We start from the raw sequence: 72089 nt of genomic DNA, 5'->3' as shown, positions 1-72089 counted from the left end.
ATTAAACTGACTAAACCACATGAGCCAAAACAGTAATTTACTCTAAGATAAATTATAACTAATGTTTTAAAGAGTAAACCTCAATTTACAACCTTTTGTTATAGGACAGAAATCATTATAGACGCCCCTAGAGAGCTTATTGCCATCTATAGTCTTGCCGTTTGAAAAACGCTACAGTTTACAACCCTCTGTGAGTAGACCTTTAGTTTGACTGGTATCTTTGTAATACCTACAGGGCATTATTGTCTTTTAACCCTACCCAAATGTCACACCCTTTTTAAAGGCGGAAGCACGAGGTGTGATCGTGAATGATTCTCATTGCATACCATAGGTACACATACTACATGATATAAAACAAACTCCACTTTGCCAATTAAAGTTTAAACATCCAAAGTACAAGTTAAGTTTAGAGTTTACATCTCAACAAAAGATAATTGTTTAAAAGTTTACAACATCATTTCAAATCAAAGATTAAGGTTTTGTTTCCTATATCGCCGCAAGGAGGTTGGATATAACAAACAAATCTATCAAAAGGTGGCAATGGAGCATCTCGAAACATAAAACTACTTCATGAACAAAAGAGGCCGCGAGCATCCACTAGTTTCCTGAAATACATGTAAGTTTTGAAAATCGTCAACAAAAGTTGGTGTGAATTCATGCAGTTTTGTATAGAATGTATGAGTTGTAATTGAATGAAACATGGTAGGTAATTGTAAAATGTATTTGTAAAATGTATTATGTAAATGTAAGGAAATCGAGATCGCTAATGTTTCGCGAGGACATTAACATGGGTGACGACATAGGAAGCATCCAACCCTAGGCAATATTCCGTCGTTTCTCGGCTGGGACCCAAAAGCACTCATAGGAAAATGTAAGGACCAAGAGTGAGGCTGCCCAAACCCATTAGATCTAACATTTTGCTACTCGGTCTAGGTGTATACGTGATTAATGGTGCTTAAGTTTCACCCTATTCGTAACATGATCTATATATCATTCCTTAGTTTTGTCTCAACATACCATAACACATGTATTTTCCCCAAAGTTTTGAAAACACGAAAATGTTTAAAAGTGGGGACATTAACTCACTGTTTTGCGTCTTTAGCGTTTAAACTCCACCGGTGTCTGCTTTGTATGCGACGTGACCTATAAATGTTCTACATATGTTAATCACCTAAACTTGTAACTCACTAAGTACAAGTTACCATCTTGAGTTATGTATTTGTATTGTTTTAATCATATATGTTCGTCACATGTATGGGTCGTGCCCACGATGGTCGGGTCTTGCCCGTTCGTGGTATTATTGTTAATCTAAATTGTATTTTTCACTCGTGAATATATATATTTTATTCTCAAAAAATATATATTTATATATGTAGTATTAGGAAATGATGAATGTTAAAAATAATATATATTTTTAACTTATCCAAATATATGATACTTATAATATTTTTCAAAATAAATATAAGTAAGTTTGTTAAATAATATTTCGAATATTATTTTGTATAAGTACACTTAGGAAAATATATTTGTGTTTAGGTGTAAATACTTCTGTATTTTACATTATTCGCCAAAAATCAATTCTTTTGATTTTTAATATTTTCCGGAATTATATTTCTTAAAAATAATATATTTTTAAGGTTAGTTTGCAATATATATATTTCTCATACTTGGGAAGTAGTGCCCCCAAGACACAGTATGAGAAATATATATAGTGCAAACTAACCTTAAAAATATATTATTTTTAAGAAATATAATTCTGGAAAGTATTAAAAATCAAAAGAATTGATTTTGTGTTTTTCACTAGTTCGATTTTGTATTGTTTCCACTAATTGTAGTAATCATATATATTTGTCCAATATTCTCCAAATGTTGTCCAAGTCCATGTATTTGTGAGGAATATATTTATATAAACATATATTTTGGTATTTGTCCATATACTCATTTATGAGTAATTTTTGTATATATATTTATAAATATTTCCTTGTGTATTTTATATGTGTATTTTGGTGTTTATACTCATTTGGAGTATTTAGTGTATTTTCAAGTTACTATCATACACTAATATATTTGTCCCTAAAAAAATACATACTTATAGTTGTTTGAGTTAATTGCCAAAATCATCCCTGAGGTTTGGGCAGGTTTGCCATTTTCGTCCAAAATGACACTTTTGTACCAAATTGCCCCCAACGTTTGTAACTTTTTGCCATTTTCATCCAGATCACTAACTTAGTTTATTTTTACTGTTAAGTTGAGGATATTTGGATGAAACTTGCAAATATAAAACCACAGGGACGATTTTGGCAATTTACTCAAACTCTTTTAAATTTCTTTTATTTAATTAATTTTGTTACATATATAATAAAAAAGAATATACATGCAATTTTAATATGAAAAAAATAATAGTTTTGTCACATAATTTTTATAAATTTTCATCCAACCACTAACTAAGTTAATTTTTCTATTAAGGCGAAGGATGTTTATAAACAAAGACAGAAATTAATTTCTAATTTTTTATATAGATCAGTTTTATAAAAATAAAATCTACTTAAACCTCTAAATTTTATAAAACTAAAATGCTGGTAACCTTATTGAAAAAGATCAAATAAATTTTTTTTATCATATGTACCAAGTTTGTAATTCATCTTCTGCTCTTTTAAATTCGCTCCTAAGAAAAAAACAGAAACCAGTGCCCCCCCCCCCTATATCAAACAACATATCGTTACCAAACCTTAAAATTACCCACCAAATTATAATTATAATGCTATGAACTAAAAGTTTCTTTACTCAAGCCACTCAGAATAAGTATTAGTTAGTTATCCTCATAATCTTAATTAAATAAATATTTTATTTCTACCAACATATTTCCTAGGTGCTCAACACATTTAAAAAATATGTAACGTTTTACAATTTTTTTCTATCTCTACAACTGATAAATACTTTAAGTTGTAATACTTTTTTATGAAAAAGCTGTAAATTAATTTCTATCTTAATTTATAAAATTTAAAACATCCTTTACCTTAACAGAAAAAAATAAATTGAGTTAGTGATTTGGATGAAAATTTATAAAAATTATGTGACAAAACTATTATTTTTTTTTCTAAAACCTCCGTGTATATTCTTTTTTATTATATATGTAACAAAAAAATTAAATAAAAGAAATTACAAAGGGTTTGAGTCAATTGTCAAAATCGTCCCCGTGGTTTTATATTTGCCAGTTTCATCCAAATATCCTCAACTTAACAGAAAAAATAAACTAAGTTAGTGGTTTGGATGCAAATGGCAAAAAGTTACAAACGTTGGGGGCAATTTGGTACAAAAGTGTCATTTTGGACGAAAATGGCAAATACCTGCCCAAACCTCAGGGACGATTTTGGCAATTAACTCTAGTTGTTTTAATTCTTGAAGAAAACTTAATTTTCTTAACAATTTTTGTAGAAAAAGTTTCACAAAACTTTATATTTTTCTAAGTGTCAAAATTTTATAAAAATTTTGATATAGTTTTCCCTAAAAATGGAGGTTTCCCATATTTTTAAAACGTGTGTTTATTTTCTTTAAATCACCAATATTCAAGATTCACAAATTTAACAAGTAAAGTCTACTAAAATCATCATGTTTATTCATGTGATGAACTTGAATATTTATAAAAATGTGTAGTCTTTTAAATCCATATTTTAAACAGTTAGATCTTCTCAAATCAAAGCTTCTTGTTAAACTTTTATAAACTTTAATGAAACTTTATTTCACAAAATAAATCATCCATATGTTTAGTGGTTTCAAGATCATGAAAAACCTATTTTGAAACCATGTTCAAGCTTACTTTAAAGATCTTCAAGTTCATCATCAAGTTTCTTCATGGATCTTTCAAGATCGATGCTTAAACTTGTTAGATCTATGCTTCTAACAAGCTTACACATAGTGGATCTAACTAAAAACACAAGATCAACATCAACAACTTCATAGCATACAAACAACACTAAAATTACTTGTTTTTCTTTAGATTATATTAAATCGTGGGGACATGAACTCACTGTTTTGCGTCTTTAGCGTTTAAACTCCACCGGTGTCTACTTTGTATGCGACGTGACCTATAAATGTTCTACATATGTTAATCACCTAAACTTGTAACTCACTAAGTACAAGTTACCATCTTGAGTTATGTATTTGTATTGTTTTAATCATATATGTTCGTCACATGTATGGGTCGTGCCCACGATGGTCGGGTCTTGCCCGTTCGTGGTATTATTATTAATCTAAATTGTATTTTTCACTCGTGAATATATATATTTTATTCTCAAAAAATATATATTTATATATGTAGTATTAGGAAATGATGAATGTTAAAAATAATATATATTTTTAACTTATCCAAATATATGATACTTATAATATTTTTCAAAATAAATATAAGTAAGTTTGTTAAATAATATTTCGAATATTATTTTGTATAAGTACACTTAGGAAAATATATTTGTGTTTAGGTGTAAATACTTCTGTATTTTACATTATTCGCCAAAAATCAATTCTTTTGATTTTTAATACTTTCCGAAATTATATTTCTTAAAAATAATATATTTTTAAGGTTAGTTTGCAATATATATATTTCTCATACTTGGGAAGTAGTGCCCCCAAGACACAGTATGAGAAATATATATAGTGCAAACTAACCTTAAAAATATATTATTTTTAAGAAATATAATTCTGGAAAGTATTAAAAATCAAAAGAATTGATTTTGTTTTTTTCACTAGTTCGATTTTGTATTGTTTCCACTAATTGTAGTAATCATATATATTTGTCCAATATTCTCCAAATGTTGTCCAAGTCCATGTATTTGTGAGGAATATATTTATATAAACATATATTTTGGTATTTGTCCATATACTCATTTATGAGTAATTTTTGTATATATATTTATAAATATTTCCTTGTGTATTTTTTATGTGTATTTTGGTGTTTATACTCATTTGGAGTATTTAGTGTATTTTCAAGTTACTATCATACACTAATATATTTGTCCCTAAAAAAATACATACTTATAGTTGTTTGAGTTAATTGCCAAAATCATCCCTGAGGTTTGGGCAGGTTTGCCATTTTCGTCCAAAATGACACTTTTGTACCAAATTGCCCCCAACGTTTGTAACTTTTTGCCATTTTCATCCAAATCACTAACTTAGTTTATTTTTACTGTTAAGTTGAGGATATTTGGATGAAACTTGCAATATAAAACCACAGGGACGATTTTGGCAATTTACTCAAACTCTTTTAATTTCTTTTATTTAATTAATTTTGTTACATATATAATAAAAAAGAATATACATGCAATTTTAATATGAAAAAAATAATAGTTTTGTCACATAATTTTTATAAATTTTCATCCAACCACTAACTAAGTTAATTTTTCTATTAAGGCGAAGGATGTTTATAAACAAAGACAGAAATTAATTTCTAATTTTTTATATAGATCAGTTTTATAAAAATAAAATCTACTTAAACCTCTAAATTTTATAAAACTAAAATGCTGGTAACCTTATTGAAAAAGATCAAATAAATTTTTTTATCATATGTACCAAGTTTGTAATTCATCTTCTGCTCTTTTAAATTCGCTCCTAAGAAAAAAACAGAAACCAGTGCCCCCCCCCCCCCCACTATATCAAACAACATATCGTTACCAAACCTTAAAATTACCCACCAAATTATAATTATAATGCTATGAACTAAAAGTTTCTTTACTCAAGCCAATCAGAATAAGTATTAGTTAGTTATCCTCATAATCTTAATTAAATAAATATTTTATTTCTACCAACATATTTCCTAGGTGCTCAACACATTTAAAAAATATGTAACGTTTTACAATTTTTTTCTATCTCTACAACTGATAAATACTTTAAGTTGTAATACTTTTTTATGAAAAAGCTGTAAATTAATTTCTATCTTAATTTATAAAATTTAAAACATCCTTTACCTTAACAGAAAAAAATAAATTGAGTTAGTGATTTGGATGAAAATTTATAAAAATTATGTGACAAAACTATTATTTTTTTTTTCTAAAACCTCCGTGTATATTCTTTTTTATTATATATGTAACAAAAAAAAATTAAATAAAAGAAATTACAAAGGGTTTGAGTCAATTGCCAAAATCGTCCCCGTGGTTTTATATTTGCCAGTTTCATCCAAATATCCTCAACTTAACAGAAAAAATAAACTAAGTTAGTGGTTTGGATGCAAATGGCAAAAAGTTACAAACGTTGGGGGCAATTTGGTACAAAAGTGTCATTTTGGACGAAAATGGCAAATACCTGCCCAAACCTCAGGGACGATTTTGGCAATTAACTCTAGTTGTTTTAATTCTTGAAGAAAACTTAATTTTCTTAACAATTTTTGTAGAAAAAGTTTCACAAAACTTTATATTTTTCTAAGTGTCAAAATTTTATAAAAATTTTGATATAGTTTTCCCTAAAAATGGAGGTTTCCCATATTTTTAAAACGTGTGTTTATTTTCTTTAAATCACCAATATTCAAGATTCACAAATTTAACAAGTAAAGTCTACTAAAATCATCATGTTTATTCATGTGATGAACTTGAATATTTATAAAAATGTGTAGTCTTTTAAATCCATATTTTAAACAGTTAGATCTTCTCAAATCAAAGCTTCTTGTTAAACTTTTATAAACTTTAATGAAACTTTATTTCACAAAATAAATCATCCATATGTTTAGTGGTTTCAAGATCATGAAAAACCTATTTTGAAACCAGGTTCAAGCTTACTTTAAAGATCTTCAAGTTCATCATTAAGTTTCTTCATGGATCTTTCAAGATCGATGCTTAAACTTGTTAGATCTATGCTTCTAACAAGCTTACACATGGAGGATCTAACTAAAAACACAAGATCAACATCAACAACTTCATAGCATACAAACAACACTAAAATTACTTGTTTTTCTTTAGATTATATTAGATCGTCATGTCTTCATCTTTTAAAGTTTAGATTCTTAGATGGAGTAACTTGTACATATCACTAACATGAAGTAAAAGTGAGTTTATGAAGCTTACCACTAGCTCTTGTGGCTAGGGATGCGGCAAGAACAAAATGAAGAAGAAGATTGATGAAGAAGTGATGTTTAAAAGCTCACTAGAGAGGTCCTTCCACTTCCTTTGCTTGAAACCTTCCTTGAACACCTTCTAGCACCTTTGAGTATCCATGGATTGTCTTGAATGTAAAAGAAAAATGTGGATGTATGTGGGTGTGTTTGAGGTCGAGAGCAAATGGAGGGAGAAGGAGGAAGATGAAGTTTTGAATGTTTGGTGAAATGATAAGGATTATCTCCTAAGGATCCTTACTTATAACTTCCAACATATAATTAACCAAAGGGCCTTATGTCTTGGCATCTTTGACTAAACAAGAGCATTGGTCAAATGAGAAAGAGGTGGGCCACATGGGGCTAGCCTAACATAAGGGGGGGTGGACTTTTTCATGTTATCCGTACGTTTAGTACGTTAAAGTAATTTGTACGGGAACTTTACTCGCTAAAAATATACTACAAATTATACCCTGCTCGCACAATGTCAGTATACAAAGTAATGATTCATTCTATTCATAAATTAGTAATCAAACGTCATAATGGAATGAAATGATCCATTTCATTGCATTGTCCATTCCATTACTTTGTTCATTCCATTCTCTTGTTCATTCAACTACCTCATCCTAAACAAACCCTTAGGTAGCGTTTGGTATGAAGGAATGAGAGGAGGAATGGTATAGATTATTACGAGGGAATGAAGAAAATAGTGTTTGGTTCAAACACTATTTTCTTCAGCATGTTCTTTTTTCCATTCCATTCCCTCTTCAGCCTTCATTAACAACACCACAACCCACAACCGTTCCCACCATCCACCACCATCGCCACCTGCCACTATCGTTGTCACACCCCGACCACGTAAATCAACAAATCGTGGCGGAAATGTCGGTGAGTGTTGTAACAAAATCATTGTTTCACAACCATGGATTAAATAATTTCATTTTATTGAATTATTGAACTCATTGTTTTATTACAAATCAGATAAATACAAATATTATCTTTCTAGTTTTAAAGTCGCTAAGGCACGAGTCCATCCTATGTATAGCATGCATCAACAATCATCACATAACAACACCTGAAACATGTGTAAAAATAGGTACGTCAGCATAAAAATGTCTGTGAGATACATAGGTTTTATTATAATTAGGATTCATGACATGTAAGTTTAGAGAAAAATATTTAATCAAAAATAGTCATGAACCTTAAAATATTTTCTTTATAAATCATATAACAAGTAATAAGAAAATCAGATGATATAAATAAATAATTAAGTAAAATGAGTTTGTATAAATCATATTGTTTCTAAAACAATATTTTGATAAAAATGTATATGGTGTGTATTTAAAAATATACTTTGATTTTAAGAGAGTAGAATAAGTAATATATTAAAATATATTTCAGTTTCAAAATCGCTAAACAAATAGTATATTAAATATACTTTAGTCGTCAAAATAATAATTTTCAGTAGTATATGAAAAGTATACTTTGGTTTTATTAATAACATATTAAATTATGCTTTGGTCTTACAAATAACATATTAAACTATGTTTCGGTTTTATAAACAACATATTAAACTATGTTTCGGTTTTATAAATAACATATTAAACTATGTTTTGGTTTTATAAATAACATATCAAACTATGTTTTAATAATTAACAAAATATATGTTGGTTTTGTACAATATCACACATGAGAGTATATCAAACTATACTTTTGGGAGTATAACAAAATATACAATAAAAATGTGATTTAAGAATTCAACCAAACCTAGTGCATCAAAATACACCTAGGAAACTATAGAAATACATGAAGGCAATCCCCATTTGGATATAATATCGGTTTCTGACATTCCATGACAACAGGAATGGGGTGTCAAATCCTATAGCGCTATATCATACTACCAACCGGTCTAGTGAACATAAAATAAGTACTATCCAACAATTAATTTTTATAATCTTTGAAAAATTAGAGTTTAAACCATAAATAATCATTCAGTTTGTTAAAAAATAAGTACTAATATGTATAATCAAATTATACTTTTGAAATCAGAAACATAACAATTAGGTACACATATTTCACCCCAAAACATTTGAAAAACAGTAAAAGAGGGGACTATGTACTCACTTGAGAGTGCTTAGAAGTCTTGAAAAACTACCAAGCAAGCTAGAGGGATCACGGAAATCAAACGACACCTAATATAGATAACTAAGTAAATAAACCGGACCTAAATCGGAATATCGGATAGGTTGAGGTTTCGTAAACCAAATGAGTGTGGGAACTCATATGATATGGTTTAACAAAGCCTACATACTAAAACGAAACCTAACCTATGTGCTTATGACCCATTAGGACCCGCTTAGGTAGTTTATGCTACTTTAACGCATCGTTCGCGTAAAACGCGTTTGGACCGCCTAACTAGTCCTATGACAAGTATTATATGCCTTAACATGTCTAATAATGTTACCTAATCAGTTTAGATGTGAAAATTTAGGTTACATATGCTTAAAATGAATTTATGCGTACAAAGGGCATTTTGGTCATTTTCCTAAGGCATATAAACTACCAATTATACAACTATTTAAACGAAGTGACCATAATGTATGACCTCGAAAGGTTATTCCCTATATAACTATGGTCACAAAACATGTTTGGTCGGATCCTAATGATCGACCAAACGGGTCTAGTTCGAAAGTCCCTCGAAAGGTTATTCCCTATACAACTATGGTCACAAAACATGTTTGGTCGGATCGTAATGATCGACCAAACGGGTCTAGTTCGAAAGTCTAAGCGGTTGTTTAGACCGCTTGACTTACGACTCTATATAAGCACTAATCTAAAAGTGACGAGCTAAACATGTTTAAAACATGTTTAACAAAGTTTGAAAATAAGTTAGATATCAAAACAAACGGTATTGATACCCAAGAATATTTTGGTTACAAAATACGCTTAAATACGCATTTTGGCCGAAACTACGACTCGTCACTACACCTAATCAACGTGGTAATCAGTAGGTATAGTCACTTGGGGCTATAACCATCGTGATTACGCTCACGTTGCGAAGTTCAAACGAACTTCGTGTTGACCACAAACTTGTCAATGCAGAAAGTCAAACACCGTTTGACTTTCGTGTTTGAAAACGCATAAAAGAACGAAAAAATACTTACAAGAGGTCAAAGAATGGAAGTTTGATCCAATTATTCTCATATATGGAGTGTTAGAACCCCAACTTAGAGAACAAATCAGATCAAGGTGTGAAGAATGGAATGAGTGGAGGTGGGTATTTATAGAAAACTAAGAATCGTTAGGATCGTTCATCGAAAAACGAGCTTGAATCTTGGCCTTACACTTGGGCCCAAGGTATTAGAATACAATGGGATGCTAAAAACCATCAATTTTCAGCCCAGGGTATTGAGAATTTTGCATTAAAACCCTTGAAATATGACCAGAATGCTGAAAATGAAGTTTTTGTCTGATGAGCTCTCGCCAGCCTTGTAAGAATTGATCAAGGCTTAGGCCCCAGGCCTAGCAAACTTTGGCAGATTGTCAATTTTAGCCCCTGCAGGTCCAAAACTTGGTTTTTGATGCATTTTTACACATTTAAGCCCCGTTAACCCCATTTCAAAGCTATAAAATGAAGTTAAAGTATATGGAACTTGAAACATGCTCAAAAATATCTCGGATGTCAGTTTGTTTGGTCGTACGGTTGCGTTGTTCGGTTAATTACGACGAAACACGAACGGACGCGAAAAACGATCCAAATTACGCGATGAATGGAATTTTATCATGCCAAACACTAAAATAAAATATTTTAATGCTTACATAAATTTTTGGATGTCCGGATATATTCAGAACGTAAGATATGCGCGAAAATGCAAACTTATGCACTTTTTGACGCTTTTAGTCCCTATTTGATGAAGAAAGTTTATTTTTGCGCACCAAACACCTCAAAGCCTATTTCTAAGATATGTAAAGGATATTTAGAGCATATTTAACTTATGATCAAGTTCCGGAATGTTCGTTACAGTACGAATCGGCATACTATCGCAGTTTGTCAAAATTAGTCCCTGTAAGCGAATAAACTTGATTTCACCACACCAAACCTTCCAAAACTTATTTCTAAGTTACGTAAAGGTTATTTAAGGCATGTTAAGCCTATGTCACTTTTCCGGAGTGTTTTTTGCATTAAACTGGTTATATTTACGCATCAGTTCACGTATAACCTTCCAGAAAGCGATTTTTAGCTCGAAATCAATCAAGAATTGATATGTGCAAATGATACACATATTTATACAAATCCCAAGTATGAAATACAATATTTCATTGGTTTGGTATTCATATGATGGTTGAAGTGACACAGGTGTCACAGTCTCCCCTACTTTAGGAAATTCCGCCCCGAAATTTAATTTTAGAGGAAACTTGTGAAGACAACTGTGATGGTTTCACTTTCGAATGAATCCCTCAAACCCTAAGTAAAACTCTAGGCCATTATTGGATTCTTAGCGAAATTGTCAACCGTCAAAGTGATGTCTTTGTAGTGACAAAACATGGAGTTTCGAACTACGGACAGAAGAACGTTTCTTATGAAGACTTATCATAGGAAACTTGTGTGTGCTTAAAATCAGAATTGGAGAGGGAAATAACATTGGTCAAGGTCCAGGACTTCTAGTAACTTAAATAATGCTACGTTCGCAATGTAATAAGGAACACTTATATATAGGAAGTACCAGCGGCGTATCCACTGTGCCCTTTCTACATTGTTCCCATATCGTTATTCTTGTCACTATAGGTCTTAACACATGACAAAACTTGCTGTGGTTTCTGTGCACGGTATTCCATAATTATGTATGCATCCATATTTACGTAATTTCTTGCACAGTTCGCACAGTTCATTTCATAATGCGTAGGGGAAAAATCAATCGAATAAACATAATGTGACTTGATTAGACCACCTGAGGATCTTTTTAACTAGATCAACGAACGGTCTTTTTAACTAGATCAACACATGATCTTCTTAACTAGACCGTCGTACGATCTCCTTAAATAGACCGCTTAAGGGATCTTTTCAATTATATCATCACATGATATTCCGAACCAGATTTTTGAATCAATCTGTTTAACTAGACCACTCAAGGGTTCCAATTATAGAATAGTACTTCATAACCCAAGGGACTTAACTTCAACGTAGAAGTCCATTAAGGATTTAAGATAGTACCTTTGGATATCCTACTATGAATCCCTCATATGGAAATATGGAAGATTCTATGAGGATTTGGATAACGAAAATAAAATTTTGGATCACAAAGACACAAGACATAAAAGGAATCACATAAGCACATATAATCACATAATTGTTTAACTTGATCTTTATTTGTTAATTTTTCTTGTTTAATTAAGCACACGAGTATTCAAAGCACACCAGGAATCCAATCCGTGAATTCCTTTTGGCACTTTAAACATCTTCAAGAATCTAACTATGAAGATAGGAAGATCTTAATAGGAATTCATCTTTGTTACTTGAAAAGAAACGAGCATTTAAGATTTTTGGGGAGATCACAAGTGATCCTAAAAATGACAGAATCACACGAGTAGTTCGTCTTGGTGTTGGCATTAAAAGGTTGCATCAAACATTCACACAATCGTATCGGTTTCGCAAAATAAAAATTGAAACAACAAATTTTATTTAAATAACAACTGAGTCGATTCAAACATCAAAAGATAACAACCAAGTAACGATATCCTGAACTAAGTCAGGAAGACCATCAATGTACTTTTCAATCGCCTTCTCCACAGGCGTAACCATAGTAGGACATAACAGACTCAGCTCCTCATAACGGTCAGTGTAGGCTCGATGTTCACCACTGTCTTGCTTCAAATCATCGAATTCTCTTTCCAACGCTCTAAGCTCATGACGAGGACAGAACTCCTTCATCATTAGAGTTCGAAGCTCCTCCCAAGTTTGAGCTAGGGCCACATCAGCACCCCTATCACGCATCACACCGTTCCACCAAGTAAGAGCGCGCTTCTCAAACACATCGGATGCAAACTCAACCTTACGCTCATTCGGACATTGCACATGCCTGAATGTGCTCTCGAAACTTTCAAACCATTGCAGCAGCGCAGTTGCTCCTTAAGACCCAGAAAACTTCAAAGGTTTAGCAGAGTTGAAGGTCTTGAAATTACATTGAGCATTGTTGTTGTTTATCTGATGGATCTCGGTTACTAGGCCCGGAAGCACAGCAGCCATTTGCTGAGCGACAAGGGCTGCGACTTCTTCATTTGTTTGAGGCTATGCTTCTCGTCGAGGAGGCATTGTCTAAAAAGAACAAGGAAACATGAGGGAAAACAAGTGAAATGACATTGGGTAAGGATGTTACAATTTCCAACCAAAAGGCTTGGGTGATGGTCATTTGTTCGAACCACGAAGCAAACAAATGAAACACAAAAGCTGGATCAAAGTAAATAGGTCTTCATAATGTATCGCGAAGACATGCTCTCCTATAAGTGGACACTCACCCCAAGAGTTCCCAGGTAAGAGTGACTGGTCCGATACTGCGGATTTGTATGAACACTCTAGCCTTAGACAGAAGACTCATGGTACAGGCACCCACCCTTCCAGTTTGCACGTGTTCACATTATGACCCAAACTTTGACAAGATTTTGAAAACTTAGAAGGTTCAAAACCTAGTAATCAATCATCCTAGAACAGATGATTAGTTTTTCAAAGCGGATTCGAAAATTTGTGTTCTCGTTGTGGTTGTCACCTAAGGATAAGTGACGATATTGTTTTAAAACTAAACACAAGATAACTTGTGTTAGGGTCCTAGGAAGGTTATAGTCTAGGTCAAAGCATTACTAATAACCTAATTCCCTATAACCATTGGCTCTGATACCAACTTTTCTGTCACACTCCGACCACGTAAAACAACAAATCGTGGCGGAAACGTCGGGGAGTGTTGTAACAGAATCATTGTTTCACAACCATGGATTAAATAATTTCGTTTTATTAAATTATTGAACTCATTGTTTTATTACAAATCAGATAAATACAAATATTATCTTTCTAGTTTTAAAGTCGCTAAGGCACGAGTCCATCCTATGTATAGCATGCATCAACAATCATCACATAACAACACCTAAAACATGTGTAAAAATAGGTACGTCAACATAAAAATGCCTGTGAGATACATAGATTTTATTATAATTAGGATTCATGACTTGTAAGATTAGAGAAAAATATTTAATCAAAAATAGTCATGAACCTTAAAATATTTTCTTTTATAAATCATATAACAAGTAATAAGAAAATCAGATGATATAAATAAATAATTAAGTAAAATGAGTTTGTATAAATCATATTGTTTGTAAAACAATATTTTAATAAAAAGGTTTATAGTGTGTATTTAAAAATATACTTTGGTATTAAGAAAGTCGAATAAGTAATATATTAAAATATATTTCAGTTTCAAAATCGTTAAACAAATAGTATATTAAATATACTTTAGTCGTCAAAATAATAATTTTCAGCAGTATAACAAAAGTATACTTTGGTTTTATTAATAACATATTAAATTATGCTTTGGTCTTATAAATAACATATTAAACTATGTTTCGGTTTTATAAATAACATATTAAACTATGTTTTGGTTTTATAAATAACATATTAAACTATGTTTTAGTTTTATAAATAACATGTCAAACTATGTTTTAATAATTAACAAAATATATGTTGGTTTTGTACAATATCACACATGAGAGTATATCAAACTATACTTTTGAGAGTATAACAAAATATACAATAAAAATGTGATTTAAGAATTCAACCAAACCTAGTGCATCAAAATACACCTAGAGACTATAGAAATACCACGAAGGAAATTCCTATTTGGATATAATATCGGTTTCTGACATTCCATGACAACAAGAATGGGGTGTCAAATCCTATAGCGCTATATCATACTACCAACCGGTCTGGTGAACATAGAATAAGTACTATCCAACAATTAATTTTTATAATCTTTGAAAAATTAGAGTTTAAAGCATACATAATCATCCAGTTTGTTAAAAGATAAGTACTAATATGTCTAATCAAATTATACTTTTGAAATCAGGAATATAACAATTAGGTACACATATTTCACCCCAAAACATTTGAAAAACAGTAAAAGAGGGGACTATGTATTCACTTGAGAGTGCTTAGAAGTCTTGAACAACTACCAAGCAAGCGAGAGGGATCACAGAAGTCAAACGGCACCTAATATAGATAACTAAGTAAATAAACCAGACCTAAATCGAAAGATCGGATAGGTTGAGGTTTCGTAAACCAAATGAGTGTGGGAACTCATATGATATGGCTTAACAAAGCCTACATACTAAAACGAAACCTAACCTATGTGCTTGTGACCCATTACGACCCGCTTAGGTAGCTTATGCTACCTATCATACAACTATTTAAACGAAGTGACCATAATGTATGACCTCGAAAGGTTATTCCCTATACAACTATGGTCACAAAACATGTTTGGTCGGATCCTAATGATCGACCAAACGGGTCTAGTTCGAAAGTCTAAGCGGTTGTTCAGATCGCTTGACTTACGACTCTAGATAAGCACTAATCTAAAAGTGACGAGCTAAACATGTTTAACAACGTTTGAAAATAAGTTAGATATCAAAACAAACGGTTTTGATACCCAAGAATAGTTTGGTTACAAAATACGCTTAAATACGCATTTTGGCCGAAACTACGACTCGTCACTACACCTAATCAACGTGGTAATCAGTAGGTATAGTCACTTGGGGCTATAACCATCGTGATTACGCTCACTTTGCGAAGTTCAAACGAACTTCATGTTGACCATAAACTGGTCAATGCAGAAATTCAAACACCGTTTGACTTTCGTGCTTGAAAACGCATAAAAGAATGAAAAAAAAAATACTTACAAGAGGTCCAAGAATGGAAGTTTGATCCAATTATTCTCAGGTATGGAGTGAACCCCAACTTAGAGAACAAATCAGATCAAGGTGTGAAGAATGGAATGAGTGGAGGTGGGTATTTATAGAAAACCAAGAACCGTTAGGATCGTTCATCGAAAAATGAGCTTGAATCTTGGCCTTACATTTGGGCCCAAGGTATTAGAATACAATGGGATGCTAAAAACCATCAATTTTCAGCCCAAGGTATTGAGAATTTTGCATTAAAACCCTTGAAATATGACCAGAATGCTGAAAATGAAGTTTCTGTCTGATGAGCTCTCGTCGGCCGCGTAAGAATTGATCAAGGCTTACGCCCCAGGCCTAGCAAACTTTGGCAGATTGTTAATTTTAGCCCCTGCAGGTCCAAAACTTGGTTTTTGATGCATTTTTGACACGTTTAAGCCCCGTTAACCCCATTTCAAAGCTCTAAAATGAAGTTAAATTATATGGAACTTGAAACTGCTAAAAAATATCTCATATGTCGGTTCGTTTGGTCGTACGGTTGCGTTGTTCGGTTAATTACGACGAAACACGAACGAACGCGAAAAACGATCCAAATTACGCGACAAATGGAATTTTATCATGCCAAACACTAAAATAAAATATTTTAATGCTTACATAAATTTTTGGACGTCGGGATATATTCAGAACGTAAGATATGCGCGAAAATGCAAACTTATGCACTTTTGACGCTTTTAGTCCCTATTGATCAAGAAAGTTTATTTTTGCGCACCAAACACCTCAAAGCCTTTTTCTAAGCTATGTAAAGGATATTTAGGGCATATTTAACTTATGATCAAGTTCCGGAATGCTCGTTACAGTACGAATCGGCATACTTTCGCAGTTTGTCGAAATTAGTCTCTGTAAGCGAATAAACTTGATTTCACCACACCAAACCTTCCAAAATTTATTTCTAAGTTACGTAAAGCTTATTTAAGGTATGTTAAGCCTATGTCACTGTTCCGGAGTGTTTGTTTCATTAAACTGGTTATATTTACGCATCAGTTCGCGTATAACCTTCCAGAAAGCAATTTTGAGTTCGAAATCAATCAAGAATTGATATGTGCAAATGATACACATATTTATACAAATCCCAAGTATGAAATACAATATTTCATTGGATTGGTATTCGTATGATGGTTGAAGTGACACAGGTGTCACAACCGCCACCCGCTGCCGTCACCTACCTCCGCCGCCACCCGCCACCGCCTCTACAACCACCTACCGTTGTTACCAACACCGCTACCGCTACCACTGCCGCCAACTCCAACCACCACCACCACGCCCATCGTCGCCACCCACTGATGACACCACCACTGCTACCGCAACCATTACAGCCACCAACTCTGCCGCCCCCGCCACCCGCCTCCGTCCCCGCCACCGCCGTCATCGCCACCCGTCGTCGCTGCTGCCAACTTCGATCACTGTCGCCACCCCCTCCGCCACCGCTACCCACGTCTGCCATCGTTATCAACCGCCACCACCTCTACCACTATAACGCCCTGCGTCTCTAGACTTTTAGCTTTTGTCAACTTTAGTCCTTACACTATGTGAAACTTGGCTCTTTTGATACTTTGTGAATCTTGATGCTATGAAACTTGAATCTTATTGATACTTGATACTTAATTCTATGAAACTTGATTCTTAATACTAGATTCTTGATAGTTGATTCTTAATACTAGATTCTTGATACTTGATTCTTAATACTAGATGTACTAGATTCTTGAGACTTGATAGTTGATACTAAATTCTAGATTCTTGATACTTAATTCTAGATACTTGATTCTTGATTCTAGATACTTGATTCTTGATGCTTGACTCTTGATACTTGGTTCTTGACTCTTAAGACTCGTGAAACTTGAGACTTGGTTGAACGAGAGACTAGAGGCTTGACATTCATGTAAACTTGGAAACTTGGAAAATTTTGTCTTAATTGAATAATCTTGATATGTAACTATACTACTCAATAATACGCAACACAACGCTTAATCTAGCTTGCAAAACGAACCAAAGACAGAAAAGTTGAAAAATGGATTGGACTGTCTGAATGGACATCCGATCGGATGACCATCCGATTGGAGGGCCATTCGATCCAGCTTCTTGCACCGCCTTTCTCTCACTCAGACACTATAAATAGGACCTATCACATCACTCCTCACTGATGTGACAGTCTCCTTCGATCCAGACGCACGCACACTCGTTGTCAGGCACTTTTCTTCGATTCTAAGCCGATTCTTGTAAGTTTTCTCTTAGATTCTTGTACAACCTTGATCATTACATAATTCCTCACATGAATCTCCCTCGATCACACTTTTCACCATGAAATCACTAAGATTCGGACCATTGAAGGTGACGTCATCATGGTGGTTTGTACGACTGACTGACTGTATGATGTCATTTCCGTCAGGTGTTAGCCCAGATCTAAGGGATTTTCATGTGTTTTTGTAGGTCCCTTTTCGCGGAGGATTACGAACCTAAACCTTGTTATACAAACCTACTAGCGAGTGCGGAATCCAAGCTAGCAAGCAAACCGAGTTAGTAGCAAGTAGAGAAACAAACACACAAGTTCACCGATTAACACAACTTGTATTAATGCAATGAGGGTTCGGTTACAAGCTCAATGTTTACAGAAATGTTCTATAAACTCTCTAAGTGTGTGAGTGTTTCGGACAGAATGCTCTCAGCCTGTGTGTGTGTATTCTCTCTAACTCTCTGTCTGTCTTCTGTCTGTGTGTCTACTGAACTCAACACATTGCATGGGTATATATACCCAAACACAGCAGGTCTGCTCGAAGGATCCGATAGATGGTCCGAAGGATCATCTATCGATCACAACATGTTCGAAAGATGAGCATTGACCTCGAAGGATGATCCTTCGAGGTCTAATATTCGAAGCATATCTTTCGAGCACCTCGAAGGATCAACAATATCCTTCGAGGCTATCCTTCGATACAGACAGACATCTTTCAACTGTTGACTAAGTCAAACCAGGAGGACGGTTGACTTTGTCAACTTACAGGACTGACAAGGACATCGTTTACATACAGACCGAATACAGACAAAGTACAGACACAAGTGCACCAACAAACTCCCCCTTGGCTGTAGCTTTGTCTTTATCTTCTATAGTTGTAGACTCGTCTCGAATTTCGACGGTCTTTGGTCTTCGAGTTCTCAAAAACTGATGTCCCTTCAAGTCTTCATTGTCGGAGGATCTTCAAAGTCTTCACGTCTTGAAAGCAGAGAGTGTATCAACAAACTACCCGTATCATATAGGAAGTGTGTTGACAAACTCCCCCTTAACATAAGCTCCCCCTTGAGTTATGCTCGTGAAAAGACTTTATCTTTATGAAGTGAGATCCTTGTGGTGTGATGATGGCCAGCGGCAACTCGATCATCTTCATCTTTTGAGCGCCTTCTCGTCGTGTCTTCATTCCAAAGCTTGTCATCGACTATGTTCTCCCAGCCTTTAGAATCTGCACATGCAAGAAATCTAAACGCGTAATGAGAACAACTGCTTGGAATATAGTTAACATACACACATGACACACGAATGACCATGTCATAATCAAACACCGTCCGACAGTTTGAAAGTTTAACTTTGTCAATTTTTAGACCTTAACTTTCAAACATGCAATATTTTGACCGTTTATGAAGATTTAGTCAGTTCGGTTTTCAGTCAGGTTTCAGGTAACGAAGACTTGAGCTCCAACATCGTACGATCGAAAATAAAGTAAAACACTCCTAAAATCTTTTTGGTATTTTTGAAATTAAAAGACAACAATTTAAAATCCTTTGAGTGTTATCAAACGACATCACCGCTAATGTCGTGCTGATATGCACCAAACGACGAAACTGTTTAAAAGAAACACAATAAAAGTTAAGCAGTAAATAAATATATACAAACATTCTTTTTGCGAGTTTCGAGGGTAAGAGAATCATATCAGTGTACGGTCATGCCAAAACACTCTTGTTGTTCAGTTAGTTAACATTAAGATAAGCATCCTATAACAATTATCGGTATTGTTGTCCACTTAAGCTCAACTTATCAGATGTAATCATGTTTAGAGGATACGTTAATGTATGATTTATACTTACCGACCGGTGTTCATCCACATCACGACACATTCCCGTATCAAGGTATGCACGAGAGTTCATCTTACCGGTGAGTATACCGATTATCATCTGTTTGACCGTATAAATTGTGAGATACTCACTTATTTTGATTTGAAAACAAGTCCTATGTGATATAATCACTTATTGATGAGCAACTTGATTTTCGTATGCATGAGGGCACAGGTGCAAGTCCGTGAACAGGTCAGTACTTCCGTACAGCAGAGAGACGAACTTGACACCCGGATAAATGTGATATTTTATCACTTATTTGTATGGACATGTGATTGTTTATCACTTATTGAGGTCGAATGCAGTATGTAATATGTACACGTATGTATAGTATCATGGAAGATCTAGACTTGCATCCCCGTTATTTTTCGGTAAAAGATACAACCATGATACCCAGATGATAAGCAGCATAAAGACCGAATATCTCAGAACCTCGGCAATCTATCAAACGAAATTTCGGTACTAAGACCATATGCCAATGAGTGGTTCCCACCTGATCTTCAGTCGATTAAGATTTATATCACCCTGCACACTTTAAAATGATTGTGAGCCTACCGATACATCTTATATAGAGCTGCTTATCGTTTTTCATTTAAGGTTTAAAGAGGTTTGGATAGACCACTGATGTACTATCATTTTCTCTTTTGCTCTCCAGGAAACTCATTTTTGTTTTTCTATTGTTTTTGTGTTTTTGAAATTTTTCGATGTTTTTGGATTTTCTGATTTTTGGATTTACTCCCCCTAAAATCAATAAACTAAGATAAATTTAAAAAACAAAGGTATTTACAAAAATGATTTTCCGATGTTGGTTTACTCTTGTGCTTGACCTTAATGCCGTTTACCAAAATTAAGTTTTATCAGAAAAGATTTAACAAATTTTGGAAAAGTGAGTTGGCATGTCGGTAAGCGGTGCGGACCATGACAACATTGATGAATTTCATATTGAAACAATCACGTGTGAGGTGATATTCGAGATCAATGTGTCAGGTCAAAGAGTGTTGTACGAGATAATAACAATTCACAAAGCAGCTAAAATATCGACAAGTATAGGAGAGATTAAGAATTTAAAGGCGTATCCTGCAACTGTTCCGTGCATTGCAAGGAATCTAAGCACTCTCCCAACTGGATATCCACCCGGTGTGGACTTCAAAGTTGAATTTGCAACTACTGAAAAGTCTCTTGACAGCAATAAAATCATAAACCTCCGGGTCCGGCTGGCCTTCCACATTGTACCAGCGAAGGTCTTTGACTTTCTCTTTCAGAAATGGTGTGCGGATGTTCAATCCACGCCAAGGCATCGACACACATTTCACTTCATTCGTTCCTGTGGACCCGATCAAAAACCATAATGACCAAATTTTGACACGTTCTTCATTTGGTCGAATTTTGCAACTTCATTCATCCAAATTTTCTTTTTCTTTCCTCTCTCTCCATCAAAGGCAACAATTTCTTCTGTCGCCTATCTTGTGCAAGGACATTCCACTATCAACAATCCTAAGACTATCAATAGTTCCTCCTGAAACTTCCTGCACACTCACTCAGAGATTAGTTGGAGAGTGGGACCCAAGCCATTGTGGTCTTGGGTCTTCCATTTTCATCAATGACAATAACTTCTTGTCTTTGATGGTTTGTAAATTGTGATGGTCCCCCTGATTCAGTAACCGATTTAGGTTTCCATGTCTGTTTTGTTTTATCAGTGTCATTCTTTAAAATTTTAACTTCATTACAGTTTGAAGTTTTTGAATTTGTTGATTTTACAGAAACAGATTGTTTTTGAACCACATCGGTTTTAATTGCCTTTTCAATCCTTTTGACCTGTTGGCGTTTCTGCTTCTTCTCCCTTTCTTTTACAAGTCGGGGATCTTGTTTTGTGGAAACAGATGGCTTACGGTCAGTCTTGCCACGGGGATCATCAACCTTTTCTTTCTGCTTATGAAGATAAGGGCAATTTCGAATTATATGCCCAATGGTTCCACACTCAAAACATGATCTTCGTTCAACATACCTCGAAGAATCATGTGTTCTCTTAGCCGATGATGTTGAACTTTGTGAACCCGAGGTACTAGGCTGTGAACTGTTTTGTTCATTTCTTTTCAAAACAGTAGCTTTCTTGACAAAATCTAAGTTAGATTTATTTTCAAACGTTTCAATTTTGTCCGTTCCCGTCGATTTCACAAAGTTAACACTTTTCTTCTTCTTTTGATTCGGCTTCTTCTGGACTTGAGCCGGTGCCTTTCCTTTGGGCTTGGTGTGATTTTGCTGTTTTGGCATTGCTGGTAATTTCTTATTGCCAAATTGTTTTCGAACTTCAGCCCTTGGGATTGGAGGACACTGTGTAACTGTAACATGTGGTCCTTTCTTCCCCAAAAACTTACTTGTCGAATTTTCAAAGACTTTATCGATTAAGGATTGATTAACGTTCTTAATAGGAAAATCTTTGTCTGAGTAAATTTTATCATCACCAATCAAAGTGTACAGCAAGGTCACACTCTCCGACTCCTTCTCAGACGAGGACTCAGTTGCAACAGTCTTAGCGGGTGTGGCAGGGGGATCACATAGAATGTGATTCTCAAGAGGTATGTCCTCATTTTTGACTACCGCATCAGACTTTGCTGGAGTAGCATCATCAGATTCATCATCTGAAGAATCAGCATCCTCAATCTCAACTGGAGGATCCTGTTTCTGTTCAGCAGTTACAGATGTATCTGCTGACACATTTGAATCTGAGGATACTTCTTTCTGGTATCCGAGTCCTGCTGCAAACTCCTTCACATCAAGAGGAACAGATGGTTCGAAGAACACTCTATCCTCCTCATCAGGCATGGCATCATAATTGTGTCTGACTGGTGGTGGACATTTTTTGTAACCTATGCATGTGACATCCCGTTTTTCTTTCTGAACGTCAATGATGTGATCCAACACATAGCTAGAGCTTAAATAGCTGTCTAGCTTAAGCTGGATCGCATCACTTTCTGTTTTGACACAAGCCATTTCCTTTTGCATCATCTCAAGGCGAGATATGTACAAATTAATGTCCGTTTGTTTTCTGGAAACCATTTTAGTCAATTCAGTTTTATCTTTCTTTAATGTCTCAATCATTGACTTAAATTCTTTTTCATGGTTTTCATAAAACATATTGGCTTCTGTGCATTTTGAAAGATCCACAGTCAACTTCTGATTGTGGATGAATGTCACATCATATTTTTCTTGCAAAGCCTCGTGTTTGCTTTGCAATGCACACCACTCAGCATTCAAAGAACCATGTTTGTCTTGCAAGTCAAACAAACTAGCTTGTAAAGCATCATGTTTGGCTTGCAACTCAGACATGCTTGCCTCTAACTCAGCACATTTAGCCTGCAAGCTATCACAGTTATCACAGTTTACAGCAATGGGTTCATCGACACATACCTGACTTGAAGAACTGTCGACATTAGCCATAAAGGCTGAATGGAGAGAAGACGAAGTACAAGCAGCTTGATCCATCAGAACAGATCTTCTTTGAGTTTCTGCTGCAGCTTCCTCCAAAAGTTCATCAAAGTCAACATCATTCGAGACACCAGATGTCTCACCCACATTCTCATCGCCTGACCCAGATGAATCTTCATCAACACTCCTGCTGTACCCAGAAGAGTCTTCATCTTCAGAAGATTCACCACCACTGGCGGAAGATTCTCCACCACTGGTGTTAACTACATTCTTCACAACTTGAGCAAAGCAAGCTGTACCATTAGGAGCATCACCACCAAACTGGATTGACCAGTCGCAACCTTCATCCATCTGAACTACAAGTGCCCGGTTGGCTTGATTGTTGACAGGCACTAATGTACGTTCATTATTCCTGTTCTGGTTCTGCTGGTTGCCCTGGTTTCTGAAGGGGTTCTGGTTTCCATGCTGTGCTGGCTTTGCACATTCCCTCTTGAAGTGACCCCGTTCACCACAGTTGAAGCACCTTACTGCTTGTTTATCGAACCCATACTTGGTGTCTCTCTTACTTTCCAAGCTGGTTCTGCCAGTACTTTCCATCCAATCCTTTGCTCTTCTCACAGCACTAGCAAAGGCCCACTTGATATCCATCAAGTCCATCTCTTCTTTATCGATATGCCGATAGTCTTCCTGTGTCAGATTAATGTTGCCAATCTGACCTTCTATCAACCCACAGTACGCGCTCACTATAGTGTTAAGTAGTTCCATGTGTTCTTTGGCTACTTCTACACTGACTTTAGAAAAGCTTGAAGTGTTGAGCTGAACTGTATTTGGCTTTGATTGTTGATCAGCAGATGATGTTCCTCCATAACATGCACGTTGTTGTTGAGCAGGAGGAGGTGGAGGTGGTTGGATTGGATTTCCAAATATATCTGTGGTGGGAGGCGGCTTAACATGAACTTGTATTGGATTGCCAAAACAATCTGTGCTTGTGACAAACGCCGTTTGAATTGGAGCATGTGAACCAGTTCTTGCAGACGAAGAGCTGGAAGTTCCATAATACATTTCTGGATTCTGTGGCAATGGAACTCTCTTCGCCTTTAAGGTTTCCTCCTGATCCTTGTTTTCCAAAAGCTGCACGAAGTCGTTAAAACTTGTAGTTCTCAACGCTCCGTTATACTTAAGGATTTCCAAGAAACTACTCCATTGAGGAGGTAAGGCATCAGCAAATTTCTTTACCACCTCTGCTTGAGTTGTTGTAACTCCAAAATTGTTCAACTCAGTAAGCAGGTGATAGAAACGACTTGTCATGTCTCCCAGAGACTCCTTATCCATGCAAGCGAAGCTGTCAAATTCTTTCTTGAGTAGATCATGACGCAGCTGACGTGTTGCTTCATTCCCTACTCCTCTTGTTTTCAACCCGTCCCACAACTTCTTAGTTGTCTTGAAGCTGACAAACTGGTGATAAATATCCTTGCTCAAAGCCTGGGTGAGAATGGCGTATGCTTTCTTTTCCAGATCATACGTTTTCTTTTTATCTTCGGGAAGATCAGCAAATGACGCAGTCTCTGAAGCAGCAACCTCTATGGCTTGATCGAAATCTGTGGTGAAACGTATCCACAGTTCCGTATTTTGACCAAGAACATATGTTTTAAACCTCTCAGCCCATCCTGGATATTCATTCAAACTCATCAGTTTTGGGGGTCGATTCAAACTTCCTGTTTCGCTTTCGCTTAATAAGATACTTTGTACACTCGGAGTTTGACCCGTTACTAATGCCCATTGATTTGATGGTAAAGCATTTGCTTGTGAAGATGTAGATACTGGAGATTCGGCCCATGATGGTGATAGACTTGTACACGTGTATTTTCCACTATCAGGAGCCGGTGTACCCCACCATGAGGGAGTGACACCAGAACTTGTATATTTACCGCTGTCGGGGGCCGGATTCCACCAATTCGGATTCATGATAGATAAGCAAAATAAATGCTAAGTGAGTAATCCGAAAGATATCACGGCCGAAGGATCCTGTTCCGAAAGATCTGAAATCACAGAAACTTGTTAACAATAAACTGTCCACAATCGAAAGATCAACACTTGTTCGAAGGATCAACAGTACTCGAAAGATTACTGTTGAATCTCGAACAATGAAGTCGAAAGATTCAAGAACTCGAAGGATTCTCCTTTGAAAGATCCTTATCTTTCGAGTTAAATATCCTTATCTTTCGTATAGCTCACTTTCGAAAGATCACACTTGTTCGAATGATCAACAGTGTTCGAAGGATCACTGTTGACTTTCGAGCATTGGCTTCGAAAGATTCAAAATCTCGAAAGATTCACACTTGAAAGATCCTTATCTTTCGAGATAAATCCCTATCTTTCGGACACTTATCTTTCGAAAAGATTCCTTTATCGAAGGATATGTTTCAGACTTCGAAGGATGGGTCGAAGGATGATGATCTTTCGAGCCTTCCTTGATCGAAAGATGGTCTTTCGATGTCGAAGGATATCTTTCGAAGTCGAAGGATATCTTTCGAATGTGCACTGACACACTGACACAGATGTGACGGGTTGGTGAAAAGGTGATGGGTTGGTAAGTCAACTTTTGGCAAAAGGAGGTAAGGTCTGACACAGATTTCTACCAACTTTGAAATGACCTGAAAATTTACCAAATATGGACAATCTTATCCACACAGTCCGGTGACCGGAATAGTTACCGGAGTATGCCGGAAATCACCAAAACACTCAAAAACAAGTTTTTAAGTTACCCAACCCCACTTTAAACACTCCCGGTTAGTTTAGACACGTTTTTACTCAAAGAAAATGCAAGAAACTAAGTAAAAACAGGTGCAAAACCAAGTGTTTCAACACACCAAAACTTGTAAAAACCCGGTTTTAAACAAGGTAAAGAGCCAAGCTCTGATACCACTTGTAGGTCCCTTTTCGCGGAGGATTACGAACCTAAACCTTGTTATACAAACCTACTAGCGAGTGCGGAATCCAAGCTAGCAAGCAAACCGAGTTAGTAGCAAGTAGAGAAACAAACACACAAGTTCACCGATTAACACAACTTGTATTAATGCAATGAGGGTTCGGTTACAAGCTCAATGTTTACAGAAATGTTCTATAAACTCTCTAAGTGTGTGAGTGTTTCCGACAGAATGCTCTCAGCCTGTGTGTGTGTATTCTCTCTAACTCTCTGTCTGTCTTCTGTCTGTGTGTCTACTGAACTCAACACATTGCATGGGTATATATACCCAAACACAGCAGGTCTGCTCGAAGGATCCGATAGATGGTCCGAAGGATCATCTATCGATCACAACATGTTCGAAAGATGAGCATTGACCTCGAAGGATGATCCTTCGAGGTCAAATATTCGAAGCATATCTTTCGAGCACCTCGAAGGATCAACAATATCCTTCGAGGCTATCCTTCGATACAGACAGACATCTTTCAACTGTTGACTAAGTCAAACCAGGAGGACGGTTGACTTTGTCAACTTACAGGACTGACAAGGACATCGTTTACATACAGACCGAATACAGACAAAGTACAGACACAAGTGCACCAACAGTTTTGCACCGAATCTTCACAAAAATCTAAGTTTTTCAATTAATTTCATGATTATTCTTCAAGCTTTCTTAACTTTTTACCTAAGATGGTGAAATACGGACCCAAACGGACGGTAGACTTGATGATTAGTCTGGAGTCGGCTTGGAAATGGATTATCACCGGAGAAGATGACCGGATTACGGGTCAGACATGAAACTCAGCCAAGAATAGCCGTCCGATCGAACGGGGTGATTATCATCCGATTAGGCGAGCTGAACTTTGGTGGGTTTCCGTTGTCTCGATACGCTACCATGTCGTCTTAGTTAAACTCAAACTTAGAAATCTTATAACTTTTCAAAGAGACGAGAACACCAAAGACGAACGACCATCCGATCGGACGGCCGTCCGATCGAATGACCGTCCGACCAGGTGAATTGTCTCAGTAAACTTCAAACACTTAAACTATTTTGAATCAGGACCTTAAACCTTGAAACTTGCACTCGAAGAAGTCATTCGACCGAACGGTCATCCGATCGGATGACCATTTGATCGAACGACTTGTATATATGCTACAATGAAAACTTCAAAAGATAAACATTTTGGAATTCATCTCACTGATCGAATGACCATCCGATCGGATGGCCATCCGGTTATTCTGCCGATGCTTATCTGCTAATCTATAATCAGGCTAATCTCAGAGCTCCCTTTGATCCAATTAGTAGGTGTCGATACTTAGCACCCACTGTGAGTATACTCGATCGCTTTTCGTTTTAAACTTTTGGGTTGCAACATGTATTCTATGAAACTTGAAACTATTTGAATCTAACTCTATCCCCTGTAAATGTGAAACTTGATACTTTTGGATTCTTGATTTTTGACTCTATATGCTATGTGAACGTTTAATCCTTGTGTGTAGTTCTGCCTTAACAATAGTAGCGCTATAGGAGAATGCACCTCCCCATTATTCTCGGGGGTATTGTTAGGAGGATTCTATTTGCTTTCCTTGATTCTTGGGAAAATGGTAAATGCATTGGGACACTTGGGCTATCACTTGGACTGCGTACACTAGCATGGCTGAAACTATTTTATATGTTTACATGACGGATACGAGTTCGTTTTAAGCTATTATGCTATATACAAAAACTTGTATACTCGCCAGTACATTATTGTATTGACTTTATTTTAATACATGTTGCAGGCTGATAAGATGCTGTGTTCAAGAAAGTTGCTAGGACGCTACTTAGAAACACATCATAGCTAAACTAGAATCTTTTGAACAATATTTGGGATGATTGTATTTTGATATTCTATGATTGTGAAACTTGATGCTTAGACAATGCTTTGAATTGAATCTAATTTATATCGCAACAAGTAGTGTTATGGAAGCTTTTGAGCAATCTGGACGCTTAGTGCCGCACCCCGATGTTTACGCCATCGGTTGGGGTGTGACAACCACCTCCGACCACCGCCGCCACCACTATCGCCACCTCCACCACCCACCTCTGCCGTCACCCACCACCACCGCCGTTGGCACCACCCACCGTCGCTGCTACAACTGCCACCTATCATCACCAACCATCACCGCCTACCACTGACGACCGCCACCCACCATCGCCGCTACAACTGCCACCTGTCACCACCATCACCGCCTACCACTGACCACCACCACCGCCCACCACTGACCACTGACCACCTCCATTTGATTCTATTCCTACGTCTTTTCTTGCCTACTAAACAACAAGAAGTAGTGATTCATTCCATTCTTACACGGTAACCAAACAAGGCATGAAATGGTAATGATCAATTCCATTACCTTGTCCATTCCATTACCCCATACTAAACAGACCCTTAAAGTTCTTCCCCTTTAAAACAAAGTTTATAATATCTTTACATGATAAATAGTTTTTGAATCATCATGTAAAATAACTATGTTTGTACAAAATGGGAAGATTTTACACTTTTAATGAGCTTAATGAGGGGTGACTTTTAGTGTTCTTAGGTAGTGTTTGATATGCAGGATTGGAAGTTGGATTGGAATTGACTATTACGAAGGAATGAAAAACAATGTGTTTTGGTTAGTCAAGGTAATTGAATAACCAATTACATAAGACATTTCATTCCTTCAAATTCATTCCATCTACACCCCTTGCTTTTTTCTTTTCATTCCATCCATCTCTCATCCTTCATCACCACAACTGACCTCTACCACCAGCAGCCACGACCGCCACCACCACCCGTCGTTGTTGCCATACAACGTCGCGCTCACCACCACCGACCACCACCACCGCCGCCCCCATCACTACCTGCCACCCACTGGCGCCACCACCAACCACTGCCACCCGCCACTTCCGACCACCGCCACCACCCACGTCAACTGCCATTGCCACCGACCACCGCCACCACCAACCTCTGCCACCAACCATCGGTCTCATCGCCGACCATTGACACCCGCCACCCATCATCGCCACCCCCATCCACTGCCACCACCACCCACCGCCACCACCATCAACTACTACCACCATCGCCAATTTCATTTCTCTATCTTTTCATGCCTACCAAACAACAGAATGTAATGATTCATTCCATTCCCACTTGGTAACCAAACAAGCCTACGAAATGGTAATGATCCATTTCATTCCTTTATCCATCCATTCCCACATGCATTCTGTTATCCTTAACTTTTATCTTCAGTCATCTTCATTTGTATAAAATTTATTTAAATTCTTGAGATACATGTTACTAAAATAAGCGTGTGACTAAAATCATTATGTTCAAATATGTAATTAAAAGTGTGAATATGCAACGACATTTTAATTTTATCTAGATATCCTTTGATTGATCACTCGTATTAAAAAGATGGGGTTACTCATAATTTCCGAACCACAGAAGGTTTTATAGAACTTATTAGTAGTCTCCACGGCTCCACTTTTGATAATCCAACTTCGGTATCATCATTAAGGTGAGTCGTGGCTAAGCTTGAAAGACCAAGAAATAATGTATATATAAACCATATAAATCGTAGAGGTATGTGGTATTGTGGTAACGTATTTATATACACCAGAATATCAGTACCTACATAATCTAGCTAGCCATGCCTTCAACCTCATATCACCTGATAATGCATTGTCGCAACAATGTAGTTCTGGTCGCTATAGTGATACTGAGCCAGTGGGGAACCTACGTCCACAGGCTGCAACTAGGGATATTATATTAAGCTCTGACAATGTTAACAATTACTTAGATATGGATACATAGAGAGACTATCAAGGGTTATAGGCTTGGTGAAGAAGAAAACAAATTGGGCTTTCTAAACATCCAATTAAACAAGCCCAATGTAAACAATTAGCCCAAGGACTTCACACCCAACAATCTCCCACTTGAAGGCCTTGCGATAAATACCAAATCTGCCAACAAGAACAAAGCAATCCATGTCTTCAGTAACCCGTAAACTTCAAACACACACAAGAACATAAGTCTTCCAGGTACAACTCCCAAGAAAAACGAAACTTCAAACCATGTATCCCAAATCAACGTAATTGCAACCGGCCCAATCATCATCAATAAACCGAAGGGCTCGTTGAAGCCTCAGATGGCTTCTATCTGGTCTCAAAAGACCCCGACTTCCATCTCCAATCCCAACTAATTTCCATAGTCTCGAACCATCCGATACAAGGATTCGCAGAGGAACACTCCCCACTAGCAGAAACTTCTTAGGAGAGATTTCATTTGTAAACCTGGTCTTCTGAACCCAACGCCGATTTCCAGACGGTGTCGGAACACTCCTCGTGCTCCTACTACTAAAAAAATGTTGTACACGTTCTGACCTCCAAATACGCTCAAGCTGATTACCTGAAGTCCTAAAGTCCTTTTCTACATACTTGACTCAATTAACTGTCGAATCGACGAGCCCGGCTTTGCATTCGTCTTAATAGGGGTGGTCACCTCCTTAGACGGAACAAGCACCGTATATAACGGTCCCTTCTTGAAACCCCTAGCAACCGCGAGATTACCATTAATGACCTTCCACTTTCCACCACCAAACTTAACGTCCAAGCCTTATTCATCCAACTGCCTAATGTAGATCAACTGTGTTTCAAGCTTTGGAACGACCCTAATGTCACACAAAGTCCAAATAGTGCCCAAAGTAGTAACCAGATCAAAATCCCCCATGCCCATCACACCAAGAATTTACCCTTTCCTATCCTAACCTTGCGAAAATCGCCTTTTTAACATTCTGCATGCCATCATTGTTAGGGGTTGTATGGAATGATGCACCGAAATCCATGACCCAGGATTCCATACTTACGCAAAGTATCATAGCCTCATCATCAGAGTAGCTTACGACAATAGTGTGTAATCCATTAGAATTTTCGATCCTCCACTAGAATTCTTATTCGGACATTGACTCCTGTAATGCCCCTTTTCGTTGCAGTCTCAACAAGGCACACTAGGGCAAGCCCTAGACGAGCTCCTGCCCTGACCCTTGATGCTCCTACTATTCCTACTATTATCCCTTCCCCTACCAACATGTAACATCTCAAAAGACGACCTTTTAGTATTCCAGCTACGAACATCCTGACCTAATTCCAAAATCTCGGATCTTTTCAAATATTAACCCTTCGAGCCCCACTGAGTTAGTGACAGCAGTCACCGTCCTAGACCAACTTTTAAGCAGTGAAGATAGCAAAATAATAGCTTTGGTCTCATCATTGAATTTCATTCCTACAGACAACAATCTGGATAGAAGAGAATTCAGATTGTTTATGTGCTCGGTCAGCAAGCTTCCCTCTTTTATTTGCATCGTGAACAACTCTCTCATCAAGAACACTTTATTAGATGCAGACAACTTTTCATACATGTTTGACAGGGCTAACATCATACCACGCGTAGTGGTTTCAGGCATGATGTTAAAAGCAATGCCCCTCCCCAATGACAATGTTACAACCCCTCTAGCTTTCTTGTCCTTGGCATTCTATAGAGCTTCTTCAGCTTTATTCATTTTCACAGGTTTTCCTTCAAGTATCATATCCAAGTCTTTTTGTCCCAACAATGCATCCATTTGCATTTTCCACCAACCAAAATATGAACCGTCAAACTTTTCAATCACCAATTTTCCGTCTTCAGCCATGATGACAAATGAAAAATAGACCAAAGTAACCCCAATTGGAGAATAACTGGTCAAAACTGACAAACAACCCGAACTTGAATGACCCGAAATATAACCCGAAACCTGAACACCCAAACCCAAACAACAACCCGGACAAACCCTAATAAGAAAAAATATTGAGTAAACTTGTCATCCGGATAATGACAGAAAAACAAGTGTAAACGACGGTTCCTTGAGATGTTCAACTGTAGTCAAAACTAGTTCGCAACAAACAGCGGCTTCACAGGGTTAAACCCAAAAAACGGCAATAGCGGATGCTATGGAGGTTTCGTGGCAAAAGTGATCAGCGACTCAAGGTTGATGAATCCTTATCGTGATAACCAACGTAAAATGAAAGTGACGGCTCCAAGGGTTTACAAAATTCAAAACCCCCAATTCCCTTTTTTTAATATTAAACTTCATTCAAACGCACCTTCGACCCAAACGGGCAAAACGCCAAACAAACAACACCCCTAACCCAAACGGGTAAAGGGCACACAATTACAACATATACAATGGATATTTACACCATTCTAACCAACTAATATAATTATAGGAAGATCTATTTTTAGCCCAAGCGTATCCTCTTAATTTTATCTCCCTTATAATATCTTGCGGACTTCTCTTGTTCTGATTGAAAACCAACTCGTTTCTCCCTTTCCAGATGCACCAACACAAAATAATCACCAAGCCTTGAATGATTTTTTCTCCTTCTTTCCCGCCTGAAGGAAATTGTGGATATCCAATATGTCTTTGAAGTTGAAAATTAATATTGGAGGGATATTACACTAGGCGTTGAGAGCCGACCACACCTGATTAGCCACCGAACACGGAGTAAATAAATGATCCACCATTTCCTCATAATCTTCGCAAAAAGGACACATAATCAATGTAATATCCAAGTTCCTTCTTCATAAGTTAACTCTCATGGCAAGCCTATCCAAATTGCCTCTCCATGCCATAATATTACATTTGATAGGCACCCATTTACACCAAACAAAATTAGGAAGATGACATGTTCCTCTTTCATTAATTAAAGACTTTTTAACAGAATTCACTGAGAAGCCCTCCTGATTGCCATCATTCCAAAACCATGTATCCTTATCAGTGGACATCCTCACTGTGTATAGAACATCTTGACATTCCTGCCATTCCTTGAGCCCATCGTCAGACTCCGGTTGTCTAGACCAATACCAAGAAAAACCTCCATTTCCTTGGCCCGCTTCTATTCTTTCCACAACCCTGCAAGATTTAAACAATTCCACACCGAACAGACGTGGCCATCTTTCCATGAAAGGAAGATCGCCCACCCAGGTGTCTAACCAGAAACGAATATCCTCCCAATTCCTAATTTTACCAAGAATCATACAATTTAGACCTTTCCCATTAAATTTTAATTTGGAAATCAATTTCAAAATATTTTTCCAACACCCCACAATGTTTCTATTGAGCGGGGGAAGCTTATTTGATTGTTTTTATAATGGCAAGCTTCCACCACTTTCCTCCACAGATTTTGAATTTCTACCCTATACCTCCATCCCCACTTAATTAAAAGGGCCTCATTAACCTCTTTAAGTCTGTTAATACCCAACCCCCTTTTGCTTGAGCCAAGTAACCCGATCCTAAGCCACCCAATTCATTTTATTACTATCACTAGACCCGATCCAAAGGAATTTTCTTATTTTGGCTTCAAGAATCTTAATTATGCCTACGGGGACCTTATAAAGAGAGAAGTAATAAATTGGGAGACTCTCTAGAACAGAATTAATTAGAGTAAGCCTCCCTCCTATCAAGATAGTTTTAGCTTTCCAAATAGACAGCCTACTATCAAAGACCTCCAAAATCGAAGTCCAATTATTAATTCTATTCATGTTGGCCCCTACCGTAATCCCCAAGTAGGTAAGAGGAATATTATCTGCATTACACCTAATCACTTCAGCGATATCCGAAATATCAGAATACTCCACACCAACCCGTATAAATTTGATTTGTGAAGGTTGATTTTTAATCCAGAACATAAATAAAAAATTCTCAGACATATAGGCACATTCATCACATTACCCCTATCACAATCCCCCATTAAGAGGGCATCGTCAGCATAAAAAAGATGAGAGATTACCAGGCCGTTGTTAGGTGTTTGAATTCCTTTGAAAAACCCCTCAAGCCCTAATTTGTAAAAGATGCTGGACAGGGCTTCCATAACCAAAAGGAAAAGAAACGACAATAACGGGTCTCCTTGTCTAACCCCTTTTAGCCAAATTCAAAAGTAGGGGACCCGTTCACTAAAACCGAAGATCTAGCCAAAACTAAAACGCCTTCACCCCATTTACACAATAAATTAGGAAAACCCATTTGACCTATGATATCCAAAAGAAAATTCCAACAGACATTATCATAATCCTTTTCAAAATCGATTTTTAGAAGGAAAGCCTTTTTTTTATCTTTTTTAATCCAGGCGATAAGCTCGTTTAACATTAGAGGGCTATCAAGAATGTATCTACCAAATAAGGAATGTCGTCTGATGTTCCGAGATGATGGCAAATAACCTTTTTGAGGTGATTTGCAAGAATCTTAGAAATAGTTTTGCAGCTTTTGCTTATTATACTAATCAGATTGCCCAGTCTATAATCTTTCAACCCCACCGGATCCTTATTTTTCGAGATAAGAGTAATGAAGGATGGCTTTTATTTGAAAATGATTCTAATAAATTCCATTTAATTATTATTTTTTTCTTCTTCTAGCAAGCCACGACAAAAAAAATAAATACATGCACCTCCCTTCAATTAATTCAATCTAGAATTAATACATCCATAAAGAATGTGCCACCAATTTCTTTTCTCCTAGGGTTACGAACAAGCCTTCAAACGACTTTGAATACACCAAACTACGAAACATTACGTGAATCCAACCAGCAGAAGCTCTGATACTACTTGTTATGTTGACATAGTGTGTTGATGCAACAAATAATAGACCAAGGATGGTAGTTGGGCCGGTTAGGCAAAAGGGTTGAAGGGTTCAACTTTGCCTAACACAGGTTGTGGGTCCCCCACATTTGCAAGACGTGGAGAGAGGTTCACTAGTTTGTTTTTGTTGTTTTCTCAAGATCCTCCACTGAGATGTGCTTAGTTTCGGATATAGGAATAAAGAGAATGTGTGTGTTGAATGTGAAAGAAAGTGACTTGCATGAAGCAAGTACTCGAGAGCAATGACCAGATATTCTCCAAGAATCAGAGCTGATTGGAGTGTCCTGCACACTTAATGAAGTGTCTAATTTATAGGAAAAGACATTGCTCAAAGAGGAAGTTGTTTGACTAGTGAACGTGCTTGCAGTGGGGGTTTTACCCTCTTTGGGGGTTGAAGCCTTTGACCTGCGGATAAAAGGTTGTGCTCTATGGACTCGTGTTGCTTTTGCGGCTGGGGAGTTTGGTGAAGCAATTAGAGATGTGACTCTCTACTGTTCACGTGCTACTTTATCTCAACTCCTGGATTTTCAACCTTCGAACCTTTTAACCTTTTAGGCTTAATGTGTCTAAGTCATTTTATTTAGTCTTGGGCTAGTCATCAGCCCCCAAGTCAGAGGTTTTTGGGAGTGAGCTCAAAGACTTCTGACTTTTATACATTTGATTTTATTGCTTAAAGGCTTGAAGGCTTCAAGGCTTGGAGTCAGTTGAGAATTTTGAATTTTAAAAACTGACAACTGATTTGATTGATGTGTGGCTGTTTATAGGTCGGCAGTTTTTGTAGAGATTAGGTTAATAACTATTATGCAATTATAACCTCTATTTGGCTTTTATTTTGATTTATTATTCGAGACCAAACAATCAATCCCTCATTATCTCTCAAGTTTCTTTCACATTATCTTTCCGCTCTTTAGGTTAGTTCCGGTTTCCTTATTTTCTTCTTGTTTTCTGCAAAATGGGTGCTCGTAAGGATTTGGCAAAATCCTTTTCTCGATTAACCCAGGAAGAGGTAGAACTGTTTTGCATGGATTATGGTATTGGGCACAAGTTTAAACCAACTGCTCCGGCTTGTGACGTTCCGATTGATAAATGTCTGGCCGGTTCGATTGCTCTTTATTGTTGTCATTTTGAGTTTTCGAACCTCCGTCACCCATTTTCCCTCTTTGTTTTAAATTTGTTGGAGTATTACCGAGTCTCCTTTGGTCAAATTCATCCGAAGGGTATGGCTAGGGTTTTACATTTCGAAGTTTTGTGCCGTGCCCTTGGTTATGGTCCTTCACTGTTGCTTTTTCGTCGGTTTTTCCGTTTGGCCAAAAATGGTGATTGGTTCACCTTTGAAACATCCAAGGTTGATGCTTGTCTTATTTCTTCCATGGTTACCACTCTTGGTAGTTGGAAAGATCGTTTTTTCTGGGTCTCTGATTCTATTGTCCCCTTCAAGATGGTGTGGAGGCACCCGGATGCTGTTCTCAATGAACCGGAACCCTCTGAATCCGATTTGAATGACGCTTTTCTTAAAGCCATCCGGGAGTGCCCTTCAAGGGTTGCTCCCTTTCCTGAACATTTGCTTGTTCTGTTAGGGGTTAGTAAATCGTGGGAAAAGGCCAACCGGGATCCGGTTCTAATGAGGAATGGCACGGGTATGCATTTTTCTTTTTATTCCTTTTATGTTTTCTTAATTTATGTCTTATGTGCTTTTTGTTTTGTGGTTATTTGCAGTCATGTCTGCACTTGATTTCATAAAAAGTGACGATACTTCTGATGTTGCGTTTGAGGATGTCCCAGTTGTCCCTGATGAAAATGTTGTAGTTAAAGGTGTTGAGAAAAGGTTTGAGGGTACTGGGTATGTCAGTGTCTCCAACGTGAAGGTTTTTTCTAAGCCTATTGCCCCCAAGGCTTCAACCCGTCGATCTACTTGCCGTTTACTCAAGGGTGCTCCTCAATCCACTTCTACTGAACCAGTGGAGTTAAGTGATGATATTGAGGCTTCTGAAGATCAAGGTGTTGAAGTATGTGCTGAGAAGGAAAAGAAGTTGGTTGTTCATGGGAAGAAGAAGACTCCGGCCAAAAATGTTATAGCTACTCCTGTTCAAGGTTCTTCGAGCAGGGATGTTGAAGGGTTGGATCCAGATGAGGTTTATGTGCCTGGTTGGTCGGTGAAAGTTGATGATAGTTTTAAGGATGCTTCTGTTTGTGAAGATGTGTTAAGCCATATTGCTCCTCCTTCGGTTCATAACACCATTGCTGAGATGGATGATGACATGATGCTGTCCCGCATGATTTTGAGTACTTGCAACCTTGCTGCCATGCTTCCTCAGGGAGTTGCTCGTTTTCGCAAGAGGATGCATGAGTATGAAGAATTTTCTAAGAAGAAAGAGAAAATGAAATCTTCAATGGCTGCCATGAAGAAAGAGATAGCTAGGTTTGCCGAGAAGGAAGAGGCCTGGGTCAAAAAGGTCGGTGAGTTGACCAGGAGGCATGAAATTGAGTTGGGCGATCTTAAGAAAAGCTTTGAGGTCGATCGGTTGAAGCTAAAGGCTGATAAGGAGGCCTTATCTGTTCAGCAGAAAGCCTTTGATGAAGAGAAGGAAGGCTTGAAAGCTTTGGTTGCTCGAGCTTCCAGTGATAACCAATGGTTAATTGAGCAAGGTTTCCAGCAAGTTGTTACTTACCTTCTTCACTCCAATGAGTTCAATTCCGCTCTTGGTGAATTTTACACTAAATTGCTCAACTTGGGGAAACATCAAGGTCTTATCGCCGGTTACAAGCTTCATGAATCCGGGCATCCTTTGGAAAAGTCTCCCTTATTTCGTCCTGAAGCTTCTGAGATCTTCAAAAGTTCTGTTGAACAGATGGAGAGACTGACCTACCCGTATGTCAACCAAGTTTCTACTTGTTTTGGTAAGCCTCTTACTGTTTTGCAGGAGCTAAAACCGGAGGGCGTTAATGAAAAAGTCTGTGCTGAAGTCCTGGGTTCCATTTCAAGAAAGCGATCTTACTCGGGAGATAGTGATGACACCCTTTCAGGAGGACCTGATGCTTCGAAGGATGCAAGCTTGGAGGCTTCAGCGGTTGGTGGTGATGGTGGAATGAAAGCTAAGAAGTCAAAGAATGCAAAGAAGGTTAAAGGTGAAAGTTCTGGGGCTTCCGAGCCTCCTGCTGATGCTTGATGGACATTCGTAGCTTTCTTAGCACCTTTGAAAACAATTTGTGGTTTGTATGTTAACTAAAACAATCTTAGGTTTTACAGGAACCCTTAAGGTTCTTGTTATGTGGTTGTCGTTGGGCGTGTATGGCCGTTTGAACAATTTCAAAGTTTACAAGTCGATAGGGCTTGTTCTAACTTTTCTTGAATGCTTGGAAGTTTCTAAGGCTTCCTTTATTATGCTATTATGTTTAACTATTTGCTTGTGTTGTGTTTTTTATGCTTGTGCCTATTTAAGGTAGCTTGGTTGGCTTCAAGCCTTCAAGCTTTCTGGCTATCCCGTATGTAGGTTGAAGCCTTTAAGGCTTTGGGTTGTCACATACGTAGCTTGAAGCCTTTAAGGCTTCTTAGTTTTGTGACTTGGCTTGGTTTGTATCTTTGAGTTTTTTATAACTTTTCGCTCAAGTTGTTGCATTATTCCTTAGGTTATTTCTTTTTCTTGTAGCTTTGTCTTTGTCGAGTTTGTGTTGCCTTTATGTTTTTTATACCTTAAAGGGTTCAGTGTTGCAGTCACTTAGCCTTGGTATTTTTAACAAGAAGACATAGCACCTATCCTATTTATTTTCTTGTTTTTATTTGATTTTGTAAGCCTATTTGTTGATTATTTTTTCTAAGGCTTAAAGAACATTTGGTGTAGGCTGTTCAAACCCATCTATGAGACAATAATGTTTTTAATAATAAGTCTCATGGAGTTGTATTGATTTAGGAACTCACCCCTTTTATAGGTCCATTCAACCCTTGAACCTATTGAGCGATGTGGCCTGGGAGCTCATCCCCTTACATGGCCCTTGCCATGGAGTTTCTTGCTAGGTTCTCAACCTGCTTTTAGGATAGAAAGACAAATTTAATAAAATAACTTCATTCTTTCAAGAGATATTGTTTTTACAAAAAGTGTTCATAGTGCAACTCTTGAGATACAACTTGTGAAATACAAACCAATCTTTCCTGTTTAGACATGGAACCTTTTCAAGGTTTTTCCATTCCAGTGTCTTGGAAGCCTTTTACCCTCTGAGTCTGCCAGCTTGTAAGATCTGCCCTTATGTGCTTCAAGGATGGCATATGGGCCTTCCCATTTTGGGCCGAGCTTTCCTTGGTTCTCTTTTTTGCTAGCTTCGGCTTGAAACGTTCATTCTTGACTCTTTTGTTATAGTAGGCTTCCATTCGTTGTTTGTACTTGGCCTCTTGAATTGTAGCTTGGTCTCGTGCTTCCTCGAGGAGTTGTAAGTTCAACATGGTCTCTTTTTGGTTTATTTCGGGATCCATGTTGACAATTCGTTGTGTTACAACTCCTACTTTAGCTGGAATCCCGGTTTCAGACCTGAATACCAAGCTATAGGGTGTTCTTTTGTGGCTCATTTTTTTTGGTTGTTCTTATGGCCCATAGAACAATTGGCAATTCTTCAAGCCAAATGTTTTCATACCTTCCCAATCTGGCCTTGATTCCTTCAACTATGCTTCGATTCATTCTTTCAACTTGACCGTTTGACTGTGGATATGCCACTGAGCTGAAAACCTGGGTGATTCTGAGTTCTTTACACCAAACGCTGAAAGGCTTCTTAGCAAATTGCTTTCCATTGTCAGTGACAAGCACTCCCGGTAGTCCATAACGGCAAATAAAGTTTTCCCAAACGAAGTCAATTACCTGTTTGCCTGTGATTTTTGCAAGTGGTTTAACCTCAGGCCACTTGTTGAAATAATCTATGGCCACCAACAAGAATTTTACTCCACCTTTGGCTTGTGGGAATGGACCAACGATATCCATTCCCCATTTATGAAATGGCTATGCTGAGGTTATCGGGACAAGGTCATGCTTGGGGTTCTTCGGGACTGGTGCATGAATTTGGCAGGCATCACACTTCCTTAATTGCTCAGTGGTATCTCGGTGCATGGAGGGCCAAAAATACCCAAGGTTCATAAGTTTAGCAACCACCGATCTAGCTCTAAAATGAGCTCCGCATATACCTTCATGAATCTCTTTGACCAAATACTGACTTTGCTCGGGACCAAGACATCTTAGAAAGGGTGCAAGGTAACCCTTTTTGTAGAGGATTTCACCTTGTAGTACATACTGCCTTGCCTTGATTTTAACCCTTTCAGCCTCTGTTTGATCACCAGGCAATTCACCATTTCTAAGGAATTTCTTGATTGGAGTCATCCAATTTGGATCTTCTTCGGTGATTACATCTTGAACTTCCATCTCATCGATTGACGGAGCTTTTAACACTTCTACCAATACCTTCTTGGTAAGGTGGGCAAAAGTGAGAGATGCGAGTTTACTCAAGGCACCCGCTTTCTTGTTTTGAAACCTGGGAATTTGCTTGATGGTACATGTTTGGAAGGTATTCATCAATTCTTTTGATTTTTCTTTGTACTTTTTCATGTTAGGCTCCTTTGCAATGTAGCTATCATTCACTTGGCTTGATACCCGCAACGAGTCTATGAACACTTCAAGCTTTTGGACCTTCATTTCTTTAGCTAGTCTTAAGCCGGCTATTAGTGCTTCATATTCAGCTTCGTTGTTGGTGGCCTGAAAATCAAAGTGAAGAGCATATGTGAATTCTAACCCTTCTGGGTTGATCAGAATGAGCCCAGCCCCTAACCCTTCAACGCTTGAAGCCCCATCAGTAAAAAGCTTCCAGGCTTTAAGGTCTGAGGGTTCAGTGACAGCTGTGTTTACTTCAGTGATTGTTTGCTTTGGGACTTCTACAATAAAATCAGCCAAGACTTGGGCTTTGATGGCTTTTCTTGGGACATAGGTGATGTTATGTTCACCTAGTTCCACTGCTCATTTGGCTAATCGTCTCGAGTTTTCTGGTTTTTCAAGCACACTCTTAATAGGTTGGTCGGTGACCACTTGTATAGGGTGTGCTTGGAAATACCTACGAAGCCTTCTAGCCATTTGGACTAGGGCTAGAGCAAGTTTCTCCAAGGGATGATATTTGATCTCAGCCAATTCTAGTGTTTTGCTGAAGAAATAAACGGGTACCTGAACCTTGTCTCGTTCAATGGTGAGGACCGCACTTATTGCTTCTTCAGCAACTGAAAGGTATACCGAGATTAATTCTCCCGTTTCCGGGGCTGCAATCTCAGGTAGGGAAGCTAAGTGTTGCTTCATATGGTTGAAGGCTTTTTCGGCCTCCTCAATCCATTTGAAGTCCTTCTTATCGGAGCAACCCTTGAGCGTTTTGAAAAAGGGTAAAGACCTTTCAGCCAATTTTGAGGTAAAACGCTTCAAGGCTGCAAGCTTCCCGTTTAAGCTTTCAACCTCCTTCTTGCTTCTTGGTGGTTTGTTTTCAAGAACAACTTTCACCTTGTTTGGATTGGCCTTAATGCTTTGCTTTCCCACAATATGCCCCAGGAACTTTCCTTCCTCAAACCCAAATGAGCATTTCTCGGGGTTGAGTTTCATGTTGACCTTCCTTAGGTTTTTGAAGGTTTCTTGGATGTCATCAAGCATTTGGTATTCTGTTTTGCTTTTGATCACCAAGTCATCGACATATGCCTCCATGTTTCTACCAATTTGACTTGCAAAGGCCTTGTCAACGAGGCGTTGGTAGGTTGCTCCAGCGTTTTTGAGGCCAAAAGGCATCTTTTGGTAACAAAAGATCCCTTTGTCTATGTGGAATGCGGTCTTCTCTTCATCTTCTTCCTTCATGAGGATTTGATGGTAACCCTTGTAAGCATCAAGAAAACACTTGAAAGGGTAACCGGTGAGGGAGTCAACCTTGAGATCGATTTCTGGTAACGGGTAACAGTCTTTGGGACAAGCCTTGTTAAGATCCTTGAAGTCTATGCACATTCTCCAAGAATTGTCTGGCTTTCGAACCATGACCGGGTTTGCGACCCAAGATTGATACTTGACTTCTCGGAGAATGCCGGCTGACACAAGCTTTTCAACCTCTTGGCATGTCGCCAAGCTTCTTTCAGGTGCTAGACTTCGTTTCTTTTGGACAACAGGCTTGACATCAGGTGGTATTCTCAACTCATGTTCAGCAATGCTTCGAGGGATGCCTGTCATATCTTCCGGGCACCAAGCAAAGACATCACTATAATATGTCAATAACTTTTCAAGATATGAGAGGGTTTCTTGTGAAAGGCTTGGATTGACCCTTATCCTCTGCTCAGGGTACTTAGGATTTATGATCAGCCTTTGCTTGTCTTCTTCGCTTTTGGAACTTTCACCCTCAACCATGTAGGCCTCCTAAGAAGGTTGAAAGGTTGCTATTCCCCTCTTGGTGGGAAATTTGACAGTGCCATGGCCAACAGACACAACCATATAGAATGCACATTGTCCCGGCCTTCCAATGATCACATCATAATTTGAAGGTATATTGATAACCACAAAGGTGAGTGGTTGGACTCTCTCCTTCTGACCTTCGCTGAAACGAACATCAAGGGTCAGTTGCCCTAAAGGCTTAAGGGGTATATCGGCAAGACCTTTTATGGAGGTCCCGGAGGGTTGGAGCCTTGAACGTTCTTCATTGCTCAGACGGTTGAAGAACTTTTCAAACATGATTTTGGTGGCAACACCAGTGTCTATGTATGTTCTGCTTATTTGTAATGTTCCCAAAGTGGCCTCAACCACAAGAGGGTCCTTCTCTGTTGGAGGGAAACAAACACACTGAAGCTCCCAAGCTTCCAACCGCTGCCTTTTGTGTGGAACCCTTCCATCAAAATCCACCATATTGACTTCCTTGCCCTTTCCTCCAGCCATTTTGTCTCTTACTCCCTTCACCAAGTGAGCAAGTTCCCCAAACTTAACGGCTTCTTAAGTTGGAAGCAATCATTGGTGTGGTGCCCCTTTTCTTCATGAAATTCACAGTATTGTGTGGAATTTCATTCTTCCTGCTTTTGGGGAGAGGCCTATGAGGCCGAAAGTTTTGCTTGACTTCTTCTGTTGCAAGGATTTCTTGAGGGGCCTTGGTAAGGGGTGTGAAACTTATGCCTTTCTCCCTGCTGGAAGGGTTCCGGCCTTCAGACCTTCGTTGCTCTGAACCCTTTTGGCGTCTGTCATAGGAGTTGAAGTTCCCCCTTTTTCTAGCTGGGCTGTGGCCTCTCCAGCTGGATCCCCTTTTCCTTTGTTCTTTAATGTCTACTGCCTCCTCTCCCCGGATGTGGGCTTCAGCCCTTTCGAGAGCCTCTTCCAAGGTCTTGGGTAGGGATTTGTTGAAATCTCTTGTGAGATATTTGGAGGTAATGGCGTTCATGAAACCGGCCACTCTCATTTTCTCATCTGCCTCTACATATGTTAGACCTTCCTTCTTGTATCTTTCTATGAACTCTCGAAGGCTTTCATCATCCCTCTGTTTTATCTGAAAGATTACTGTAGCATTTTTTACATATCGCCTTTGCTGGGAGAAATTAGCTAGGAACCCCTTGATGAGGTCGTCGAAGCTTCTAACGCTTCGAGCAGGCAAATCATTAAACCAGATTCTGGCTGACCCGACAAGGGTTTACATGAACATTAAACAACATTCAGCGTTTTACCATTTCTCAATTCTTGCGGCACCAGTAAAGATATGGAGATTGTCTTCAGGATCTTCAGTCCCATCATATGTTTTGATGTGGGATGGCATCTTAATCTTCGTTTGAAAATCATAATCGGCTATTTGCTGTGAAAAGCATGAGAGGTTACTTGGTTTATAAGGCTTGGCCAAATCTTCTTCAGCCCTTACACCCGCGTTGTTGCTGTTACTGTTGTTCCCTTGAGTGGCTAGCACCTGATTAATAAAGTGCTACCACGGGAAGCTGGCCATCATCTGGGGCATAAGGTTGAAGCCTTGAAGGCTTCCAGGTGCAACTGGGCAACTAACTCCCAAGGGAGTGCTCATAGCAGCACTTCGTGCCAAGAGGAGCACGGACAAAGCTTGTTCCCATGAAGTTGTTGTTGAGGGTGGAAGACTCATTACTGGGGACTGTAGGAGCTGGTCAAGGGTCAGCTCATGGCCCATAGGAGCACCATTTATAGCAGGTTGGGACGAGAAGAGAGGATATGCTGTAGGATTCGGCCTTGCAGACAAATATGGGTTAGGGTTTGGAAGAGGATTACTGGGACCAGCCTCATCCCTAGACACCAAAGGTTGTGAGTTTGCAAAAGGAGGGATGGGAGGTCCAGGAGATAGTGTTGGCTCCGGCTCGTCATAATCTAAACGAATCCTCACTCCCTTGTCCCTTTCCCTACTCACATATTGGTTGAGGAGAGACCTTAACTCAAGGAAATTGTTGGCGACCCCCTCGGGAGTGAGCTCAACATGTGATGGGGTGCTAGAGACACCGATATTAGGGGAAGGGACCCCTGATCTGGACGGAGTTGGAGTGTTGAAAGTGAGAAACTCAGGAGTGCTTCCTGGTGTCGAGAAAGAAGTTGGTATAGCCACATGAGCTTGGCTAGTACCTGGGGTAGAAGTGTTTGGAACCTGATTCACTTCTCCCGGGGATCCACTTTCTGACATGGTAATTTCAAGAGAATGGAGCTACACTACTAGGTCTTTCGAAGAAAAATAGTGGCGTTGCCCCACGGTGGGCGCCAACTTGTTGATGCAACAAATAATAGACCAAGGATGGTAGCTGGGCCGGTTAGGCAAAAGGATTGAAGGGTTCAACTTTGCCTAACGCAGGTTGTGGGGTCCCCCACGTTTGCAAGACGTGGAGAGAGGTTCACTAGTTTGTTATTGTTGTTTGCTCAAGATCCTCCACTGAGATGTGCTAAGTTTCGGATGTAGGAACAAAGAGAATGTGTGTGTTGAATGTGAAAGAAAGTGACTTGCATGAAGCAAGTACTCGAGAGCAATGACCAGAGATTCTCCAAGATTCAGAGCTGATTGGAATGTCCTGCACACTTAATGAAGTGTCTAATTTATAGGAAAAGACATTGCTCAAAGAGGAAGCTGTTTGACAAGTGAACGTGCTTGCAGTGGGGGTTTTACCCTTTTTGGGGGTTGAAGCCTTTGACCTGCGGATAAAAGGCTGTGCTCTATGGACTCATACTGCTTTTGCGGATGGGGAGTTTGGTGAATCAATCAGAGATGTGACTCTCTACTGTTCACGTGCTACTTTATCTCAACTCCTGGATTTTCAACCTTCGAACCTTTTAACCTTTTAGGCTTTAATGTGTCTAAGTCATTTTATTTAGTCTTGGGATACCCCCGTCATCATAGTGAAATACCAATTCAAACAAAAATGCAAATAATTAGCGAGAAAATATAAAGCACTACACACGAACACGAGAATTTATGTGGTTCAGTTTTAGTGAGGAACCTACGGGCTGCAACTAGAGATATTTTATTAAGCTCGTACAATGTTTACAATTACATAGATATGGATATATATAAAGATTATGTAGGGTTATAGGCTTTGTGCACAAGAAAACTAAATGGGCTTTCTAAACATCGAATAAAACAAACCCAGTAGCAACAACAAACCCAAGAACTTCACACCCAAGAGTGTAGAATTTAAACTCATCTCCAGCATATAAATACTCCCATAGAAAGAAAAGGTATGTATGTTGAATTCTCCACTCTCCATCTCTATCTCTCTACACACACATTATATATTATTTTGCGTCTATACACAAATCATACTTGTTCTTATATTGGAGCTTGGTTATGAACTTAACTCTCGTAATGAGGCTAACAATGATCTTTTATAGTCTCAAGTTAGAGGCAATCTAACCTTTATCGCCAGTGGAGCTTCGGTAAATCGTTGTAACACTAGCAACCCATAATCTATACTGAACATCAATCAAATTCACAACAATTGCATAGCTAGGATTTTGGTTTAGGATGGACCGCATAATCTATCGGCCATTGCATCAAGTATGATCAAACATGACATAAAAACAAACATGTTTATTAAAAAAAGAAAAAATTACACCGTTGCTCCTTTTGGTTCTTGTCAAATTTCAATGTCGGGTACTAATAGTTTTTTTGTTGCAAAATCAGGTATTAACGTTCTAATTGGTCATAATGTTGAGTACTAAGTCCAAACCTGGTCACAATGTTGAGTACTTGGCCAAACATTATTAACTTTTTTTTTTTTGTTATGTGTTACTAAAATGACTAAAATACTCTTTAGTAACTACAGGGGTTATTTTTTAATTAATCATATTTTACTAAAATAATTTAAAGTAATGTCTTCTGTTTTATTTATATTTGTTTATAAAATTAAATGGATTAGAAGTTTATTATTTATAAACTTTGAGTTTATAAATAATATGCTAGTAAAATAATTTTTTCAACTTAATCTAGATAATAAACCAACTTAAGATTTATAAAAATAACTAAAATAAATTTCTGATCTAGTAAGTTGAAATAAATTTAGGGCTTGGTTCTGTATGAGATAACGAACAAATAGCTTGTAATAATCGTACCAATTTGCGATGGTATGTACAAGAATTGCATCATTGGAGTTTTGGTATGCCGACGCGACTCTGATTAGTTGTAGAGACGAAATTGGTTGTGAATTGTGTCGGAATGAGGCCACATCGGGTCAAGATGCGTTTATTTATACACGAATTAAATATATAACGGATCGAGAGGATGATGGAAATTTTCAGAGTTAAACGGGTTAGTGGATAAGAATAATTCGCAGTTTATACGTGACATAAACGAGTTGTTAGTTTTGATTATGATAGTGATAAACATTAACGGAAAAAACAAGTTAAACGGACAATTTTTACGGATCCGATATGGCCGGAATCCAGCGACTTACCGGAGAAGACCCAATGAAAAGCGGGTTTTCTTTTTGTTTGATTTAACAAGTTTGGTTATTTCACACATATAGTCCTTGTGATTTCTAAGTTTTACAAAATGACTAAAAACAGTAATTATTAAAGGGCATTTTAGTCATTTTAGTAAGACTTCACGAAAAAGTTAACAAGGTTTGGCTTTAGTACTCAACATTGTAATAAGGTTTGGGCTTAGTACTCAATATTGTGAGAAATTAGAATGTTAATACCTAATTTTGCAACAAAAAACTATTAGTATCTGACAATGAAATTTGACAAAAACCACAAGGAGCAACGATGTAATTTTTTCTTAAAAAATAAAAAAAGCATATTAAATGCAAATAAATAGGGGTGTTTATGGTCCAGTGTTGACAATTTTTAGGTCAAATGACGGGCCAAACCATTGGCAACGATTTTTGGTTATTAAAAACCGAAACCAAACCGTTGAGAATTCGAACCCAACCGTTACTAACAGTTTGGTTCCGGTTTGGTTCCTTTTAGACTTAGTGAGACTTTATAAAAAAATAATAGAGTAATGCAAATTGCAAAATGCATGCTAAAACACAAATAAGAACGCAGAACTTAGTGTTAGAAGCATTATAGTATCGATAAAACAAAACGCAATTTGTAAAGCCTTTTTCAATCCTATAAACAATGTTAGTAATATTGAATGTCAAATGAAAATGAAAATAAAACAAAGTCAAAACCCAAATTAAACACAAAACTTCTACAAGTAATCATCATTGTTTATGGGTTGGTGGGTTGAAGTGTTGAACACTTGAACATATCCTTAAGGATCTCAGTTTATGATAAAATAAATTAGCCAAAAGATATACAATAAATAATATACAAGTCATGCAGATGTCAAAATATACACCAGAATATATTGAACTGACAAATAAATTCATGATCTTGGTGACGTACAAACATTAGTATAGTCATTCCACATTTCACAGTTCACAACAAAGTAGTATAGACTACATTTCTAAGCTAATAGTCAAATAGATGTAGTCCAATTTATTAACTAAATCTAATATAAAATACAAATAATCGAATACATGTGATATAATTTTTTTTAAATAAATATATTCAAATCTTACGGTCTGGTATGATATGATTTGGGAAATTTGAAATCGTAAACCAAACCATTCGTCATAGTTTGATATTTTGAAACCAACTGACCAAAGTTAATAAAAAAACCTATCGTGAAACCGAACCAATTATTGGTTTGGACAATTTCACGGATGAATATAAAAACGTACGCTTATTGTTGAAGGGAAATTGACTTGATCCTCATGCTAGCTTTGCAGACTCCTCTTGAATTCGATCTAAAATAATAAAAGTTTTTATCTGCCAATTGTCTCTTAGCCTAGTAATATCACATGTTTATCCTTATCAAAGTAGTTCGGCTTCAAATCCCATAAAGTGAGGATTAGATATTTTTAAAAGTTGATTTTACGGGTGTATCAAAAAGTCATTATCTTATAATTTAACAATTGTAATTATTGTGTCAAATCTATTGAAGAAGCATAGTGTCTAGAGATATCTTTGAATGTGTTTGACTATTGATTATTACATTATTTTAGTTCTCTAAAAAGCAGATCTTGAGTTAAGATCTTTAAAATTTTACTGTTTCTGAATGAAACTAATCAGTAAAATACACAAAAAGTTGATGCAAAAGTTTTAACAAATTTGAGTAGAGTCCATTCCTAACCTAACTAAGTCCTTTGTTATGTAATATGTGTTTGGTCAATTTGGAATAAAAATACAAGAGGGTAATGAAAAAACTGTGATTTAACAAAAACATGATTGGGAAAACTAAGAAAGTCATGGATAAATCCTTTTACTAAAACATGTGATTGAGAAAGCAATGAAAAGTCAAATACCAAATACCAAAAATATTGTAGTTACAGCTTTTATGAAAAGTTGTTCATTAAACTTAGTAATATTTTTTATAAGAAAGAAAACATAGATAAAGAATACATGTGCTAAGCTACACTTACCAGCTTTTTTTATATAAAAGAATCCAACCTTGACCATCACCTATGAGCACGCGCTAGCTCGCGACCTAAAATTTACATATTATTTATATAATTTTTATTTAATATGTATATAACATATACATTAATACTATTTGTAAAAATATGATAAGAATAGTTAAATAATAATATATATTATAGAGAGTAAGGTTATTTTAAAAATAAGGTTAAACATACTAAATGTGAGAAAACTCAGAAGTGAAGAGGATTTTCTTTTCTTTATTTTTTTTCTTATTTTGTCAAACATCTATTTTAGTTCAATAATCTAAAAAAGTAATATTTTTTTTTGTCACACTAGTAGAGTAGTTATGTAATAACTCTAAAGTAATTACACATAATTACTGCAGAGTAAACACATGAGTTTTTTTGGCAACTCAACATCATGCTCATGTTGAGAGAAAAAAGTTTAAAAAAATCCTTCATTTCTCATGTTTAGTATGTTAAAACTCAGTTACATTTGATCTTTACCCTATATCTTATAAATATAGTATGCGAAATGTATAAAAGAATACTTTAAAATGTATATTATTTCATAAATAATCAACGAGTCAAGTCTGAAAAGCAAATCACAAGCTAAGATTTAGTTTTAGAAATAAAGCTTGTGCTCAAGCTCTCATAAATTAAACGAACCAAATCTAAACATTGTCAACCTCGGGGATAAACGACGTCGAAATGTTGGTCAAAATAAAGTTAAAAGTCAATTACTAGCTGTCTTTACTAGGAAGGGTAAGCACTGTCGAACTACGTAGAATTATATATATATTATATTATATGTCGAACTACGTAGAATTATATATATATATATTATATTATATTACATTACATTACATATATTACATTACATATATATTGTTGACGAAGGCTCATGAATAGTAACTTTATTTTTATAATAATATATAGCTTTCTATTATTCTATTATTTAATATTATAATAGTATATTCACTTTTAATTTAACATATATTTATATTATTATTTTACTTTTGCAAAACCATATTTTCTTTCTATTTATTATTTATTTTTTTATGAATAGTAACTTTATTTTTATAATAATATATAACTTTTTAATATTCTATTATTTAATATTATAATAGTATATTCACTTTTAAGTTTATAATATTTTTATATTATTATTTTACGTTTGTAAAACCATATTTTTTTCATTTATTATTTGTTTTTCTCCTTAAATCATATTTCAGTTTTCGATTAGTTTGATATTTCTTTAATAACTTATGTTCGTTAATTTTTTCTAAGACCATAAACAATGATTTCATTTTATAATAATATTTACTTTTAAGTTTAACATACCTTTTGTTTTATTTTACTTTTTTAAAACTATATTTCTTTTTTCTTTTATTTTTTGCTTTTAGTAATTCATTTTCTTTTTTTATTCATATTTCCATTATCAATTAATTTTAAATTTCTCTAATAATTTACGTTTGTTAATTTTTTTCTAAAAACTTAGGTACGCGTTGTATTTAATTATTTCCCTCTACATTCCGGTATAAGTTTTGTTAAAATGAAATTGTATTCAAAATAGAGTATTTATTTGGTGTCGTAAAACGGTATGGTGATAAACTAAACCGATTCTGACAGTTTGACTCTCTAAAAACATGCTTCAATTTCAAATAACGTCTGTTTTACATTGTCATTTGCTTCGTTTCGCCGCAACGCGCGAGATCAACGAATCTAGTTAATATAAAGTGTCAAAGTTCCATTGCATCATTGACTAAAAGTATAAAATTGTCATTGATTGGTTGTTGAAACCCTAACAAACTTGACTAGAGTTAGGACTTAGGAACAATATGGAGAAGAGGTAATTTACTCTCGGTTTTAGGTTTGATAAAGTCTTGCCCTATTCGCACACTCTGACTAACCTTATACAAGTTAGATAATATTTTCTCCTGTTCTATATGGCATGTATAAGTATTATACGGGTCATATAGAGAATATACGGGCCACTCTTCAATTTTGATTGTATTTTTATTGAGAAAATGAGTTTGAAAGCCCATATATATGTAATTTTTTAAATTACTTCAATATTTTTTTTCTAAATTTTTTGATCTAAACGATTATTATCAAACAATATCGATTAAACGATTATAATTAAGCGATTATGATTAAAAGACTTTGATCAAACAATTAAATCTAGAGTGTGATTAAACGATTAAAGAATAAAGAAATACAATTTAACAAATTCAAAAACTACATTTACAACATCCATATAAAGATATAATCTTGAGTTTTCTAACCGTCTACGACCTGGTTATAACGTTGTATATGGCAATAAAACATGATCGCCTAACTTTATGTTATTTGAAATCTTGTTTCCTCCAATAAATAGACGTTGTAGGGATTGGATAGTCTCCCTCTAATCAAATCATGATAAAATGGTTTTAATTAACGTAAACATTAATTGTAACTGTTTGATAGGGGAGGTGATATTCGGCTTTTGTAAACAAGGGGAATAACGTAGCACACCCACGGTCAATTAGTAAGTGAACCATGATATTCCATATGTTAATTAACATGAATAACGTAGCACACCTACGGTCATTTACGTAACAACTCTCACTAAAATTAATATTTATTATTTTATTTTTTTCAAAAGGAAACCCTAATTGAGACTCCCAAGTAATCCTGCATAAACCCTAAAATTTTCAGAACAACCGGAATTAGGATCAGAATCAGGGCCCCTAAAACTCGGGGGGGGGGGGGGTAAACCCTAGTTAGTATTATCTCGACAGTTTTTGATAGGAATCGAATTTTCTCGTTCTGTCGACTCACCCAGGCTACAAACACACGGGGCTACCCTATGGTTGGGAGGCACCCCTCGCGCCATGCGGGCGCGCCCTTTTTTCGGTATATATAGAGGGGTGTGGCACTTGAGTTTTGGCGTTGGTTCGACTTAAAAATTCGTTCTGTACACTGAGATATCGTCCATTTACTATAAAAACATACACGATCACGAAACGCTGCCGCGACAACAGGGTAATAACTCGATCGCTACTACGATTCAATGTCCGATCGATTGAAACCAATCCAATGGATGTTTAAGTAGGGCTATAAACGAACCGAACGAACACGAAAGAGGCCTTGTTCGTGTTCGTTCGTTAAGGAAATAAATTTGTTCACGAACGGTTCATGAACACTTACCGAACGAGATTTTATGTTCGTGGTCGTTCATTAAGGAAATGAGCGTGTTCACGAACGGTTTACGAACACAAGCGAACACAAATAAATTTGGCGAACGCGACGAATGATAAAGGTGGATGGCTCAGAGAGTAGCACTAGAACTTGAATCCCTTATTGTGGAACGGAAGTAGATGATATTCGTCGATATAAATAATGAGAAAAGAAAGGGAAATGGTGCATAAACAAGGTGAAAGAGGGTTTCCTTGTTTAATTGTTAGGGTAATGATATAAATAAAAGTTTAATAGTATAAAAAGTATATATAAAATATATGAAAGTATAAAAATCTTTAATTAAAACACGAACATACGAACATAAACGAATGCAAATGAATGAATGTTCACGAATACCTTACCGAACGTTCACGAACGCAATTGAACGAACGAGACCTTTGTTCATGTTCGTTCATTTAACTAATCGAACGGAATTTCTTGTTCATTTTCGTTCGTTTATTAAACGAACGAACATAAACGAATTTCCCGCCGAACGGTTCACGAACTGTTCGCTGAACGTTCGGTTCGTTTACAGCCCTATGTTTAAGTGCTGCCCACATTAGGGCTATACTTTGTCATTCGTCGTGAATTCGATGTGAGGGTGTTCATCTCGTGAGTTATCGTAAATGCTGTATTAGTTACTAACCCAGTTTCGTGTGCATTGTTATTTGAATTAGGTTAATTAGGCTTATCAATAGGCTAAACTCTGCCCGTTTAAATCTGCAATGTGAGTCATTCTCTTTTTATCAATTATGTTTTACAATACTCCAAATTATTTTCAAAAGTTATAATTACAGGGATTAAGTCGTGGTTATCTTGAATCACTGGCTAGTGGAGTGTTGTGCACATTACTAATTTCTCACGGTTAGGCTAATAAATCCTAACAGTGATAATCATCACTACTTGGGTGAACGGACCCAATAGTGGTATGACCATCGTCACCAGGAGGTGACACGGCGCCAAATAAAAATAAGATAGAAGCCATTGTAATCGCTCTTATGCTATAATTTATAGCTATGTGTCATTTCATCAAATAGAGTGACTCACCAGTATTTCCCCGCTGATAAAATATTTTTAAAACATGTTTCAAGTGATCTACTGTGAATCAAGGAAAAGTGCTACGGAGCACTCACAAGCTTGAAGTAGCGGCTCAAATAAAGAAATAAACATGTTTTGTAAAAATCAGGGAATTCCTTGTGAAATTCCTCTATTGTAAATTACGGGGTTTATCCCGAATTAAGAAATAAAATAATAATCGGGCATTTTCAAGTTTAAACGATCCTGCTAGACTTCCGCTGTAAACATAAATACCACGGGTTTCTGTCCCGTGCCTCCTGAAACGGGTCAAACCGGGTCGGGGGCCGTGAACGAAAAAGGTGGTATCAGAGCCACTGGTTTAAGCCAATTAAGTATTTAGAAATACTTAATTTATCTGATTGCCATTCTGTGATTCTGTGAAAAATTTAAGTTACAAAATTTTAACTTAAAGATTGTGTGTGTCTTCATCTGTGCTAACCGCATGAATGAACTATCCGAAGCCCTTCAAAATATTACTATCCATAGCACAGATATGGATACCACTGGTACTGTTACTGGATACCAGGCGGATATCGAAGAGCCTATGGTGTTCAAAGCCCAACCACAGGAGAAACCAAAAGTAGTGAAAAGGAGAAGAAGGTTTGTTGGTTGGAGGCGTGTACGTAGGAAGAAACCAGCAACACAGAAAGTTGCCAAGACGGAGGATCCAAAAGACAAGGGAAAAGGAATAGAGACTGGGGAAAGTTCCAGGCAAGGCCAAGAAATGCCCTCATGGGAGGAATTGGATCATAAGTTAGCACTTAGCGACCTCATCGGACTTGCCAATGAAAACCTCCTTAACTACCCAGCTGAAGCCCTACTTCCCGTTAACCTAGAACCTGCCATTCCAGATCCCATTGTTCACCCTAGACCTCTACCAGGAGCACTGGAAGAATGGTGGACTACCGACTGGCAATTTCAGAACCTTATGAATAGCCCTAATACCTTTTTCCCTCAGTTCGACCCAGAGCCTGCACCGAACCCACCAATGAGCAATGAAAATTTGGCTGAACTCCGCCACTACGGCGAGGAGCTGGTGGATGCTGGAAATAGGATTCGGGTAGTGGGAGAACAGATCTCCTGGAAGTACGACGAGAGGGAACGTCGTTACTGAAGTGCCAGTTATCGGGGATGGTGTAACTGTGTGGTTGTAGTTGTATAATAATAATAGTAGTAGTAAAAATATAATCCTGTAAAATAACTTAAAAATAAAACTTTGTAAGATAACGGGTGTGTACGGACGCATAATATAATATATAAATCTAATAGTCGCAAGGTCGACAATTTTGGCTATACATGTTAGTGTGATTATGTGTGTTTTTGTGTTATTTAACTATTTGTTAATTTACAGTATGGGTAAGCAAAGAATTTCGGACATTTATCGTCAACTAGATAATGCACAAAAGGATAAGGGAACCTCGTCTCAATCAAATTCCTCAAAATACTCAGTAAATACCAAGGAAGGAATATTTGTTCGTAAGACACAGTTTGAGAACCCACTTACTGCTAAGAAAAGAAGTTGGGTTATTAGAAAAAGTCAAGAGAAAATAGGGACGTCACAATCCAAAGAAGTGATAATTAATAAAGAAACTCAGGAGATAGGCAAAAACCCGCCTTGGGAAGATGAATTGGATGAAAAATGGGCAGATCTCTATATTTTAGCTACTACAGTAGTAAATCTTGATTCTTAATTAAGATAAACTGCCAAACCTAGACCGACCAAGGAAGTTAGATAAACAACTTAATAAGAAAAGATAGAATAAATGCCGAGCATAATATTCCTAGCTAAATTAAAATAGTATATTTCGAATTTCAGTTGTAAGTTGTAATAGACATATATATATATATATATATATATATATATATATATATATATATATATATATATATATATATAAGGGGAAGGTTTAAATGAAAACCACTTTTTATTGTGAAAACTCAAACACTAATTAAAAAAAGCCAAAAAAACATACAATTTGGCTTTTTTTAATTAGTTTTCGAGTTTTCGCGTTAACTAGTGGTTTTCATTTGAACCTTCCCCTATATATAAATATATATATATATATATATATATAGGGGAAGGTTCAAATGAAAACCACTAGTTAACGCGAAAACTCGAAAACTAATTAAAAAAAGCCAAAAAAACATGCAAAAAATTTTTTTTTTTAAAAATTTTTTTTTTCAATCAAATTTTCGCAGGTTTTTTTATTAAAAAAAAAAAAAATTTCAAAAAAAAAAAAAAAAAAAAATTTTTTTTGTGTAGTGCACATGTGTAATACTGCACATGTGTCTGTGTACTACACATGTGTATTATTACACATGTGCACTACACAAATTTTTTTTTTTTTTTTTTTTTTTGAAAAAAAGTTTTTTTTTTATATATAAAAACTAGCGATTTTTATTAAAAAAATTGAAAAAAAAAAAAAAAAATTTTTTGTGTGTTTTTTAGGCTTTTTTTAGTTAGTTTTCGAGTTTTCGCGTTAAAAGTGGTTTTCATTTGAACCATCCCCTATATATATATATATATATATATATATATATAGGGGGCCGCTAGAATGAGAACCACCTCGAGTTGTAAGAACCGCGAGAACTACTTGATCCGGGGCGAGGTGGACCAATTTTTTTTTTTCAAAAACGTAGATGCATGTATTATAAACACATTCGTAAAAAAAATTTTAAAAAAAATGTCGTGCGTGTAGTTTTTTACACCACAAATTTGTGGTGTAAAAAACTACACGCACGACATTTTTTTTAAAAATTTTTTTTACGAATGTGTTTATAATACATGCATCTACGTTTTTGAAAAAAAAAATTGGTCCACCTCGCCCCGTACGGTGTGGTTCTCGCGGTTCTTACAACTCGAGTTGGTTCTCATTCTAGCGGTCCCCTATATATATATAAGGTCGCAATAATTGCTATTTTTAAATAGATTTTGGTTGTATAGTTGTACTAAAATGTTTGTACTAAATATTAGCCTGTGATTGATAAACCTTCAGATGGAACACGCTGTGAATGAACCAGTTAATGAAGTTAATCAATCGGAACACAATAACAAGGATCATTTTCTAAGCCGGCAAGATATGGAAAACATTGTCGCTCAGGGAATAGTTAATGCTATTCCGGCAATCGTCGTTGCAGTAAAAAGTCCTGTTGAGCCTTCGCAAGCTCAACCCAGTAAACGTACGCGCGACGATAATTCCAGTAATAGTATTAATGGAGATGGTAACAATGATAACGGGATTCAAGCCCCAGTATATAAAAGAATGAATGCTGCAACACCTGGTTGCACTTACAAGGAATTTCTTGCCTGCAAAGCAGCTAAATTTGCAGGCACTGAAGGGGCGACCGCCGCACTGCATTGGTTAGAGAAAACTGAAGCAGTAATTAAAATAAGTAAATGTGTGGAGGAAGATAAGGTCATGTACGCTTCTCACCTTTTTTAAGGAAGAAGCGTTAGAATGGTGGAATACAGTCCTGCAAGCCAAGGGAAGTGACTTGGCCTATGCTATGAATTGGGAAGAATTCTGACAAATGGTGGAAAGAAAATTTTGTCCCGAATATCATAAGGAACAAATGGCAAACAAGTTCCTGAGCCACCGAATGGTGGATGTTAACAGTCGAGGTTATACTTCGAAATTTTTCGAGTATGCCAGAATTGTGCCAACTCTGGCTTCGCCAGAGCCAGTACTTATTTCTCGCTACATTTGGGGTTTGATTAGCGAGATCCGTAATATCGTTAAAGCTGCCAGACCCCGCACAATTAATGATGCAGTGGAATTAGCCAATACCTTGATAGATGAACTGGTACGCATGCGAGAAGAAAATAGAAAGAAGGACTTGGCTCAGAAAATTACCCAAGGATACCGAGGGGGTAATGCTAGTAACAACTTCAGGAAAAGAGGAGCTGGGAAATCCTCCACTGTTCCATTTTGCAATGCCTGCAAAAGAAAGCATTTTGGAAAATGCAAAGGATATTGCAATTTCTGCAAAATTCCAGGGCATCAAGAAGAAGATTGCAGGAGGAAGAAATCGACAATCTGCTTCAACTATGGTGAAGCTGGGCATTTTAGACCAGACTAGCCTAAACTGGTTAAACCAGCTGACAATAAGGCTAAACCTGCAGAAGGAACTACCAAGAAGAATGCAAGAGCCTTTCAGTTGACTACGCAGGAAGCCGAACTGATTCCTGACGTCATAGCCGGTACGTTCCTAGTTCACAACGTTTATGCTAAAGTATTGTTTAACTCTGGTGCAAACCAAAGTTTTATAAATACTTCGTTCTGCCAAGCTCTAAGGCTACCTTTAACCAAAGTTAGGCAAGTTTTTACAGTAGAAACGGCAGATGGGAATACTGTTAACATAGATATGGTTTTGCAGAAAGCAAATATAGAGCTTTCAGGTCATAAATTTTCTGCAAACCTATTACCCATGAATTTAGCCGGATTCGATGCGGTGTTAGGAATGGATTGGTTAGTAGCCAACCATGCTCGAATCCTTTGTGATAAGAACTCTGTAGAAATTCATGCACCCACCGGAGAAGTAATCATGGTTACAGGAAATAAGCCACGAAAACCCATGAAGTTCATTTCAGTAATGAAAGTTGCTAGTTATGAACGAAAGAAAGGAATAGTGTATATGATTTCGATAATCATTAGCACTAAGGGTAAGGAACTCAAGGAAATTCCTGTAGTATCAGAATACTCGGATATATTCCAAGAAGAGCTACCAGGATTACCGCCAGATAGGGAGGTAGAATTTAGAATTCATCTCATTCTTGGAACTACACCGATAGCCAAGGCACCTTATCGGTTAGCACCCACTGAAATGCTAGAATTAAAGAAGCAGTTAGATGAATTACGAAGCAAAGGATTTATACAACCTAGTTCCTCTCCATGGGGAGCTCCATTGTTGTTTGTGAAAAAGAAAGATGGTTCGATGAGAATGTGTATTGATTATCGGGAATTAAATAAAGTTACAATTAAGAATCGATACCCATTGCCTAGGATTAATGATCTTTTCGATCAACTTCAAGGAGCTAGATATTTTTCTAAGGTAGATTTGCGCTCCGGATATCATCAATTGAAGGTACAAGAGGAAGACATACCTAAAACTGCTTTCAGAACAAGGTATGGTCACTACGAGTTTACAGTCATGCCCTTCGGACTGACAAATGCTCCGGCAGCATTTATGGACATGATGAATAGGATCTGTAAACCATATTTGGATAAATTCGTAATTGTCTTCATTGACGATATACTTATTTATTCCAAAAGTCAGGACGAGCATTGTGCACATTTGCATGCACTTTTAACTTTGTTAAGAATGGAGAAGCTTTACGCCAAATTCTTGAAGTGTGAATTTTGGCTCCAGGAGGTGCAATTTTTAGGACACATGGTGAATCACAAAGGTATTCACTTAGATCCCTCCAAAATAGAAGCAATCACCAAATGGAAGGTCCCCCAATCAGCTATGGAAGTTAGAAGTTTTCTAGGGTTAGCCGGATACTATAGACGCTTTATTAAGGATTTCTCTAAGATAGCTGTACCATTAACTAAGCTAACCTGTAAAGCCGTAAAGTTTGAATGGGGACCCAGGCAGGAGGAGGCTTTTAGGATTTTAAAGCAAAAATTAACAAACGCCCCAATTCTAGCATTACCAGAAGGAACAAAAGATTTTGAAATCTACTGCGATACTTCTAAGCTAGGGTTAGGATGTGTGTTAATGCAACGCAAAAAAGTAATTGCGTATGCCTCAAGGCAATTGAAAACGCACGAAGAAAACTATACAACTCACGACTTAGAATTAGGAGCGATAATTTTTGCCCTTAAGATTTGGAGGCATTATCTGTATGGAAGTAAGTTTACTGTTTATACAGATCATAAAAGCTTAAGGAACATATTTGGGCAAAAAGAATTAAACATGAGGCAAAGAAGATGGATGGAAATCCTAAGTGACTACGATTGTGATATTCAATATCACGAAGGAAAGGCAAATGTAGTTGCAGATGCCTTAAGCCGTAAGTATCATGAAAAGCAAAAGCGAGTTCGTGCTCTTAGATTAAATCTACAGTTAGATTTAATGTTACAACTGAAGAATGTTCAAGTAACAGCAATTAAGGATGATGCTGAAGGAATGAAAGGGATAATAAAGGAATTAGAGCAAGGAGCGGATGGAATTTGGAGATTCCACAAGAAAAGAATTTGGGTACCTAAGCAGGGAGATTTAAGAAATAAGATTTTAGAGGAAGCCCATAAATCTAGGTGTACCATGCATCCAGGAAACAATAAGATGTACCAAGATTTAAGAAATAATTTCTGGTGGATAGGAATGAAAAAAGACATAGCTAGTATGTATCTAAGTGTCTTACTTGTTCACAAGTTAAGGCAGAACACCAGAAACCTTCAGGGTTCCTCCAACAATTAGAAATGCCTGTTTGGAAATGGGAATTAATAACCATGGATTTTGTTACTAAGTTACCCAAAACCAGAAAAGGTAATGACGCGATTTGGGTAATTGTGGATCGATTAACCAAATCAGCTCATTTTCTACCCATGATGGAAACCTTTAGCATGGAAATGTTAGCAAAACTATACGTAGATGAAGTAGTATCCCTACATGGAGTTCCACTCTCCATTGTATCAGATAGAGATAGTCGTTTCACTTCACATTTCTGGACAAGTTTCCAAGAAGCCATGGGGACGCGATTAAATTTAAGTACAGCTTATCATCCTCAAACAGACGGACAAAGTGAAAGGACGATCCAAACCCTGGAAGACATGCTCAGAGCATGTGTGACAGATTTTAGTGGAAACTGGGATGACCACCTACCCTTAATTGAGTTCTCCTATAACAATAGTTATCATGCAAGCATTGAAGCTGCCCCGTTCGAAGCATTGTATGGACGAAAGTGTAGAACTCCAGTTTGTTGGGCAGAAATCGGAGAAAGTCAATTATCAGGTCCTGAAATAGTACAAGAAACCACTGACAAGATAACGTAAATCAAGGAAAGACTCATAAAGGCTCGAGATCGCCAAAAAAGTTATGCAGACAATCGACGTAAACCACTAGAATTCCAAGTCGGTGACAAGGTACTCTTGAAAGTTTCTCCTTGGAAAGGAGTAGTACGGTTCGGAAAGAAAGGGAAACTAAGTCCAAGATACATAGGACCATTCCCAATAATCCAGCAAATAGGACCAGTCGCCTACCGTCTACAACTACCAGAAGAGCTAGCTGGGGTACCTAATGTGTTTCATATATCCAACCTCAAGAAATGTCTATCTGACGAATCCCTAGTAGTACCTCTTCAAGATGTAGAGGTAAATGAAAAGCTGAAATTTGTGGAGAAACCACTGCAGACAGAGGACAGAAAAGTCAAGTTCTCAAGCACAAGCGACTAGTACTAGTCAAACTCAAGTGGGATTCAAAGAGAGGATCAGAGTACACTTGGGAACTAGAATCAGAAATGAAACGGAAATATCCTCATCTATTCCACTAAATCTCGAGGAAGAGATTTTTATTAAGGTGGGGAGGATGTAACAACTCTCACCAAAATTATTATTTATTATTTTATTTTGTTCAAAAGGAAACCCTAATTGAGACCCCCAAGTAATGCTGCATAAACCCTAAAATTTTCAAAACAATCGGAATCAGGATCCGAGCCCCTAAAACTCAGGGGGTAAACCCTAGTTAGTATTATCTCGACAGTTTTTGATAGGAATCGAAACTTCTCGTTCTGTCGACTCACCCAGGCTACAAACACACGGGGCTACCCTATGGTAGAGAGGCACCTCTCACGCCACGCGGACGCGCCCTTTTCCAAGTATATATAGAGGGGTGTGGCACTTGAGTTTTGGCGTTGGTTCGACGTAAAAATTCGTTCTGTACACTGAGATATCGTCCATTTACTATAAAAACACACACGATCACGAAACGCTGCCGCGACAACAGGGTAATAACTCGATCGCTGCTACGATTCAATGTCGAATAAATTGAAACTGGTCCAATGGATGTTTAAGTGCTGCCCACATTAGGGCTATACTTTGTCATTCGTCGTGAATTCGATGGATGTTTAAGTGTTGCACTTTGTCATTCGTTGTGAGGGTGTTCATCTCGTGAGTTATCGTAAATGCTGTATTAGTTACTAACCCAGTTTCATGTGCATTGTTATTTGAATTAGGTTAATCAGGCTTATCAGTAGGCTAAACTCTGCCCGTTTAAATCTGCAATGTGAGTCATTCTCTTTTTATCAATTATGTTTTATAATACTCCAAATTATTTTCAAAAGTTATAATTACAGGGATTAAGTCGTGGTTATCTTGAATCACTCGCTAGTGGGGTATTGTGCACATTACTAATTTGTCAAGGTTAGGCTAATAAATCCTAACGGTGATAATCATCACTACTTGGATGAAAGGACCCAATAGTGGTATGACCATCGTCACCAGGAGGTGACACGGCGCCAGATAAAAATAAGATAGAAGCCATTGTAATCGCTCTTATGCTGTAATTTATAGCTATGTGTCATTTCATCAAATGGAGTGACTCACCAGTATTTCCCCGCTGACAAAATATTTTTAAAACATGTTTCAGGTGATCTACTGTGAATCAAGGAAAAGTGCTACGGAGCACTCACAAGCTTGAAGTAGTGGCTCAAATAAAGAAATAAACATGTTTTGTAAAAATCAGGGAATTCCTTGTGAAATTCCTCTATTGTAAATTACGGGATTTATCCCGAATTATGAAATAAAATAATAATCGGGCATTTTCAAGTTTAAACGATCTTGCTAGACTTCCGCTGTAAAATATAAATACCACGGGTTTCTGTCCCGCGGCTCCTGAAACGGGTCAAACCGGGTCGGGGGCCATGACAATTTATATATCATGATTCCCGCATAAGGCATTTGCAACCACTTTAACATTGGTGCCTATTTAATCCGGTACCAATCTAGGAATTGTCAAACTTCTACATTAGCTTCTTCGTTAATGTTTTTATATAAATCATGGTGTCGGTTTCACTCACCTAAAAGTTCTTGTTGGATGAAGGGCCACTAATTCTCCTAAAACGATAAATCCACAACTATAAATCAATCATGGTTCCCATCTTGTTGGACATCTTGTACATGTGTGATATACGGATAAAACACATGGGGAATGAATCTCTTGTAATGGTTAAATATGTTGAGATGCTTAACATGCATGAAAGGTGAAACCGTAATCATTTCTATTGGGCGTTTCAATAGCTCGTTGATGAATGTGGGTGCCCATATACCAAAATTGTCGGACTCAATGAATGTGCTATGCCTCACAGGGGCCTGATTGGAATCTTCTTATGCAGTCAAGAACCCTGTTTGCCGATACCCATCTTGACATGATTCTTCTTGTGTTGTATGGAACCCTGTTTTTCGATACACGTACTAATAGGATTCTTCTTAGACGTCCACGAGGGCTTTCTGTATAAGTAGATCTTTGAAAATTGTCTTGAGCGGATTAATAACCTTTTATATCTTGGCAATGAGACTCTTTTTCACCAAATTTGGCTAGTTAAGTATCTTTTGTTTAACTAATTCAAGTTCGTTGTTTACATCAACATCATCCTCACCGTTGGCTTTTAAAGGCTCCATATCTAGCTTTCTCCAAAAGAGGTCTATCAACCCTAGTGGAATTTGTTACCTAAATTGAAACGATAAACAATTGCGAACGTGTTAATCATGGTGTAATGAAATACTATAAGAGAAGACGTCGTGTGTGCAAGGATATATTACCTATCTTTATATATTGTAACAACCGATATACATATGACAAACTAAGCTGGTGGACAAACGATAGTTGCTAGTAGTGTGTGCAAGGATATGTTACCTATCTTTATATATTGTAACAACCGATATACATACGACAAACTAAGCTGGTGGACAAACGATAGTTGCTAGTAGTGTTAGCACCTTGCAAGTTCTATATCTTTTTCATTTCATCAACTAAAAGATCCAGACATGCATGAGAAATCTTCTTTCGTAACAAAACAAAAATTTGTTTGTTGTGGTGATCCATGGCATGACTGCTACTTTTCACAATACTTGATTTTATCCATGAAATTTGCCCTTTTATAACCTGCTCGACATATGGTATAACCTTGTCCAGCGTATTGTTTGTTTCTGTGACAACTCGAACCCTTGATCCTGACCGCCGAGAAACGAGCATTTTGTTAATGCTCGTGTTCACTATTATTCATTTATTATCGCTATTAATATTAGTATTATTATTATTATTTATTAAATAATAATGACGCGCGACAAGAGGAACCAATCATTTAACAACTAACCCGAGCCGAACATATTCACTATATATATATATATATATATATATATATATATAATTTCCGTTAAATTTAACTATCAATTAAACGGGCTAGTTCGTTAGATTAATCGGATCTATGCGCACAAGCCCAACCCAACCCACTCATCTAAACCCTACACTATATAAGTTCATTATAAGCAATCACCCTCATGGTTTTTCAAAAAAAAAAACCCTAATAAGCAAACACCAGCCGCACTCCCCATGCCCACTCTCGTTCAAATTCCTGGTGACCGGAGCCGTGATTCCGGCGCCGTGATTCCGGCGCCCCTTCTTCTGTCCGGCTAGACACCCACACCCTTGAAACCTTTCCTTTGGTTATGTCCGACACACCCCTGTACTTCTCTCCACTTACGGCGCAGCATCCTCGGTGAACCACACCCACCACCACCATCGAGCTAACCATTCCCGCCTCTCTCCTATCTTGCTCACCCCTCATTCTTTTTCTGTTAAACGATGGCCGACGACCACCATTTGGTGGCGGCACAAGATAAGCAACGGCAACAGCACCACCACAGGCGGCGGCACTGTGGTGGTTGGATTGGCAGCGAATTTGGCATTGGTAGTTCAGTTCAGGTAACGACACGAACCCGATGAACCAGCACCGGCGATGATGACAGTGACGTCAAGAACCCGAGCAGCAGGTATGCATTTTGTGTTTCTATGCTTTTGAGGATAGCCGCTAGCTGTTGCTGATATAGTATAAAGAGGATAATGAGAAGTCATCTTGAATTAATTTAGAGATAGGATGATACCTTGTTGATAATTGATGATTCTCACACAAGATTTATGATTTAAACAAATCGGATGATTATACTTAAAAGTTGCTGATGGTTATTGTTATGTTGTAAAGCACTATGTAAAATGATGTTCAAATGTGATTAGCTGGGTAATGGATCGAGAGATTTTAAATGAGGTTGTTTGTGAGTTAATTTTGAAAACTAAAATGATTTCAATTGGTGACTTAAGACTTGGCCATAGGTACTGTTGTGTGCAAATATGAAGCTGAATTTTCATGGTGGGTACAAGTAGCTAAGCTTAGGGTACAACATGGCATAGCATCCTAGGAATACATGTTAGAATTATTAAAGGGGGGAAAGATGCTGTGATATTTTAAGGATGAATGATGGAATGATTATTAATATTTTACTTCTTTTCGTTGAATTGAAAATGTGAAATGATTGTGTCATTACCGTACAACAACACGTGGTCGCACAACTATGTCCGGCCCCACCACTTGTTACATACATTATGTTTTGATTGCATAAATATTACCCAAGCGCACACTGAATACAAAACCCCTTTGTTACTTTTGGACTTCACTGCCTTGGGCTACACAAGCCCAGTAGGGGCCGCACACTTGGTAAGAGTCCATGACAACCGATTTAGTCGCACACCATTTTATTTAGAAACCGCACAATTAGGATGTTGGTTGTGTGAGTCCACTGTTGGACTTCAATTGCTTGGGCTTCCCTAGACCAGTTGGGCCACATGAGCCGTGAACATCCAAAATCTCTAGATGGGTCGCACATTGTTTGGATTGTACTCTTAGACTATATTTCATCCGTACACTTAAGTACTAAGTCATGGTCACACACTAATTGAATATACATACACCTAAGTGTTTTGGTCACACAATAAATTATAACCATGAGTTACCTGCTAGAATCTTTTGTGCAAACCTATACGTGTAAACTTATTTGTGGTACAAAATACATGATGAGTATTCTTTGTACACTGCTTTTGGACTATGTGACAAATGTGAAATACGTGATTACTTGATACATGTACGAAATACGCGATTCATTTACAAACGGTCCTAACAAGTGGTAACCATAATAGGGTATGGTTGACCAACTTAGGACAAGTGCTTTATCTACCGAGCAAAGCAAAGGTGAGTTCACTACTTTTTACTTAAAGCATGCATTCCCGGTGGTTGGGAAACGGAACGAAACAACTCTTCCTGGTTTGGAATTGCTTACTATCTCCTTATGAGGGATGCGGTATTTCTATCTCCTTGTGTGGGATACGGGTAACAACATTATCCCCGGTGAGGGATACAAACTTACTTCTCTTCCCTTGTTACTGGGAACTTTAGTTAATTACTGTTTATACGGAAATGCAACGAGCAACACTAAACGAAACTCTATCACTTAAGTCCCTACTACATAATACCGATTAGTCGCCGGGGCCAGGCGAACGGGTTATTAGTTGATAGCGCTATTTAGGTCTTACCAACCTCACACCGTGCCATGGTATGGGATCGGTCGTGAACTAATGTACTCAGGCATCCGTCAATGATGATAGAACATTGACATCGGGGCATCCTGCGGAAACGCAAACGGTTACCTAGTGTTCGGTATTGGAAAAACAGTTTAGTCGCTTACTTATGGGGTAGCTCCCCATGGCATGTATAAACGGGTAAATTAACTGGTTAAAACAAGTTTTTGGAATTAAAACTGGAAAACTGCAAACACGTGAACTCGCCAACGTTATGTTGACACTCTACTGCATGCTTTGCAGGTTGCTCGATACAGCTTTGGACGGACGTTGCAACCGGATGGAGTGCGTGGTTCGTAAGTAACATGTTAATAAACTTGTGGTTTCAATTAAGATGCGCTTTCTTCCCCTTTCCGCTGTAAACTTAAACTATGTTTTGAAAAATTTAAATTAGGTCACTAATTATGCTAATTTTTATATCAATAACTAATCTGTTCAAAATAATTAGTGGCTAAGATCCTGGTCGTCACACGCCTCGCGGTAATACTCCGCATGTGGATTTTGAGGGTGTGACAGATTGGTATCAGAGCCATTGGTTATAGCGAACTAGGTTTTAAATATAAAATATTTTGGTTTGGGAAATAAAAATGTTTTATAAGAAAACCAGACTATAACCGTTCTTTAATGGAAACTACAACTACACCACACTCCGGATTGCAAGGTTCGTCAACCTCAGATGCTCACCTGGTAATGGTAGGCTAACGACATTTACTTGTGCATAACTTATGTGTGTGAACACGCATGTGTGTATGTGTATAATTGGCATATATGTGCGTACATTTAGTATTTAATCCAGTGGATCATACGAAGGCTAGGCTAGCTTGTTACGTGTTAAACAGGAGCGAGTCCTCCTAAACCTGGTTCGAAACCATGATACGCTAAGGGTAAGGAACAAGTTATTCCAAGCCCTCATCCATGTACGTCCTGGTATCACCCCTGGATTGGAACGAATTGGCGCGGTGAACGATTGCTCGATATACTTGCTTAGGAGAGGCCTGTTACGAAACACATAGAGAAGTTACGAGAACGAATCGCCAAAGGGGAGCCACCCTTATATCATGAGATATTAGAAGAAGCGACGACGCCATTCGTATTCTTTTTACTTGCGTATTTCTTTTCCCAATTTAAGTGGTGAGACTTGTTCCCTCACACGACTGATCACCTGGATCCTCGAAGCGTTCTAGTAAGTCTACACTTTTCGGGTTTTTGTTTGCACGTCTTCAACACGTAAAACCTGGGTGGTGTATGCTTCTCATTGTGGTGCCAGCAATCGCATTACCTCTCCATCGACCACGAAGCTATTTCCTCCTAATTCCTCGTTATATGGTTAATCCTTGCTCAAGTTAAGCTTATACCTTAGCACGCCTCAAAATCCAACAAATTGATATCTTTCTTACGAACCGGTGTAATTGAAGGCATGGCAAAACGAAGATACGAGCTAGGCAACCCACCGACGAGTACGGCGACCTAGATGTTTACCTTATCCTTCATTTGCCAGAATCATTATTCTTTGACGACCTTTCTGATTTTGTGAATCCTTTCGCGAGCCTCCCTAAGAATCAACATTTAATGCTTAAGACGGTATCCTCATTTCTATCGTTTCTTTATCACGACATTCACGTTTCTTCGTATAGAAACCTTGACCAGATCTCTCATCAGTTGGCGAATCCAACAACCTCGACCTTTAGTCGACAAACTCTTTAGCCCTTGAAGTTTAGCAGCGTGTTACTTCAATCGTACTTTCTCGGAAACCTGTTTTTGCTATTTCACAATCGAAACCCCCCCCCCTCGACGACGCGAACACTACTCCAAACTTATTCGCGCGACTTAGAACAAACCGCTCGAACTTGGTTTCTTACCGATTTGAGGAATCACATCCTGCCAGACGCCTCAGTAGACCCTGAAACCTACAGACCCGCACGACGACCATCCCTCGCTAGTTACTTCTTTTGTGCTAACCAAATCAACGAAACACCCCCCCCCTTCCAGTAAACGACATTCCTTGTTCTTTTACACCCATAACTTGCGTACGACCAGCTATCTCATCAACGTCAGATAAACCCCTATTGCCGATCCCAAAGCCTTCATGTTCTGTCTCAAGTTGAACACATCAGCTATGACTACCCTTCTTGCATTATCTCGCTACCCGTGTTGTGATTCACAGATTCCATGATCCTTGTCCTACTCTACTCTGCACAAATCTCTGTCTGAACGAATTAAATTACTCCTACGAATGTTACTCGTTGGAGCAACGAGCCAAGGGTACCCCGGGGGTAAAGGTACCACAAGCATTGCTCTTCGAATTTGACACGACTAACGCTTAGTCACGACACCTTAATTTATTCTATCCTGTCAAAAATTTGACGCTTGTTTCTTTTGACGACATCTGAACCTACTCCGAAAACCCGAGGTAGTCCGAACGACTCCTCTGTGCTACCCTGGCACCTCTACAACTCAACCGCTTGCGTTAAGTTTCCCACACGACTTTTATACGCCGCAACGCCCGCATTTCTCGACCGTATACGCAACCCCTCACGATCTTTGACTCCAAAGAGCATCATCTGGCTTTAGAGAGATACTCAGCGATCCGCAACTCCAGTAATTGGAAGATAATCTATGAAGTGCTTCTATCTTATCTTATCCTATCCAAGGCATTGGTGAAATGTCTGCTAGTAACGCCACGCAACCAAAGAAACCGATAAGTTTCCGAACCTACAACCATCTACTTAATAGAAGTAGCTGTGGGGGCACAGAGTGCCAAGTTCTATCACTTTTGATCGAAACCCACGTTCTGTATCCGATTCGTCTCAGACTGAATACAAAAACCTTTGGCTCACAGTTAGGCATGAGCACCCTTACCGCCTGCAAACAGATGGTCAGGCCAAACGCACCATCCAAACACTCCAACGCATGCTGAGAACATGTATTATCGTCCTTGGACGCGAGTGACACTTCCCTTTGAAGAATCTCTTCCAACCACTGCTACCGCATTGGCATTCAGGCAGCATCAATTGTGGCATTGCACGGACGCAGATGCCGGTCACCTCTGTGTTGGGCGGAAGCCAAATTACCGGCCCAGAACTTGCACTTGACACAACGGGCAGGATTGCCCAGAACAGACAACGCATGGCGGTAGCTCAGGACCGTCAGAAAGGTTACGCGGATAAGCGTAGGAAACCTCTAGAACTCCGAGTCGGAGACTGGGTTCTACTTAAAGTTTCACCCTGGAAGGGTGTGGTACGTTTTGACAAACAGGGCAAACTTAACCCACGATATGTTGGACCGTTCGAAATTTACCAAGAGGATCGGTAAGGTTGTTATAGACTAAACCTGCCTGAAGAGCCGAGTGCGGTACACAACGTCTTTCACGTGCCTAATCTGAAGAAGTGTCTGTCAGATGAAACATTCGTTAATTCCTTTTCAAGAACTCGTGATCAGCAACAAACTACGCTTCGTTAAGAAACCGGTTGAGATCAAGGATCAAGAAATCAAAACCCTCGAGCGTATTGTAACCAACAGAACGAGTTCGTTGTAACTCACGCTGTGGCCCAGAGTTTACCTGGGAACGGGAAAACCAGCTGATGCGCATGTATCCCAGTTGTTTACAAACATTACTTCCAGCACTAAGGCTACCACTAAATTTCGGGAAGAAATTCCAAACCAACAGGGGGTGATGTAACGCCCTACGAAAATGTTTAAACACACTAGCTTGTCAGTGGCTGCGCGCTAAATTTCGGGACGAAATTTCTGAAACTTGGGGATAATGTGACACTTCGGGTTTTCCTGTACGTTCCTTGGATGTTATAGTTAAGTTTGTGAAAATCCGTATTGTGTGAGATACGTACGACTTTGTAAATCTAATGCTCTGTGATTTCACGCGCTGTGTGATATTATGTGCTATGTGGCTTAGATGTTCTTGTGAACTTGCGTGGACTACGTGTAATTAGATATAACAATAAGGTTATTAACAAAATCGTGTGACTTTTGCTTAAATTTCGAGGACGAAATTCCTGTAACATGGGGAGAATGTGACAACTCGAACCCTTGATCCTGACCGCCGAGAAACGAGCATTTTGTTAATGCTCGTGTTCACTATTATTCATTTATTATCGCTATTAATATTAGTATTATTATTATTATTTATTAAATAATAATGACGCGCGACAAGAGGAACCAATCATTTAACAACTAACCCGAGCCGAACATATTCACTATATATATATATATATATATATATATATATATATATATATATATATATATATATATATATATATATATATATATATATATATAATTTCCGTTAAATTTAACTATCAATTAAACGGGCTAGTTCGTTAGATTAATCGGATCTATGCGCACAAGCCCAACCCAACCCACTCATCTAAACCCTACACTATATAAGTTCATTATAAGCAATCACCCTCATGGTTTTTCAAAAAAAAAACCCTAATAAGCAAACACCAGCCGCACTCCCCATGCCCACTCTCGTTCAAATTCCTGGTGACCGGAGCCGTGATTCCGGCGCCGTGATTCCGGCGCCCCTTCTTCTGTCCGGCTAGACACCCACACCCTTGAAACCTTTCCTTTGGTTATGTCCGACACACCCCTGTACTTCTCTCCACTTACGGCGCAGCATCCTCGGTGAACCACACCCACCACCACCATCGAGCTAACCATTCCCGCCTCTCTCCTATCTTGCTCACCCCTCATTCTTTTTCTGTTAAACGATGGCCGACGACCACCATTTGGTGGCGGCACAAGATAAGCAACGGCAACAGCACCACCACAGGCGGCGGCACTGTGGTGGTTGGATTGGCAGCGAATTTGGCATTGGTAGTTCAGTTCAGGTAACGACACGAACCCGATGAACCAGCACCGGCGATGATGACAGTGACGTCAAGAACCCGAGCAGCAGGTATGCATTTTGTGTTTCTATGCTTTTGAGGATAGCCGCTAGCTGTTGCTGATATAGTATAAAGAGGATAATGAGAAGTCATCTTGAATTAATTTAGAGATAGGATGATACCTTGTTGATAATTGATGATTCTCACACAAGATTTATGATTTAAACAAATCGGATGATTATACTTAAAAGTTGCTGATGGTTATTGTTATGTTGTAAAGCACTATGTAAAATGATGTTCAAATGTGATTAGCTGGGTAATGGATCGAGAGATTTTAAATGAGGTTGTTTGTGAGTTAATTTTGAAAACTAAAATGATTTCAATTGGTGACTTAAGACTTTGTGACACCCCAGGAAAACCGGGAAAACCATGCAACTTAACTAGCTTCCTCAGTGAGTGCCATCAAATTTCGGGACGAAATTTCTTTCAACTTGGGGATGATGTGACAACTCGAAATTTAGAACCTTTCGTTGTAACTTGCTTGTACGTTATGTGACTAGTTAAAATGATAACGTGAACCTTTTTATGTGATAAGTGCTTTGTTACGTGTGTATTGTATATATATGTGTACGTGTTATATGTGAACCGAGAACCCGACACGAAACAACAAGGAACCCGACTCGAGACCATGAGGTCTCGAGTGACTAGTAATCGGTTTTGGGCCTTGGGCCGAGAACCTTTGGCCGGTTGGGCCTTTGGGCCGTAAACCCCACTCGAAACCCACTAAGGGTGCACACTTGGAACTAGCCTATATATAAACTACCCTTAGTTAGTTCTTGCCATTTGTTGAACAATACAACACACACACTCTCCTACTTCTCTCTCTCTAAGCCTTAAGAACACAAACACACCTCCAAGACTCTCGGATCTAATCGGTTAGCACAAGGACTCTCGGGTTTGGAACTTTGGATCGGCACACACACACCTCACCAACCGGTTAGTATTTCTTGTTGGATATTGTTGAATGCTTAAGTGTCAAATATGTTCATGATGTGTTTGTGCTTGAATAAATGTATGATGAGATTATGTGACAATATGTTAAGTTGTTAAGTTTTACATAATGTTTTGAAAAAGAAAT

General features: G+C 37.6%; 2 protein-coding genes across 2 annotated transcripts; both read right to left on the bottom strand.

Annotated features, from left to right (window-relative positions):
* Positions 1-29328: 29328 nt before the first annotated feature.
* Positions 29329-29676, bottom strand: LOC110913387 (putative uncharacterized protein AFDN-DT). The gene has a single exon (XM_022158222.1). It carries the CDS (start codon positions 29674-29676, stop codon positions 29329-29331), a length of 348 nt encoding a protein of 115 aa, XP_022013914.1.
* Positions 29677-40233: 10557 nt separating this feature from the next.
* LOC110913388 lies at positions 40234-42645 on the bottom strand. Its single transcript, XM_022158223.1, has 3 exons — positions 42352-42645; positions 41333-41628; positions 40234-41197 (listed from the first exon to the last, which is right to left on the bottom strand). The coding sequence occupies exons 1-3, from the start codon at positions 42643-42645 to the stop codon at positions 40234-40236; spliced, it is 1554 nt and encodes a 517-aa protein (XP_022013915.1).
* Positions 42646-72089: the final 29444 nt, after the last annotated feature.

Source organism: Helianthus annuus, chromosome 15 (assembly GCF_002127325.2).
Source record: "Helianthus annuus cultivar XRQ/B chromosome 15, HanXRQr2.0-SUNRISE, whole genome shotgun sequence".
Lineage (NCBI taxonomy): Eukaryota > Viridiplantae > Streptophyta > Magnoliopsida > Asterales > Asteraceae > Helianthus > Helianthus annuus.
Note: the sequence above shows the minus strand (reverse complement) of the source record. Positions and strands in the feature narration are given on the sequence as shown.

What these genes read in the sequence shown, in the direction of transcription:
- LOC110913387 (XM_022158222.1), bottom strand. Translation starts at nt 29,676, where the DNA reads ATGAAATTGGCGATGGTGGTAGTAGTTGATGGTGGTGGCGGTGGGTGG.
- LOC110913388 (XM_022158223.1), bottom strand. Translation starts at nt 42,645, where the DNA reads ATGGTTGAGGGTGAAAGTTCCAAAAGCGAAGAAGACAAGCAAAGGCTG. An exon ending in GCTTGGCGACATGCCAAGAG is followed by an intron (nt 41,629 to 42,351) that starts GTTGAAAAGCTT and finishes AAAACGCTCAAG; the next exon opens with GGTTGCTCCGATAAGAAGGA. An exon ending in ATGGCTAGAAGGCTTCGTAG is followed by an intron (nt 41,198 to 41,332) that starts GTATTTCCAAGC and finishes CTATGTCCCAAG; the next exon opens with AAAAGCCATCAAAGCCCAAG.